The following is a 72089-nucleotide window of genomic DNA, read 5'->3' on the forward strand; positions in this document are numbered from 1 at the left end:
TTTATGAAAGCAATGATTCGTGATGTTTTTAAAATCTAAAAATCAGATGTAGGCCTAGCCTATTAATTCGCGTAAAATGTATTTGATTTTCGGATTATTTTTTTCTGCGGTCAATTCACGATGAAGCATCTTTGAGGGGAAAGACGAGTTGCTTGTTTTGAGTCGACGAGTCTGTGCTATCCAGTCTGAAGTCAAATGGCGAGTGATTGGCGATACTCTATCGAATTAAATAAAGAGCAATTAAATGTTCAAAACAACAACGCCTTCTGAGGGAGAGGGAGTTAGCTCAAGGAGGGAAACTTCTGCAGGGGCATGTCTGTACCGCTACTTCTGCACAACTGTGTCTCAATCCGCTCTCTCAACTTCTAGACTTTCACTGTTTCTCTCTTTTTTGATTCACGTCTATTTTCTTTGCATGTTATTATGCCTTTGCACTTTAGATTTCGTCCAATCCATTAGCATGACTTCATTTCTCTCAGCGCATGCCTTATTAGGTTTTTGCAGAATAATTTTAGGTTATGTTCAATGTTTCTCAGCAATTACGTGTCATCTGTCACTCAAAATGCATATGCAAAAAATGTATATGAAAGCAGTTACCGATCAAAGACCAGCAAACCTGAGAGCTTAGAATCCTTGGTAGTCTACTTTTTATTTATTTTAGGGGACTTCAGAAGACTTCATGAGGATGGTCTGTTTATGTCCAAACGGTTGTAGGCCTGTATTCACATTTCAAAATAAGGTGATTGGTTGCATAATATTCACACTCATCTGGTAAATAGAAGATCCAGACCAATCTACCAACAGCTTTCTATTGTGGTGTGCTTTCCAAGGTGCTGATACACATACTGTCTTTAAGAGCAACATACTGTCGTTCTCAGAGTCTGTATCTCTAGGCTGCGTTTAGACAGGCAGCCCAATTCTGATCTGTTTTTCACGTATTAGTCTTTTGACCAATCAGATCATCTCTGAAAAACATCTGATGTGAAAAGATCGGATGTGATTGGTTTAAAAAAAAATCAGAATTGGGCTTTCTGTCTAAATGCAGACATATACACTTCAATATCAATAATTTCTGTATTTCCAATAAAAAAACACTAGAATCTTTTAGACATCTGTTGAATTATTTATTCTGTATACACATTCAATTCAAACAACACAGAAGTCATGACAAGTCAGAACTCAATTACAACAACATGTTTTGTATGACGTTAGTGTACAAGTATGTGTCCCTTTCTTTATAGCAGGTACGTTCAAAACTGTCTATCTCTCTGAATAAGGATAATAATAATAATCAGGCAATGAGACAGCTATTAATCTGACTGCTTCAATACTGTATCCAACACATTTCATGTAGAACATTCCCTGATCACTATGAACACATGCAGATAATATTTGTAATAGGAAAAATGCAGCATTTGATGGATATACAGTAAATGGAAGGAATCTTCACCAAACAATGTCTTTCTTTTCACTGTGACAGTCAAACATTAAACAACATTTGCAATACAGCCAGAGGGTGAGTCATTCACATTTATTTGCATAGAGTAGTCAGTTCTATTCATAAAGTAACTAATTGCATATGACAGAGGATAGACATCCAGAGAGCTTCTCTTGTAAGCAGCCCACACATTAGGGCACTGTAGTGCTTCTCTGAAGCCCAGTACACTCCAGAGTACTCTAAAGAGTACAATAGGGAACAAACCACACACGCGCACACGCACGCGCACACACATCATCATATTTACATTAAGGTATGAACACATGTTGATCACATCCCTTTTATTTAGCATCATACACACATTGTTTTACATTTGTCTGTAATGTTAAAAGTTATGTTGAAACTATACACTCTCAGCCGGGGAACATTGATTACCCAAGTGAAATATATCTGCAGATAATCCATGTGCAACTTCTGCAAACAATGTCTTCAAATAACTCCAAACATTGTCCTTACAGTACATCTCTCCAAGCATTAACTTTAGGGGGGATTCTTCAGTGCCCTCATTTCTCAGTGTTTGACTGGAGAGGATGCCAATGAGGAAGGCCTTGCGTGACATCCTGGGATCTGACATGCTATTCCCACTGGTGCTTCTAGGGCTGAGGGCTCAGGGCTCAGGACCCAGGGCTCAGGGCTCAGGGCCCAGGGCCCAGGGCTGATGGAAGAGGCTTCCTCTGGAGGTTGTTAACACCAGCAGGACCTGGAGGCACAGAGATTAAAAATAACATGTAAGTCACCCATGTCACATTGCTTAACACAGGAACCCAGAACACAGCTTATTGGCTAACTGTAAACAGTGACCAGTATTGTTTTAGGTCACAGTAAGATGGAGGGATGACAATGATCTTGGCCTTGATGCTTGATGGAATCTAGTTTGGGAGCAGGGAATGTGTCAGTCAGTGAATGATTGGTTAAAAAATAAATGTGGATGTACAGTCTTCCATCTATTTCTACATTGGGTTATTCAAAACACATTAACACCAGTTTCGGTACTTGGAGTACGCCAATAGAAATGTTATGAATAATAAGGACAATTGTATTACAGTATGTGCAAAGCAATTCCAGAGTGGACAGAAACAGAAAAGGACAGATTTTACCAATACAAAGAATCATTGTAAATTCATGTGAGATATTGAAGTTTTCTGATAACTGTGTTTATTGCATCATCCTTAACTGTCATCAACTTAACAACTAAGACAAATCTAGCTGCCTCTCATCAAGTTTTGAATATACACGGGGCAGTCTACCTGCACCATTACCAATTTCACCAAATTATATATAGAGAGGTTTCTGGACAATTTAATCCCACCGGGGGACTTGGCCAGACCCTTTCTCTGTCAATTTTCCACCCTCTCCCTTATTCAAGCCCCCTCTTTTTTCTCTTCCTCCACAATGCGGGATCTCTCCCTCTTTCTTTTTTATGTTTTCTCATATATTTTTTTCTCTGCGGCCCCCCCCCGCCAAACCCTCAGACAGCATGCAGCTTATGCAAATCATCAGCCTTTTATGCTCAATACTCGTCCTCAGTCCTGAATGAGACCTCAACAAAACACACACACACACACTCAGGTTCATTTAAAATGTCCAAATACACATAGCCCCCAGTGTTCTCACTCAAAGTCTTTAGCGCCATTCCAGTCCATTTGTATTTGAAAGCCCCAACCTGACTGGATGAGCTCCAAGTTAGTAGGGTAGGCAGAGGCAGACAGATGAGAGGGTCCTGCTTCTACTGTCCCAGAGAGGGAGGGATGCATAGGAGAGAAAGATGGGATGGGAGAAAGATGGAGAGAGAGTGAAGGAGACAGGGAGGTAAGGAGTGAGTGATGGAGGGAGGGAGAGAGGGGAGTCTGATGAATATAAAATGTTCTCTGTGTTGCTGTGTTCCCAGGCTCTGGCCTGTGTGCTAGGGGACAGGAGGGGGACGGGAGGGGGACAAGAGGGTACCAGAGTGGGGGGACAGGGTGCCTTTGCCCAGCTGTAAGGGGGACCTAAGGGACTTCTCACACACTTTCTGACAGGCTGTCCCTTTCACCAGCACATAGCTGGGCCTGCCAGGCCTGCTACCATAACAACGCTGCAGCCCCTCTGTCATAGCAACGCCACGGAAACGCCACAGAACACTGGGCTCCTCCAGCCTGCCTTGGACACGACCATCAGGGGGGAGGATGGGAGGGGGGTTGACAAAAGTAGATGAAGAAGTACTGAATGTGAATCAGAGTCTAGACATTCCCACCGCTGTGAACTTGAACTTGACAGACAGCCTGAAATGTTCACAGGCCGTGTGAGTGATGGGCAGATAGAGAGATACAAGCAGCACAATGGAGGTGACGACTATCTAGTGATACATTTCCTTAACCTTTTTCTAAATGATCCCACAATAAATGGATACAAAATGCCTTTATTTATGATGAAGTGGTCATTAAAACTTGTTTGGTTGACCAATTGGTTGCCCACATTTGGTGAAAACACCATAGCCTTTAGCTAGGGCTGTTATGGCCGCTGTCTCCATACTAATGCCTGTAAGCTGAGGCAGGCCCATGTCTGGGGGTCCAGGCTGTTTATGGCCACTGGGCCATGGGAAGAAAAGAGATGTGAAAGGTCCCCTGTTGCCGTTACAAAGCTGAGAACAACCCTTGGCGGGATAATCGCGTTTATCCGCAGATTAAGACGAGATCGCAGCTGAGGTATCCTCACAGGAGGACAGGGAGTGTAAAACATACAATCTTTAGACAAAGCTCAGAGCAGGGTGTGTGATTTAGTCCCTTTTATGGACAGGTTATAACATTGAATGTGATGGAAGATTACTTAAATGTGTTTGTCTACATGGGTCTGAACCCACCAGTCAGTTGTTAATTCTGCCTGGATCATGGTGAAAACACGGTATTGATTCATTGGTTGTGTTTAGCAGGCAGGTCTTGATAAAATCCACAAGGCTTCAGCTACAGTCAGTCACAGTACAATGTGGGATTTGGGAACCACAGCTTTAGGTGTTCAGTGGAGGTGTTACAGAAGCGTTCACAGTCATCATTCTATTCTTATTGTTAGCTCATTCTCTAACAGCCCACTTGACCTCATGAGAAATGGCAGAATAGAGCTACGGTAACACTCTGAAAAGAAAGAACTCATTTTATAGTCATAACCCAAGTATGATTGGTATCTTGCATTTGATTCAGATTGAGCTCCTTAGTGGGATAATACAAGGTGGTTCCAGACAGCTCCCAGACCCTGTTCACCCAGTCTATTAATATGCCAGCTGCAGCCTCTGCCACATGGAAACACAGACAGACACACAGAGGCAGACAGTACAGCCCCTCCCCCAACACACACACTGACTGTCCACACACACATATAAACACACAGAAGTGTTAATAAGTGCATAAAAACACACTATGATACTATGCATAAATACACACATACACACACACACACAAGCACACACACGTACACTTTCCCAGCACGCACATACTCCCCACCACGTTACATTCTGAATGGATAAACCTGTTAACGCTCAAAACATATTTTCTCTCTCATTACAACTGTTTCAAACATGATATTTAAGTGAGGTCTTCTGTGCTATCCCTCTCACATTCTCTGTCATTACTTTTGTTTACCTCTCATTCCTTTGTTCCTGCATACATTATTACCTATTATCATTGTCTGAATGCCTTGCTGTGAAATATTGTTGTCTGCCCCTTGGTAAAAAAAAACAACTTCTCTCCCTCCTTTCTCTCTCATTTTCCCTCTGGCTGCCTCCTTTTACAGGGTAATATATTGTGATTCATTTAATTAATAGCCTGTCTGTGGCAGAAGGGGAATCAGGAATACAGTCTGACACCCAGCTCAAATGTAACACGACATTCTCAATGCCAAATTGTTAATCCATACTAACAAATTATGCTTTTTTAAATCCTAAGATTCTGTAAAGATTTTACATCTGTGAATTATTGAAAATTGTTCTCCCATAAACAACCATTAATATGCTGGCTGTTATAGACACAAGGTAGTTGAAGCTTTTATGAGGGGCAGTAACCCCCCAGCGTACTCAGTGAATTTTAAACACATGCCTCTGATTATCCTTTAAGTTATTATTTTAACAGTGCAACATCATTTAAAAAATAGCTAATTTAGGGCTTTAAACTAATTTGATAATTTGTGCAAACAAACACACACACACACACACACACACACACACACACACACACACACACACACACACACACACACACACACACACACACACACACACACACACACACACACACACACACACACACACACACACACTGAGACACATTTACTAACATACATAGAAAAACGGGGGGAGGGGGGCTGCTTTTCCAGGGGGCACTCTCATGGTTTTGGCGCTAATGCAGGCATCTGGCAGTGTCTGGTCTGGAGCGTCTTTCCCACCCCATTACCCCCTGTGTCTCCTGCAGCACCCACACACACAATGGTGGGAAAGAGGGGTGGTGGACCTCCGTCAAGAGCTCTCCTCACAAAGCAGTCATTGTGGAGGGGAGCCAGGAGCAGAATGATAATGTGGACTCCATCTACTGTTTACCAACAGGCAGACTAGCTACAGACAGACAGCTGCAGTACACAGTGCACTACACCGACCTGCAGCCCTGCAGCTCAGGCTCAAAGATCACAGCTCACTGTTGCTCTCTGCTCTGTTCCCCAGTGCCAGGGGCTAAAAGAAACATTTAACAGGAATCTGTATGGTTGTTTTTTGTACGTGGGTGAGTGTGTGTGTGTGTGTGTGTGTGTGTGTGTGTGTGTGTGTGTGTGTGTGTGTGTGTGTGTGTGTGTGTGTGTGTGTGTGTGTGTGTGTGTGTGTGTGTGTGTGTGTGTGTGTGTGTGTGTGTGTGTGGATGTGTGTGCATGCATGTGTGTCTTTCTGTTCACGTGTGCATTTCAGACTTCCGTGTCTATGGGCACCCTACAATGTGGTATTAGTCACATTGCGGAAAGATAGCATTGTCCCATGCTCTTATAGAACACATTTAAATCCAGCCAGGTCACTCGTGATACAAGTCAATATTAGACGTCCATCAATGTCTGAGGACATCGGGAGATGATGTGGAAACCGGCCACCTGAGGCAACAGTGAGTGCTTTTACAGTCAAATAGGTTTGGGGTTTGCTAGGGTGTTGTGGACAAGATGGAGGATGGGCTTAACGTTGCATGTTCTAATTCAGCAATAGAAAGTTGTTTTTGAGATTTTTGTTTTAAACCTATCCCAAACCTTAACCCTTACCTTAACCATTCAGAGTTAACGCCTAACCTTAAGACTTTGGAGTTACAGTAGTGCCTAAACTTAACCCTAACCTTAAAAATGTGGAGCTAACGCCTAACCTTAACCTTAAACACTTTGAAATTTGACATTTGGAATAACTTTGAAATGTGACATTTGAGAAACATGGATGAACGTTTAATTCTGACGTGAGACTGTGAGAGCTTGTTGTTCAAATCAACGTGTTTTGGTTCGTACAGCCAATGTCTAATTAAAACGTACATCTACTCGGCACATGTGCATGCAGAACGCAACATCACCAGTCATTACATTAAAAACATCTGCCTTAACCTGGTGCTGTCCTAGGTGCTGAATTAGATTCCAATGCTGCTGCATTCACTGACAAACCACTGATTACATACTGTACCACTGGCTCCCACCACATCACCACCAAATAATTCACTGTGTCCAGCGTTAACAATCAGGGTTGAAGACAATGGGGAGATATGCATGTAGACTACTGTAACAGCAATAGTCTTCTTCATTAACTGGGAACTAGGCCATATGAAATCAATCCTCCCAATGAAAACAAAGAGATCAGTCATGTTTACAGATTTCATAACCTTTAAACCTGTCAACCAGGAGGATTATAGACAGAGCATTCTCTATATCACCCCCCAATTAGTAGTAAGAATCATCCAAATACAAGCCCACTGTTTCTGAGTAAATGGGACATGAAGCATCAGGATCAAAATACGTCTATTTTAGTCCCACAGTCAGTCTGAAACAGAACAGTCTTTTTTATCTGCGTTCATGTGTTGAAGGTAGAATATACAGGATATGAGAAGTTTATGACAGATATATGGTGGAAAATGATCACTGTAAGAACTTTCTCTCACATGAATGCAAAATGACTCACATCCGTGCTCTGTGAGAATAGTTGCTATGGCACCTAATCCACATAGTGGAAATTATTAATTAATTGATACAAGCCAGATGTGATAGTATTCGAACACAGGAATAGACTTAACAAAGCATATTCAATGTCATAGGCTTTACCTTGGGCGCGTGCACACACACACACACACACACACACACACACACACACACACACACACACACACACACACACACACACACACACACACACACACACACACACACACACACACACACACACACACACACACGCACACACACACGCACACATCATCATCATCATATTTACATCAAATGCTATTAATTATGAGATTCCCTACAACTGATTGTAGGTTTAATTTACACATTGTGTGTAGAGCTAGTCCTTTGCTTCTTCCAGTAAGCTTCTTTATATCTGCTGCCCATCCCTGTATTCTACGCAGTGACACATCTGCGATGGAGGCCTTGAGAATATGTAAATCAGGTATGAGGAGGCCCCTCCCCCCCATAGAGAGACTGCTAGTCTAATTAAAGCTCGCTTGGGCATTAAAGGCACAGTTGTCCTTTGTTGTATTAAAGGCATAGTGGATTTCCTTCATCATAATAAAGGCACATTTTTTCTTTGTTATGTTAAAGCTACAGTAATCTTTGATTGTACTAAAATACATAGTGGTTAATCATTTATCATCCCATGTACTGTACATAATGATGAATACATGCACGTATGGGTAGGCTAGGCTACTGTAGATCTTTCATCCAATGCATGTAAGATGTATAATCACTCAACAAGCATTGTGATCTTATTCTTGTGTGTACAAACAATTAAGCATACATTTTTTGGGATACAAATTAATTTTGCTCCAAATGAATGCTATTTCCCTACATGATTTAGTGGGCTATTATCCCTAAATCAAAATATCATAGAAACAATATACCATATGATGTCAAGTGGAACGTGTCTATAAGCCTATTTTTTTTGTAATTAAATGAAATCATAATTTAACAATTGACATTATATTTAACATATAGGAGGCATTAGGTTATATGTATTATAAGTCACTCTCTCTTTGTATCTGGTGTGGTTTTGTTTGGCTGCCATAAAGGCTTCATAGAAAGATACACTACTGTAAGGGATGATCTACACTGGCTTTTACATTTCATTAGTTACAGTAAAGGGACTTCAGGATTTAGGGGATATTCGGTTAAACTGGATCTTTTTACATTTGGCAAAAATTAATCACACATTTTCCACTTTGCTGTCGCGTGTCTCGTGCAGCTAAACCTCACGCGCATACAAGGCTGTAGCCCGCGCCTCTAATGTGCTGCTGTGCCTTTAAAGAGGGCTCTGCATTCTCTCCTCGTTTCTATGCAATTATGTTAATATACAGAGCTTGTCTGGTGCTCTTCATTAACGGCTGCAGTTGCATCATTGTTTCCTTTATTTGTTATCTCTGTAAAGCCAATGATTCAGTAACAGGCTATATTTTGGTGTTTTTTTCCTTACAAATATGTGGTCTTTAATAGTGATGGATTAAGTAGGCCATATGTAAAGTATTTTTATAAATATTAGCGTTTATTTGTGGTTTTCTATTGCAAATTATCCTATCTCAAGGTCGTGCTTTGCATCGGGTTTGTGTTGGACATCGGTTTCTAAATAGGCAGACAAGGTCCTACCTTCAGTGAGTATGCGAATAATTTCTTGTTCAGAAGAATATGATTATTTATTTTCGATATCAAATATTTTCATTACATTGTCAGATTACATACATGTAATATTGCCTTGCAGTCTCTGTAATATTAGACTTTGTGAAATTCAGTTTAACGTTATATCAACCACATAACCTACATTAGGTAGCATACCTTTTTTTCATTTATCATGCCATATTCATATGCCTAGCTTGTTAATATAATTGTCCAGCTAATTGTCTCAACGTGTCATTTCTAAGTTGCATAGCAACAGCAGTCTGTGCAATGAAAGCAATGACCTGCTCGGATCATTATAATAAGTTCATCCTGTACTGTGACCAAGAGACATATTTTCAGTTCAAGTTGAGGTGCCTATAAGGTAAACTTCAATACCTATGTCCTCTCAAACTATTATAGAAACATCTATAGTGTATAGAAATATATTCTATAGAAATACATTTGCCATGTTATATTGACTGATAATTTAAAGCTATGAAAAATCATACTCCAATTATACTCTTCACCATAACCCAGATGATAATATCAACAGAACATGTTGTACAGTACACCATCCAACATGACTGGTAGGCCTAGCCTACAGTACTGTACATCCTGTTTCCCTCTCTATGATAAACACACAGATACAACCATAGTTGCTGTTGTGTTATTTTGTGAATATGCACATTTTTCATGACAGATGTAAATAGATAAAAAAGTGATGATAATAAGGATATATAAACTGTAGTTCATCTCTGTTATACATAAAGACAACATCTGAAATGACTGAAACTACTTTGGGCGAAATGAGTCACCCCCGGTGCACATTTGTCCTTTTTTTAATAGTTTTATAGCTTAATATCAAGTAGCCGAAGTGACCAAGAGTGGAAGTAAACAATGAGGTGCAATGATGGAAAATTAAAATGTCTATCACTTTGTATTTTGTAATTCCATGTGCAACGTAAGCAATATCCAGATCTTTGAAATTACAGAATATACAGCAACAATTGTAGCTCGAAGACATCTGGTAAGGTGCATATGAATGTTGAAATTATGTACAATAGTCGTGAAACATAGAAGATGTACGTAGGTATTAGACACATTATAGTATGAGGTATGAATGCATACACAATAGACGTATCGCGAGTGAGACAGAAGTTGTAAGCTAAGTATGAGAAAACAGTGGGTTTAGATGTGAGACACATATGTAAGATGTATGTATGAGACAAACAGCGGTTTGAGATGCGAGGGTTGATTGTAGGTTTGAGACAGATTGAAGGTGTAATGACTAAAGAGTGAGCTAGCACTGCTCTGTGGCTGAAGGCCACAAGGACATCATCATCATCTCACATGACCAGATTTATGTAACCTGTGTGTGTGTGTGTGTGTGTGTGTGTGTGTGTGTGTGTGTGTGTGTGTGTGTGTGTGTGTGTGTGTGTGTGTGTGTGTGTGTGTGTGTGTGTGTGTGTGTGTGTGTGTGTGTGTGTGTGTGTGTGTGTGTGTGTGTGTGTGTGTGTGTGTGTGTGTGTGTGTGTGTGCGTGCGTGTGTGAGAGAAAGATATATGTTCAAAATTAGGATTATTTAAGAGATCAATATTTATTCATATGGAAATACGTGTATTTAATGTGGTGTATTGTAAAAAAATTATAACTGCTTGTCTGTTGCAATGTGTGCTGAGCGCACATTACAATCAAAAAATCAAACAAGGCTATTGTCAGTTCGTTAATGCAATGCCTCGTTAACATTAAAACAGTAATGGATGGGGCTGCTTTTTCTCTAGCCTACACGCGTTAATTTATCTAATATCTCCTAAGCCCTGCCACACTCGTTAGCCAGTTCAGACTGGAGGGGAAGATGAGAGGGCTGATAGAGACTAGCCTACTGATGAGGGGAGTGATGGATAAAAGCCTGATAGAACCAATGGTGCAGCCAGCCCTACCTCATGCCAACACAGCCATTTTAGGAGCAGCAGCAAGACTCTCCATCAAGATGGCTTCCGTAGCTCAGCCCCAGTCAGTCACACAGAGTCCTCTGGCTGCCTGCGAGGGGGGCCGCTCTAACTGGCAGCTCCTTTGTCCCCGTTGGCACAGGGTGGAGGCATCTCGCCCGTCCTTTTCTCCGGGGGCACAGATGGCACCAAAGGCTTCCGGTGATGGAGATTTAAGGGAAGAGGGACAAGGGGGTTGGCCTTTTTCTTCCCCTCCTGCTTTCTGTTTTTTTGTGACGACTGTGCCACTTTTCCCTCGCTCAATCCAGACCTGGTGTGAATGGCTGGCAGTCACTGTGGAGGAAATAAAGCACAAAACAGACCCTCTTTTATCACTGCCATGGCAACTACCACATAATCTGTCTTTAGGAAAATAAAAGGACAGAATAACTGTAATTCCTTTGTATCCGACACAGTCACACCACTACAAGGTACTAGACTCTGGGTGAAGCTTTTGATAGTAATCTTAATAGAGTGCAGTCTGGTTATTTGACTCAAGCAATGGTGTACAGTAAGTAGGCTGTATGGCATATATTGTACTGGCTTTGTGCTACCCATAGTGGCTGCAATGTTGCTTTAGTGTGTATGTGAGCCTGCTGTCGTTTCAGACCGTGGGAGGGGGTCAGTGTATTAGAGACAATAGAGAACGAGCCACTCTCAACATCGTTAATTAATTAAAGGGGTTGCCAGCTCGTCAGAGTGGTTAGATGCCGGGGAGAAAAAACATTACCTGCCAGCCACCCTACATCTTGCCAGCAAAAAATGCTTTGTTGTGGTGCGTTGTCCCGTTTAGCAGATGGTCTAATGCAAACTTGTTCATCAGTAGTTATTTATTTACAAAAAAGATGAATGATTAAATTGATGTAAAAGATACTCGTAATACTAATTTCTATTTTAGCGTTCTAATATATGCCTTCATGAATAAAAGTAGGAAATATAGTTTCAGGCTGTAAAATGTATGTACTCAGAATAGCAATCTGCTTTGTACTGTGTCAAGTCAAATGAATTTAGCGTCCGTAAAGGAGGTTATTCTATTATTAGCCTATAAAAGCAGAGAATGAGAGAGGGAGTGGGAGATGGAGACTATAGTTCCTCCATCTTCAGGGAGAATGCATTTTTGAAGATCAGTGAGGAACGTGGGTGGTGGGTGGGTGGCGGGTCGGAAAACAAAACCCAGATGAGATGAAACAGGCAGACAGCCTCTTTGTAAACAGAATGGATTCAGAGGAAAGAAGTGGATGAAGCAGATGCTGAAGTTTCAGCGTTTTCCTCCTTTACTCCTCTGCTCTTTCTTCCTTTCTGTAGTACAAAGCTGAAGGCAGCAGTGTCAGAACCTGACGACTACAGGGAGCCAGCTCAGATCTGGGTCACACTGCCACCAGCACAAACCAGGAACATACTGGAGCTTTTACACATCTCCATCTCCACCAAGGCTCCCATGGAGGCATAGAGAAACCTGAAGCCAAGAGGCACGGAGCTGCATCCTAGCACCTGTCATTCACACCCACATTGGTTCATGTTCATGTTCTGTTTTCAACCTCTCTCTCATATTCTCTCATCTCTCATCATGCCTCTCTATATCTGCCATTAGCTGTTACTCTACCATATAATATGCACATGTACTGTATACCTTACTTACCATATAGTAGACAGCGTGTGCTGTTCACACTGCAGAGTTTCAGTGTGTATCTCAGGCAGCCACTGCAGTGACAAGGGCACTGGATCAACCTTTAACAATAACAAAGACATTTCCAAATACAATACAATGCAATAGTGAAAAAAAAGCTAATCACATCCATTAAAACAATACGCTTGAATTCTCATCACTAACATTCAGCCTCAATTAATTTGATAATTGTCGGGTTATAGAATAGTCATGCCAAGGGTTCTTCTACAACATTCAAAGGACACGTTTATATGGCTTAGGCCTAGAGAAGAATAGAGTGGTGAGATAGGTGTGGTTGATTTAGATAAGGTCTCCATTCTTCTTTGTTGGGACTTGTATGGACCAGAGCCTGCATTACAGATATTGATGAGGAGATTCAGATAGGCAGGCTGGAGGTGGTGGACACAAGGCTTTTGTTTTGAGTATAGTAGAGGTGCAATCAGAATGCAGTTAATGAATAAAGGTGAAGGTACAATAAATAATAATAGATGGATATTTTAAACATAAATTGAGATTGATCAGAATACGACGTGTTCAAATCAATTGAGTTAATAGTAGTTGTTCATTTCCATCATCAACAACTAGCCTACTCTCAGTATTAAAAGACATGAGGAGGAATTTAGATATCGGCCAACACTTGGGTAATGTAAAGCTCACAATAAACATCAAGAGGATGCGGTTTTGGTTAAGGACGAGATATTCAGAATAGCGACTGGTGGATCCTACGTCACTGGGTTGACCAGTGGATATTCTAAATTGTCTGGTGACACACTTGAATGGAGAGATCCGTCCGGTCGTGGGAAAAGCTCGCTTGAACGTTTCACAAATCCAGCGTATAGCCTCCTTTACTGAATCAAACCAATTAGCCAGGAGCGCGCTCCAGCCATTGAGCGCCACTGTAGGCTCTGAGAGGAGTTGTTGGTTGAATGAAAATGCATCCCCGGATTTGGTTCTCCAAGAGAAGCTATAGAAGTTGCCTTTTGAGGAACAGCTATAGCACCGTGAAGGGCCAGGCAGAAAGTCCAAATTGAGACACTTGAATCATTTGGGCGATTAGGTGTGCACACAATGCGTAAAGGTATTGTGTGACTCACATGGGAGGTATAATGCATTTCAAATCTACAAAAACCATGAATATCTTAAGTGTTATTCCTTTCTAGGTAACACAACTCAATGTGAGAACACAACTACATGTTTTTATTTCTGAAATTATGCGTTTATGTAATGACATGGATCTCTTGACTTGATATCGACTGAAAGATATCCTTAGCCTACGTCTATTCAGAATATCAGTGCAAGGGGTGGGCAAAGCCTACATAGCTCATCTTAATCAGGACAGCTTTTTTCATAGGCATTGGACTACAGTAGGCCCAAATACGTCATAAGGGCTAATATCGGCCATTTTCTGTAAAATCACAACGTTTCCACCTTTTTAAGAATGATATCAATATGAGCTACAAATCTTAATCCATTTCATTAAACCTTAATTCATTATGTGTTTGCGTGTACGTAAACCTGATTTATGCAGTGAGAACTATAAGGAATACAGCCTCAACTGTGGATACTTTGATGCGACAAAGCTTTATTCATATTCAGGCCTGAATACCAATTGTTACAGTTCACTCATATGACTGGATAAAGTTATGTATTCCTCTGAACGGAATAAAGACTTTTTCTGAAGTATTTTTCGTTTTAGAAGATGTTTTAGGCAAAAACACTCCAGATGCTTTGCGTGATGGAATAAATAAATATATAAAGAGTATTCTTGCTCCAAGCATACTAAACAAAAGTGGGACAAATATACACTTCAATTCACAGCATGATTGTAGAAAATGTTGACTTTTCATTTAAAGGCATGCTATAAAGATTATCCTACTTATATTTTGAGAATATCTTCTCTAAATTAAATAAGAAAACGTATTAAAAATAATTTCGGATTGTAGCAGGTTTTGAGGAATTCAGAAGTGTTTCAACATATGTTTATAATAAGTGACTAGGGAAATTGTTATAACTTACCGGAAAGGCACTGAGGTATTGGCCTGTAATTGCATAACAATTATGTTATTTTGTGTCTTTACTCCCAGACACCATTTATTCCTGTCCGAGTCGCAGGTTTGGAGGACATTCCTACTTTCGGTTAGCTAGCTTTATGACGGCCGAGTAACACTCATACAGCTAGATAACCAAAGATAGCAACCGACTCCTTCTCGTACATACTGCCAGAGTATCGTATGGGTTCCACCTAACATGAAAAATAAACATTTTGTTAATGCAATAATTAGCATAAAAATTATATTGCTACCACCAATTGGTATCCATAAATGTGCCCCCTTCCCCCCCAAAAGATAATAATAATAAATAGGCCTACATCAATAGACATCAATAGAAATATCTCCGATTATTAGTTGATGTGCAGGCCATGGGGTCGATGAATAAGACCCTGGGAAAGGTTTTAATCTGTCTCCATCTCTAACTACTCTCACTGATATAGACCCATGCATGGTGACATCACTAGCATGTAGGCCTATAGGCCTACAAGCCTGGCCTGGACGTGCAACCAGCTTCCCGCATTTTGTGAAAGATCCATAAATTCTGCATAACTTAAATCATCGCCATATTAAATCCCGAGTCACTTTAGAGTAAATCGATCAATAGACTCTCAACCAGTGGAGGACTTAGCTAACATTGAAATGTTCTATTTATAGGCCTATAGTTCTGCTCCCATACACCATCACCATCTTCACCACTTAGCATTCCACTCCCACTACATATATTATGACAATAATGAGGATCAATTCATGTAAAAACATATCACAGGCGATTTAATTGCATCAATTGGCATCGTATTTGCACGCAGTAGGTACGTTATTATAGGCCTAGTGACTTTTTCAGAAAAATAGCCTGTGTCTATTATGGCACTATACGCATGGCACTATACGTCACCTATGATCATTACAATGAAATTATATGATGATTATTATTATTATTATTACTGTCATATTATTATTGGAATCCTTAGTCTATAGGCTATGTATATATCTCGATATCATTTAGTTTCTTACCCCTCCTGGAAAAATTGATCTATTTCAAAAGATCATAGAGGACACCCACACTAACACACAATTGGGCTATTCATTCACTAATTCATTCATTTCTCACAAGAGAGTGTAAAAAACACAAGCTAAATCATGTCATCATGTAGAACGCGTGTAGGCCTTTAGACCATCATTATTTTACCGGGTTTAGTATTGTAGCTAGTCTATCTATAATGAGCCTTCTGCACATGTTTTAATAAAGACTAACCTTGTGATGAACCCACGTTTCCCTTTATCAGTGCGTCTTACGTCATAGCTTTTAATTGAAAAAGTCACGAATAATAGTGATCTTGTAAGCAATTTCCAAATAATTTCGATTTAACACATCAATAATTTAACACAACGCAATGTTGTTTGTTATTAATATAATGCAACAATTAAAAGATTTACAGAAATTGACACAACTTTATTGCTATGTTACAGAATAGCCTAAATAATTGCATATTTGATGTACATGTCTTTGTATGTGGGTGACATTAGACATCCTAATCTATGGATGAGGATATTCCTACAAAGCAGTTAGGTTACCAGGCTATAGGCTACATTTGAATCTGCCCAATTTCATCACACCGACTATCTTACTAAATGAATGTAAAAAAGAATATAACCAATATACCATAGAGATAAAACCCTTAGCAGTATCTACATGACCAAAAGGACTGCGTTTATTTCACAAATAGGCCTATACATGTCATAGAGGCTATACAGGGCGATGTAGATCTATCCGCGCTTTCGACTATATAGGCCTAGGCTACAGTTGATCAGATCCGACACAGGTTAATTTGTCCCATAATTAGCCAACTTTATGTAGACTAGATCAATTCAGACTCTTTAACACTGTATATAAATATATAATTGATGGTCAGAATTGATGGCTGCGATATGGTAAACAAAGATGAGTGTCTGCAGCTAGCGGTAGGCTATATAGCCTAAAATAAACTCATATCGACGTCTATTGAATAAGGAATGCTTACTTTTCAATGCGAGGAAATTTGTCCTGGTTCTTTTGCCATCCAATGGAGGGCTGCGCACCCGCGTGGAAGACAGCAGTAAGGGTTCCGGTATAGGATGAGAAGCATATGGCTAGCCTATAGAATAGGTTTTTACCGAGGAAATGAAATCAGATTATTTACCTATTATTTACCTGACAGTACAGAAAACGATAAACGCTTCTCATCCCAAATCCGCCTTCGAAGCAGGCGGAGGCAGCCGGTTTCTAAAAGGCGCTGTCGATGCTCAAACCGATCCATGTCGAATTGGTGGTTTATTTCCGAGGTTGTGAGATCCCTTAACCGTTATTTCACTTGTCTCTCGTGGATGGCATACGAGATGGTATCTCTCTACGGATTATAAATCAACGCGGTCCTCCCGTGGCCCGTTAGTTTATCCATTGTGGCTCTCCTCGGTGCCTCCGTTGCTCTCACTACCCTGAGAGCATAGAGTTTTTTCTCTAAATGCTTCTTCCTCTGACAGTTCTCTCCTGCAGTGACGTCACTCCAGCAGCAAACGGCCGAGTGACCAATCACAGACAGGCTCCATAGAGGGAAAGTGTGTGTGTGTGTGTGTGTGTGTGTGCGTGTGCGTGCGTGTGCGTGTGTGTCAGGTACAAGAGTGAGCATACACGTGTGAGTTAATCATGCTTTGCGCGTATGCCATTTTATGAGAGAGCGCTTTTTCTATTCATTTTTAGGCTATAGGCTACTTGAGATAATATTACCGCCTGTTTATTACACTATATAAGAAAAATATCGAAAGATTACCCCAAACTTGGTTTCTTAGTGCAAGGGGTAGGCTACAATTTGATTGCACGGGTTTTACGCACGTTTGGTGACTTTTACGCAGGTTTATACCTGTGTGTGTGTGTGTGTGTGTGTGTGTGTGTGTGTGTGTGTGTGTGTGTGTGTGTGTGTGTGTGTGTGTGTGTGTGTGTGTGTGTGTGAAATAGAAATAGCTAAACACCTCTTTAATACCCAATGTAGCCCTTAAAAGCACCTTATAGAGGCAAGCATTATGACAATGGTATTACTACAGTAGTATTTGTGTTTATTAGATGTACCCCCCCATTAACTCTGTATGAATGTTATTGGATGACGACGTACTGAGCTAGGCCTAGTATTGCACAATCCACCTTTGGGTTTTGGTGTGGCAGATTTAAATTAAGCTAATTCGGATGAAATAGGGTGCTAGAATAGGCCTATCATCGAAGGAGAGAGAGGGAATCTATTGAACTGGATTTTGCCTTGTAGTTCTGTGCTTTGATACTATACGTGCTCAGTCTAAGCTCTGCTCTGTGGTATATGTGCTCAGTAAAGATGCTGTGTAGCTATTCATAATACATTAACTATACATCTGTTAATGTAATTTCTATGTCTTTATCATATTTATTAGGCTATATTATCCTAGTTTTTAGTATTACATTTTTTTTCTCCAACCGTTTTGGCAAACTGTCCAGATGGGCTGTGGGTTAGTGCGTGCTATGTGATGAGACGTAATCAATGCAGCTTGCTATATCTTCATTTATCAGCTGAGCTATTTAGACCTGCAGTCTACACTTTTAGCATGAGCATTTTCTTCTCGCTAATCCCCCTTTAACCTTCAATGCTTGGCACTCTCCATGTTTCATGATTGAAAGCAGATATTCTACACCATAACGTTCCGGTCCAGCAGTGTATGTAGCCAATAGGCAATGAGAATAGAGAAAATGCAAATACTTTATGGAGGGTAAACGATTTTTATGGTTCATGAAATGTCGTGATCTAATTTCTGTAAACTATCAAACCGACTGAAGTTTCAATTAAGTTTGAAATATCACAGCCAACAAATCAATCTTAAAGTAACTCAAAAAGCTATTTGGACTATGTTTTGTGGATATACAATTTTCCCCAGGCTTGGAAGACGAAGTTCTTGAACTTATCTCTGATCTCCTTTCTCCGTTTGGCCCCAGTCGGACAGGGAAGTAGAGAAAATAATATGCAGAGATACTTTTTTTATACCATTTGTACCATTTGTGTACCATTTAGGTACCATTTTGGATGGTGGACCAAACAAATGTAATTGATGATTATACGAGCTCTCAGTGATGGAGCACCTTGTAATAAAACTGAGCTTAATATGTTTTGAATAGAAATACATTTATTTGCGAGACAACGGCAAAAAGGCATAAACAGACAATGAATGGTACGTTATTTTTTAAAGGCTTTTTGGAGTAGGTATACTAACTGGACAGGCTTGACTGTGCATTTTGTCTAATGCAACAACAACAAAAAAATTGGTACTGAAGGCATTCTAATTTTTATTTTTGGTTAAATCATATGGTTATACCTGTGTGAAGCAGATTGTCTTTACTTGGCTATTTACTCAGTTAAATCACACACACACGAACGCACGCACGCACGCACAGACGCACGCACACACACTATATATCTTCCTCTATTATTTCTTATTTCTCGTGTTTTTCTTATTTTAAATTTTTCTTATTAGTTATACTTTTTTATATTGAATACTGAACTGTTGGGTAGGGCTTTCAAGTGAAGTATTTCACTGTACTTGTACATGTGAAAAATAAACTTTAAATACACACACACACAATCTTTATCTCACACACATATGGAATTTCGAATGGATAAAAATGCATGGATATTAGGCCATGTGTGTATCATATTAATGAATCGATCATAGACTCATGTCATGGACTAATGTCACGAGGGACTTTGTGGGGTTGATGGCTCAGGCAGTGACAGAACACGTCGCGGAGAGAGCGGATCAGTTCTTGACCTCTAAACCCTGGGTTTTGTTATAACAAAGTGGTGCTTTCACTGAGTCCGGTCTCTCCATGTAGAGAGGGTCATTTAAGGTTAGATTAAGTGCTTGTGTCTCTATAGACGGACGGATTACTAGCTTGTTAACCAATTGTGCGAGCCATTGTCAGATAATGTATTGTAAAATCGTTTATCAAAATAAAATGCATGCAGTGATGTTACATAGGTCAGCCTAAAAATGATCTCTTTCCATAGCCTTTATTCACACATATTAACCTGCTGAATCTCCAGATCAAATTGTTGAAATATAGCCCAAAAATTAGGTTTTTCAATCTGTAAATCGATTACATCGAATAATGCTGAAGTGCGTATAGACTTTTTAATCTTAATTTTATGTCACTGACCCGTGGATTGACCGTCATCTGAAAAGAGAGGGTAGGGCCTATAAGAAATCGATGAATAGACTTGAATAATGGTCCAACTGACTTGGGTTATACCGACATCTAGTGCTCGATTAATGTTTTTTCATTCCTCGTGTTATCATACTGTAAAGTCAATGGAATGTTCTCTAGTCATAACCTCTATAACGTTTGTAATCGAAAATGCAATATATCATCTTAATTGGGCAATTAAGAGAATTTCGTAAACATTTGGTCTATTTCAATTTGTTTCAACATTGTAATATAGGATTGCTAATTGTTTGTGTCAGATGTTTTGTAATATATCAGAAATGATGGTAGTAAATCCCCAAAGTTTATAGTCGAGACACAAACATCCTACTCTACAATAGATAGTTAATATTTTATATTTCTCCCCCAATACATACTCCCATCTGCTACAAAAGTTTACAAACTAAAATCAATATTCTATAAGATATTTTTTCTAATATGCGAATATAATACACACTAAACCTAGGAATTAGATTCACTGCACAAAGAGTCCTTGTTTTGTTTGAAGAAGTCAAATGCAATCTTTACCATGTTTGGTGCAGACAAGACTGTAAAATGATTTGTATAGTCCTAAATTAGCTTTGTTATTGCAGTTGGTTAACAAATGAATGAAAGTGTTCAATATGTATCTTTAGAACTAAAGTTGTGTTCTAACAAATGGCAGTGCACAGTTTCAGAGATCTAGAATTATAGAGATTTTTAACATGATTATTAAATGATAATAGTATGTTTCATATGTTTACATTTGTTTGCATTATTACATGCCTCCTTATAATAAACAATAACATGTTGACATATCATTGAGACACGCCATTTCGATGCATGTGTGTGAGTCAGTTGTTCTACGTTGGTAAGTTAGGTCAACAACAACAAGGTAACCTGGCAACATGTGCGTGCGTGCGTGTGTGTGCGTGCGTGTCTGTGTGTAAGAGAGATTTCTGTAGAAAAAAATGGCTCATCAGTTTAAAGCAAAAATAAAATATTATCTTACAATTGATTTCGTTGCAATTTTCAGTAAGTTGATGCGCGCCCCAAATGTCCGAAATAAGGTGTCTTGGACGGGTGTCAAACACATAGCCTAAGCAAGGGATGAGCAACTGGCCGCCTGCGGGAAGATCCCCATTTGAAGTGTATAGAGCAAAGTTGTTCTTTAAAATTAGTATTGATTAGGCCTATATGACACAGTATATGACCGATCAAGCTTAATTTCCATAAGTAGAGTACAAAATGCATAACACCATTATTATGTGTCAAAAAAGAACACATATTTTATTAGTTGAGCCTCCGTATGGAATACTGTTGGGAGGAGGCTATGGGCCATTCATTGCACATCTGAAATGACTGCAGTGGGTGGGTTTATGATGGAAATACGACGGAAATCCTATTAGAAAGTTAAACGAAACGATCACCATTTACTTACCCCCCTCGAGTCCTTTAGTTCCGCTAGGACTCGTCATCAAGGGCAGGGAAAGAAAGGCTACAAACTTCTCCGTTTGGAATTTAGGTGAAGTCGCTCCTTCCTCCTGGAAGGATATGAGTAAAAATGTTCCAGTCATTTGCCGCCATCTAGTGTATGAATCCATAAAGTCAAACAATTAAAATGGTAGGCTACTTGACAATAACAGTCAACAATGAATAACAAACACACTTCGATTAAACAAATGGGGGGGGGGAACAATTTATCAACAAATGGTTTCTACAAACGTATGTTCCATAATATGCATACAACATTTGATGACCATCATCAAATTAGGAAAAGGACGGATGTAGCCTAGCCAGCACAGGCTGGATTGCAAATGTTCGTAAATGCTTGCAAAACATATCTGCTTTCCAGACCTGAACCTTTTAGTTGGGTCTTTTGTCCATTTATTAGCAGCAAATATTAAAATAACAATAATTGGATACTGGCAGATGTAATTACCATCTGCCATATCATAGTTCCAAAGGGTTAACATTGAGCAAGAATAGCATGCGCTCCTTACCTATGCATCCCTAATTACGGTCACCTGTGTGTCTATATAGGCCTACATGTGACCATGACCTGTGACCCAACTGTAGGCCTAGCCTAGAAATTAATTGGAATATACAAAGACAGACAAACTATAGACAGCATAACACAACAACTATATAAGTAGGTCAACATGGCTCCTATAGCAGACATGGTTAACAAATCCATGTCCTTTTGTCGCTTCGTCTGAATTACAACACTTTCCACACTGCGACTCTCAGAGAACTGCTCGGCTACATGCAACAATGTGGGGCGAGCACCATTGTCTTACATCAGATTGCACGATGGCTGTCTGCACTGATCAGTTTTTATATCAAATTATTTTCTTACAGATATTTCAAAGTAGTGTGATGGATATTATTAAAACTCAGATCTACTGAAAAGCTTAGAATCTACCTATTCACTCCTGTCTCAGAACCTAGCAGAGGGCCATGGAGATGACACGTCTGTCAACCTGTAATTCCAGCTCAGCTAACAGGAAGAGGTGCTCATTAGGCTTGTCTGGAGAATGCTAAAAGACAGCATATCAGTCGGTAAGCCTACAAGACAACAATATGAATTTTGCAGGTGCACAAATGTGTAAAAACCTAGTTTATGAAGCTTAGTTTAGTCTACACCGAGTGTACAAAACATTAGGAGACATTGCTCTTTCCTTGAAATAGACTGACCAGGTGAATCCATTTTACATTTACATTTTAGTAATTTATCAGACACTCTTATCCAGAGTGACTTACAATTAGTCCATTCATCTTAAGATAGCTACTGTAGGTGAGACAACAACACATCACAATTGTATCAAGTACATTTTCCCTCAACAAAGTATTTATCAGCAAAGTCAGTGCTAGTGGGAAAAACTATGATCCCTTATTGATGTCACTTGTAAAGTCCACTTCAATCAGTGTAGATGAAGGGGAAGAGACAGGTTAAAGAATGATTTTTAAGGCTTGATACAATTGAGACGGATTGTGTATGTGTGCCATTCAGAGGGTGAAGTGTCTTTGAACCAGGTATGGTACAGTAGTAGGTGCCAGGCACACCGGTTTGTGTGTCAAGAACTGCAACACTGCTTGGTTTTTCACGCTCAACAGTTTCCCATGTGTATCAAGAATGGTCCACCACCCAAAGGACATCCAGCCAACTTGACATAATTGTGGGAAGCATTGGAGTCAACATGGGCCAGCATCACTATGGAACCCTTCAATGCCCTGACAAAGTGAGGCTGTTCTGATGGCAAAAGGGGGTGCAACTCAATATTAGGAATGTGTTCCTAAAGTTTTGTACATTCTGTGTACAACCAGGCATAAAGTCCTGAGAGACAGAAAACACATTTTTTAATGAAGACTTCAATAACCCCTTGCTCTGGGTATTTTTCTCTATTGGTGGTTCTGGGTTCAGACTGCAGGCTCTGGGGTGTGAGCTGATGTTGATGAAGAGACAGCAGGACCTCAAGGGGTAGACACAGAGCATCATGTTCTTCTCCTGCAGAACCAAAGGCTTGTCCAAGCCCTGCACTGTGTACGGGAGACTGGAGCAGCAGGAAGACTGGTGAGCCTATTAATTGCAGCCATTCAAAGACGACTACACCAGTAAAAGCCTACTTGTTTACCCAATATTATACAAAAGTATAAACCCTGGGTCACTGACAAGGCCACTTGTGGAAAACCACCTGTGGCTCCCCTAAAACGTAGAAGTTTCTGCAGCCCAGTCTGACATAGAAGAGGCTTAAAGGACACTCTTGACCTGTAATACGACTAATCAAAATATAGAACCGACCCTTACCTTAACCAAAGGTGAGTTCACCCATCTTATTAACACTGTACACAAGTGAAAGGACTATCAGTAATCCTTATAATTGTTGTCAAGTTTTCTAATGATACCGCTATTCTTGGTCTGATGTATAAAGATGCAGGTCAGAGATTCAAAGGTTTGTCAAGTAGTGTGATGAGCACCATCTCATCTCATCCTTAATTTAAAGAAAACGGAGGAGACGGTGTTTGACCCCAAATCTGTCGACGATCACGTGCCTGTGGTTGTCCACAATGTCAACATAGCACAGGTTAGTTCGTATAAGTACCTGGGTGTATAAATGGGCAATGTGCTGAGCTGGGAGGTCCAAGTAGAGAGTGTCTGCTGCAGAGTCCAACAACTCCTCTATGTCCCACAGAGACTCAGGGTTTTTGGAGTTGACCAGAAAATAATGCTCATGTTCTACAATGTGGTCATTGAGAGTATCCTGACATATGGCATCACAGTCTGGTTTGGCAATTTATCAGTCCAACTGAAATCCCAAATTGCCTGCCTGATACAAATTGCCATGGTCATGGCAATTTGAACAGACCTTTATCAGACAAGCACAGAAAGGTGTTTCAGATCCCTCCCATGTACTTTACTCTGAGTATCAGTAGTTCCCCTCAGGCAGACACTAGTGCATCCATATGTAACAGTGTTGCTTCCATCCCTCTCCTCGCCTCGAACCAGGGACCCTCTGCACACTTCGACAACAGTCACCCTCAAAGTATCGTTACCTATCGCTCCACAAAACTCACGGCACTTGCAGAGCAAGGGAAACAACTACTTCAAGGTCTCAGAGTGAGTGACATCACAGATTGAAATGCGATTAGGGTTCACCCCGCTAACTAGCTAGCTATTTTACACCAGTTACACATACTCAACTGGCGGACCGCGGACCGGATCCGGACCCAAGAATGGGGTCAATACAAACCAGGCTTCCTTGATCGGTCTTCGACCCCTGGTATCATAAAAACACACATAAGACATTGAATAGCGCATAGAATTGCAGAAAATTATCTGTCACATGCAAAATGTGTAGAATTACGGGAAATTAGCTTTAAAACTGCAACATTTTCTCTCCGACATCAAGAAGGGTGTGAACAGTTTGGGGTCGCATGGGTTGCGAGGTAGGGGTTTGTTACTACGCCGATAAATTACATTATCCATCCGGACATTTGCCACCTAGGACATTTTTGTGACCGGAGCTTCTCAAATAGTACTTCAGTACCTCTGCTGTAGGGTACCCACATGTAAGCTGAACAGGTATAAGCACTGCTTCATTCCCATATCCATCTAATACCTAAACAGCAATAAGTATGGCTGAACTGTGTTAATACGCTGCTGACAGAAAAAAATGAATATTCAAAGTATTATGTATGTGGCTATTTGAGAAGTGTATGATGATAAGGTTAATGTGCAATGTATGTATTATGTTGAGTGTGTAATGTAGTGTCTAAGACAATTTTCCCCTTGAGACATTAAAGTTCACCCTATCCTCCTATCCTAGACCCTTAACCCCAACCATAACCTAATGTGAACCTAATTTGCAGGTCAGCGGTGTCCGTATAGCCTTTTGGTTAGTGCTATATGGGATCCGTGTGACGTCCATAGCCTAAACCCTTTCCCCTCTGACACTGCTCATTATTATGATGCCAGATGTGTCTGGCTGTTGAACTCTCTCACCTCCCTGACCTTGGCCACCTGACCTCTGATTGGTTGCCATGTAGCACGGCAACTGTAATTCTGAGTGCCAGACTTATCTAGCCAATCAGCTGCAGGCACTTACCTGGTTTTGACCAGTTTAGGCTGATTCTAATGTCAGTCTCCAACTGCACTGAGAGAGTGGATGCTCCTGTATCTCTGGGCTGTTCATTTCACCTCTAGACTTCTACATTAAATTATTACCACCTCCTGACACCTTTCATCTGGACTCCTTTAGGGTGTGTGTTTCATTTCACTGCCCAAAGTAAGTAGACTTAGTGGAGCCAGAGTGTTTTTGTGTATTAGTTTATGCACCTGTTGTATTCTATGTAACAAACACTTATTACCTGCTTACTAACTATTCAACTGTTATCCAACTGGTATTTGGGGTAATTTAGTTAGATAATCTGTTGTAGAAATATACTTTATCAAGTTGCATAGCATGGTCGAGTTATGAGTAGTTTTACTGTTTGGATCCAATAGTCATAGCCTACTTTTATGCCATTGAAACGTAGGCCTAAAATGGCTGGCGGCCACAGTTGCAACAACCACTGTTTTGGTAAAAAAGCTGAGGGATGGGGCCGGAGAAATGTAACCACTCTTAAATTCATACAGAGGACTGACCATCCATGATATCAACATTATAGTTTTAATCTTGTTTTGAAGCTACATAGTGTGTACATGTACTTACATTTACAGTGGTGACCAACATTGGAGTATCGACAGTTAAGCTCGAGGCATTTAGTTATATTTCTATTATATTTACGGGTAAAAAATACATGCAAATCAAATCCATTTGTCACATTCGACGAATACAACTGGTTTAGACTTTACCGTGATATGTTTGCTTACGAGCCCTCAACAATGCAGAGTTTGAAAATAAAATAGTAACACAAGAGTAATAAAATACAATACACAATAATATAACTATATGTATGTTATAATGAATACATACAGTGTCAACAATAGGTCTACTGGACAAAATGCTCGACGTGTAGTTAAATCAGAAAAACCACAAAAAAAATGCATCGAGGAAAATCTTTGACGTCCCCGAAAATTAACAGCAGGGTGAGACCCAATCATATAGTTGTCCGTCTCCGAATAAATTACGCACAAGCCAATCACAGACGATTTCATTGCACGACGTTACCAGGAATTAACCAATGATAAAGAAGCAATGGCGGGCATATAATTGAGAAGCGGGCTTGTGGCGCAATGGATAACGCGTCTGACTACGGATCAGAAGATTCTAGGTTCGACTCCTGGCAAGCTCGTTCATTTCCTTTTTGCACCATGCATCCAAATCACAAAACGAGATTCTCACATGATGTTATGTCTATTCAGTACATTCAAATAAAAAGTATCTGCAGAAAATAACCATTGTTATCGCCAGAGAGGCACATGTTAGGCTAAGTAACGTTAGCTAAGTTAGCTCTTTGTTATCATTACGCAGGATATTCACAACATTTAACTACACAACACAGATGCCGACCCCAAATGGAGGGCTCCATATTGCTCTGTATTTACATGATTGGTTGACAGTAGGTGGGGACGGGAGGTCCTGTTGGAATACAAACTCACTTTGACAAATTCTTCGTAACAGGTCTGCTCCATGAAGCACAAGAAGTAGGAATGCCCTGACTTCTTTTTATTTTATTTAACCTTTATTTAATTAACTAGGCAAGTCAGTTGAGAACAAATTATTATTTACAATGACGGCCTACCAAAAGGAAAAAGGCCTCCTGCGGGGATGGGGGCTGGAATTAAAAATAAAATATAAATTATAGGACAAAACACACATCACAACAAGAGAGACAACACAACACTACATAAAGTGAGACCCAAGACAACAACATAGCAAGCCAGCAACACATGACAACACAGCATGGTAGCAACACAACATGGTAGGTAGCAGCACAAAACATGGTACACACATTATTGGGCACAGACAAAAGCGCAAGAAGGTAGAGACAACAATACATCACACAAAGCAGCCACAACTGTCAGTAAGAGTGTCAATGATTGAGTCTTTGAATGAAGAGATTGAGATAAAACTGTCCAGTTTGAGTGTTTGTTGCAGCTCGTTCCAGTTGCTAGCTGCAGCGAACAAAAAAGACGAGCGACCCAGGGATGTGTGTGCTTTGGGGACCTTTAACAGAATGTGACAGGCATTGGTGTGGAGGATGAGGACTGCAGTAGGTATCTCAGATAGGGGGGAGTGAGGCCTAAGAGGGTTTTATAAATAAGCATCAACCAGTGGGTCTTGTGACGGGTATACAGAGATGACCAGTTTACAGAGGAGTATAGAGTGCAGTGATGTGTCCTATAAGGAGCATTGGTGGCAAATCTGATGGTAGAATGTTAAAGAACATCTAGCAACTTCTGCAGAGGCCCAGGCAAAAACGAAACGAGGATGTTTGGTCACATAATGCAAATGTCGAAGTTCAAATCTCATAATGGAAACTTTTCAACTAATTACAATTTTTTTTAGCTATTTTGTAACTACTTAGCATGTTAGCTAATCCTCCCCCTAGCCCTAAATTTAACCCGTTTAGCTAACCCTAACGCTTAACCCTTTAACCTAACTCCTTAACTCAACTCTAACATTAACCCTAACCCCTAGCCATGATATAGCTCCGCAATGAGATGATTGGTTGACGGTAGGTGGGGGCGGTACGTCCTGTATATATGTTCTTTACCATTCTACCATCAGATTTGCCACCAAACTTGATATACAAACTCCCTTCCTTCACAACAGCTCTGCTCCACGAAGTATGAAATCCCTGATTTCTGCAGAGGCTGCATCTCAGTAAACACTGTATGGCTATTGTAGACGCTGGATTGACCATGCTGCTAGCTTTATGCTAACCAATCACATACAATTTCACTACAAATATTTTACCTGGAATTGACCACTAAAAGAATTGTTGTTATGCCCGCTTTTATCATAAGCGGGCTTGTGGCGCAATGGATAACGCGTCTGACTACGGATCAGAAGATTCTAGGTTCGACTCCTGGCAAGCTCGTATATTTTATTTTTGCTCCATCCAACCAAATCACAAAACGAGATTCTCACGTGATGTCTATTCAGTTCATCCAAATAAAAAGGCTCTGCGGAAACTATGCATTATCACCAAGAGAGGCATATGTAATGCTAAGTAGCGTTCGCTTGCTACAGTAGCTAACGTTAGCATTATTCGACAGTTTTTGTTATCATCACGCGGGCTATTCATAACACAGTTGCCAACCCAGCTGTTTTACTGAGTGAGATTTAACGTTCAGAACATTGTCCATATTTCAGTAGGAGGGGGTGAATTGTTATGGGGGTGCCCGGTTATCAGCACAGACTCTAATTTAACCTTAACCCTTTAACCTAACTCCTGAACTTAACGCTATAACCTTAACCCTAACCCCTAACCTAGCTAACGTTAGCCAGCTAGCTAGAATTTGTAACATATACGTTTTGCATATTCAAAATATATTGTACAGTATCACTACCAATAATGTACCAGGAATTGAAGAATTAAAAAATAGCTATTTTGGCAAAATATGACAGCTGTGGGCTTGTGGCGCAATGGATAACGCGTCTGACTACGGATCAGAAGATTCTAGGTTCGACTCCTGGCATGCTCGTACATTTTTTGCCACTTAAATTGTTCCATGTCTTATCCAGGATCGTTAGATCAGTATTATAAATCATTGTGTGCTATATTTGCCCTCTGTAGCAGCAGAACCAACTTATAGACTATGTGCGGGGGCATAGGGTCAGTCTGTACTATTTGTGAACTGTGATGTCAAATTATCCTGTCCTATCTGGTGTACTGTGTGATCATATGCATGTTCCCTCAAATTCTCCTCTTATCTCTCTATGTCTCCCCTTCAGGAGGACATGCACCCTAAGACCATACCACAGTCCACCCGGTCGTGCTGGCATCTAGTTCTGCTGTTCTGCCTGTGACTATGGAACCCTGACCATTTTCACCAGACGTGCTACCCTCTCCTGGACCTGCTGATTCAACCCTCTCTCTCTCTACCTTTGAATCCTCTACTATGAAAAGCTGACTAACATTTATTTCTAAGGTGCACCCTCTATAACCACTGTTGTTATTATTTGACCCTGCTGGTCATCTATGAACATTTGAACGTCTTGGAAGAATTTTATTTAACCTTTATTTAACTAGGTAAGTGAGTTAAGAACAAATTCTTATTTTACAATGACAGCCTACCCCGGCCAAACCCTCCCCTAACCCGGACGACGCTGGGCCAATTGTGCACCGCCCTATGGGAATGAGCTGGCCTTGATGGCCATGTATTCTTCTTATAATCTACACCCGTCACAGCCATGAGAGAACTGACCACATAGAGAGATTATTTAATTACTAGTTCCAGAATGAGTCTAATTGGAATGAGTAGCAGTAGAGGCATAATCCTGATTTGACTTATGCAGGAAAATAAAAGGCATGTGATACATCAGAAATAATATAATTATTGTCAACCTAAGATAGTCATAATTATAAATGCAGTTTATATACCAATTTTCTGTATAAATAGTCTCTAAAATACACTATATATACAAAAGTATGTGGACACTCCTTCAAATTTGTGGATTCGGCTATTTCAGCCTCACCTGTTGCTGACAGGTGTATAAAATCAAGCACACAGCCATGCAATCTCCATAGACACACATTGGCAGTAGAATGGCCTTACTGAAGAGCTCAGTGACTTTCAACGTGGCACCGTCATAGGATGCCACCTTTCCAACAAGTCAGTTCGTCAAATTTCTGCGCTGCTCGAGCTGCCTTGGTCAACTGTAAGTGCTGTTATTGTGAAGTGGAAACGTCTAAGAGCAACAACAGCTCAGCCGCGAAGTGGTAGGCCATACAAGCTCACAGAACGGGACTGCCGAGTGCTGAAGCACATTGTGTATAAAACTCTCACTGCCGAGTTCCAAACTGCCTCTGGAAGCAACGCCAGCACAATAACTTTGTCGGGAGTTTCATGACATGGGTTTCCATGGCCGAGCAGACGCACACAAGCCTAAGATCACTGTGCGCAATGCCAAGCATCGGCTGGAGTGGTGTAAAGCTCGTCGCCATTGGACTCGTTCTCTGGAGTGATGAATCATGCTTCACCATCTGGCAGTCCGACAGATGAATCTGGATTTGGCGGATGCCAGGAGAACTCTACCTGCCCCAATGCATAGTGCCAGCTGAGAAGTTTGGTGGAGGAGAAATAATGGTCTGGGGCTGTTTTTCTTTTTTCCGGCTAGGCCCCTTAGTTCCAGTGAAAGGAAATCTTAACGCTACAGCATATAATTACATTCTAGACGATTCTGTGCATCCAACTTTGTGGCAACAGTTTGGGGAAGGTCCTTTCCTGTTTCAGCATGACAATGTCCCCGTGTACAAAGCAAGGTCCATACACAAAGGCTTTGTCGAGATTGGTATAGAAGAACTTGACTGGCCTGCACAGAACCCTGACCTCAACCCCATCGAACACCTTTGGGATGAATTGTAGCGCTGACTGAAAGCCAGGCCTAATCGTAAAAAAGTATTTAGTCAGCCACCAATTGTGCAAGTTCTCCCACTTAAAAAGATGAGAGAGGCCTGTAATTTTCATCATAGGTACACTTCAACTATGACAGACAAAATGAAAATCACATTGTAGGATTTTTTATGAATTTATTTGCAAATTATGGTGGAAAATAAGTATTTGGTCACCTACAAACAAGCAAGATTTCTGGCTCTCACAGACCTGTAACTTCTTCTTTAAGAGGCTCCTCTGTCCTCCACTCGTTACCTGTATTAATGGCACCTGTTTGAACTTGTTATCAGTATAAAAGACACCTGTCCACAACCTCAAACAGTCACACTCCAAACTCCACTATGGCCAAGATCAAAGAGCTGTCAAAGGTCACCAGAAACAAAATTGTAGACCTGCACCAGGCTGGGAAGACTGAATCTGCAATAGGTAAGCAGCTTGGTTTGAAGAAATCAACTGTGGGAGCAATTATTAGGAAATGGAAGACATACAAGACCACTGATCATCTCCCTCGATCTGGGGCTCCACGCAAGATCTCACCCGTGGGGTCAAAATGATCACAAGAACGGTGAGCAAAAATCCCAGAACCACATGGGGGGACCTAGTGAATGACCTGCAGAGAGTTGGGACCAAAGTAACAAAGCCTACCATCAGTAACACACTACGGCGCCAGGGACTCAAATCCTGCAGTGCCAGACGTGTCCCCCTGCTTAAGCCAGTACATGTCCAGGCCCGTCTGAAGTTTGCTAGAGAGCATTTGGATTATCCAGAAGAAGATTGGGAGAATGTCATATGGTCAGATGAAACCAAAATAGAACTTTTTGGTAAAAACAACTCGTCGTGTTTGGAGGACAAAGAATGCTGAGTTGCATCCAAAGAACACCATACCTACTGTGAAGCATGGGGGTGGAAACATCATGCTTTGGGGCTGTTTTTCTGCAAAGGGACCAGGACGACTGATCTGTGTAAAGGAAAGAATGAATGGGGCCATGTATTGTGAGATTTTGAGTGAAAACCTCCTTCCATCAGCAAGGGCATTGAAGATGAAACATGGCTGGGTCTTTCAGCATGACAATGATCCCAAACACACCGCCCAGGCAACGAAGGAGTGGCTTCGTAAGAAGCATTTCAAGGTCCTGGAGTGGCCTAGCCAGTCTCCAGATCTCAACCCCATAGAAAATCTTTGGAGGGAGTTGAAAGTCCGTGTTGCCCAGCAACAGCCCCAAAACATCACTGCTCTAGAGGAGATCTGCATGGAGGAATGGGCCAAAATACCAGCAACAGTGTGTGAAAACCTTGTGAAGACTTACAGAAAACGTTTGACCTCTGTCATTGCCAACAAAGGGTATATAACAAAGTATTGAGATAAACTTTTGTTATTGACCAAATACTTATTTTCCACCATAATTTGCAAATAAATTCATAACAAATCCTACAATGTGATTTTCTGGATTTTTTTTTCTCATTTTGTCTGTCATAGTTGAAGTGTACCTATGATGAAAATTACAGACCTCTCTCATCTTTTTAAGTGGGAGAACTTGCACAATTGGTGGCTGACTAAATACTTTTTTGCCCCACTGTACATATGCATTGCTTGCTGTTTGGGGTTTAGGCTGGGTTTCTGTACAGCACTTTGTGACATCGACTGATGTAAAAAGGGCATTATAAATATATTTGATTGATAATGTATATGTAAACAGACCATAAATGTCTACATTTTCATTTTATTTTATAGCTGTGAGTGATATATGATACAATATCAGTACTTGTTGCATTTACAACTTGCAACAACTGATTTCAGCCAGTGTATGGCTGTGGAGTGACTGCATTGTTTGAATGTAATGTCATATTGGCAGTTAATGGAAACATTTATGGAATCATTCCTCTAAAACTGTCTGGCTAGCTCACTAACAATCATACAGTGCAGTTACATTCTTCAAATTCATTATTTTACACAGTATTTTATCACAGCACTGTCGTACCATGGTTGACCAACTCCCTAACCAAAATGGTTGCTCTTTATCCCATAATTACGTTTCATGCCCGTTCTAGTATTCTAATTCTGACTGGCCACCCCTCTGAGCCTGGTTCCGCCCTTCTAGGGAGTTTTTTCCTAGCCACCGTGCTTCTACATCTGCATTGCTTGCTCTTTGGGGTTTTAGGCTGGGAATCTATATAGCACTTTGACTACTGCTGATTTAAAAGGGCTTAATAAAATTCATTTGATTGATTGATGTCCAAATGTATGGCTTTATGCATTTAAGATAGCAATTTTTATAATTATTTAGTCACCAAACCACGACTTTGAATATTCTTTATATTACGCCTTTACAATATATTAGTCAGTCAGAGATTACAGAAGCAAGAATCATATTTTATTTCACATACAGAAATGGGTAGTGACGACAAAATAGCAACAGTGAACAGTATAACCTGTTTATGATGACGTCTATTATTGTACAAGCGGATGAATTACATGGAGGAAAAGAAAAGTGCTTGATATAGAAAACAAAGAGCATTCTCCAACATTTATTTATAAAACCACAAATATAGAAAAATGAGAACGGATGAATACAAAAGATACATACAGGTTATAAAACAAATACATAATTTTAACAGTACAAAAACAAGTTTTTTGACACATGTTGAATTGAACTTGATTCTGTTTCATTTTAAACAGGATCCTGCCATTAAGTCCTTTGGCATTTAAACTAAATTCTGCCGTAAGGTCCTTTTGCATTTCAACTTGATTCTACCATGAGGTCCTTGTGCTTTTAAACAGGATTTTTCCTCACATCAATTATGGAATTGTTTGAGATCAGTGGTCCGGTGTTGAGGCTGGATCGGCGGGACTCTCTGCGTGATTTGGCAAATGGCAGAGATGTCGTCCCACTCCAAGGCCCCGTGCCTGTCTGAACCACCCGGTTTACAGGCGTCTCCACGGCCACCCGCTGCTGTAGCTCCTCCATGCCGCAGGGGTCCTCGGTGGGGAGGGAGGAGCGCCTCCATGTGGCAGGGAGAGGGGTGTTGACCAGCTCCCTTATTTCCTCCCGGGACCTGGTTGGTCTCTCTGGATCCCCTGGCCCTCCCCTACGGCTGTCGTCTGGGCCTTGGCTCAGCCTCTCCACACTGCCACTGCCTGCTGTTCTGCCCTCAAAGACCGGAACTGCAAACCAACATATAAAAAAATGAATATTCACATGCCTCACAGCCCAGCACTGAACAGGACAGACTAGGACAGAATACTCACAAACACTGAATGTTGAATACTTATTATTGCTTGACAGATGTGCATTTTACATATGTACTTTTTTTTTTATCTGAGAGAGCAGATGTCTGAGTATTTGAGCAGATGAGGATTATTTCAACAGAAATCAGAGATTGGATTATGTTTTTTATACTGATGCCTTCTGTTATCTTATCTTACCTACATTATGTATTTTAAAAAACTATTTTTTTAAAGGGATGGATCAGCTTAATATTGCAAAAGAATGTTGCTTCTAATGTAATTGTCTGCATCATTTCCAATCCCCCATATTTTTTGGTAAATATATATATCCATACACGTATGCATACATATACACATATATACATACACATACCTATGTATATAGACATACATACTTTTTTAAAGAATATACATTTATTATTATTCCCCGCAAACCCTACCACCGATCCCCCAATTGGAGTAAACTAATAAACACTTCTGCTTTTACCTTCAATTTATACATCTTATACACATTTTACAGACACAGTCTACTTTACAATAGTTCTCTCTTGTTGGTTCTTAGTCCTTCCTCTATTTCTGATGTCCATCCAGTTCTATTTGTAACAGTGCTATTTCACAAAAGTTCCGAACCTATATACATTTTACAGATCCCGTATGCTTTACATTGTTTATCTTGTTATTAGTCCCACCCTTCAGCTCCATTCAACCCCTCTCATCTATCTCTCAACATCATCCATTTCGGATTTCTATTTGCCATATATTTTTCAACTGTGCTGTGATGCTTCACAAAATAATTGAACCTTCCTATTCTCATAGCTTCTACAGATTGTAAATTAAAAATATATTTTTTTGCTAAAATAATTATTATATTATTGATTGATTGACTATGGCTTTTCAAATCCCCCAGTATTGCTATCTGTAGCGTTAGTTCTAGGCAAATGTTGTAATTCTTCAGCCATTCCTGGACCTGTGACCAAAAACGAGCTACATATGGACAATACCAAAATAAATGATCTAATGACTCTGCCTCCTCACAGCAGAATCTGCAGAGCTGGGAAGATTGTATCCCCCATATATATATAACATTCTATTAGTTGCAAGAATTTTGTATAGTAATTTAAATTGAAAAATTCGAAGTTTTGAATCCGGCGTTGTTTTGCGTATCAATTCATAAACCATGTGCCATGGAATGGGTACATCGAAAATCTCTTCCCAACTATTTTGCAATTTATATGGCACAGCTGTCAGTTTTTTGGTCCTTAAATGAAATTGGTATATGTTTTTATTTACCACACTTTCTTTAACCATTTATGTTCTTTAATATAGGGCCGACATACAAGTTCCTTACTTTTTCCCCCTTCTACTTGCCTCTACCATTTTTGTGGTAATGCTGCAATTAATTGGTTGTAATTTTGGGTAGAGCAGACATTTCCACATTAATGTACTTTACCTACTGGCAAGGGCGCTTTGTAAAAGAAATGACAATAGTATGTCCCTATCCAAAATGAGCCATACAGTACCCTTTCCCTGCTCCGTGGGTTGGCTGGCGTTGCCACACAGCTCCCTGAACCTGTTGCTCAGTTCCAGGTTGGCAGCCTTGTAGTGGTTGAGCTCTTTACTAAGGTTATGGATCCAGCCCTCGTACTGCCTCTGCCTCCCCGCCAGGCCCTCGTCCATTTGCTCTGTAGGGAAGTAAACATCAGGGGGACCACAACAATACCCGAGGAACACTGCGCTGCAGATAATGAGCCTGGTGGCTGTTATCACACTGGGTGTGGGAGGTTTGAATGGGAGGTATAGACATGGCAAACTGAATGGAGATAAAATATCAACAATATATATCTTTAAAAAAGAAAGGGGTAGTTGTGCCCGTGTCTCATTTTGTTGTCTTGAGGTGGAGCAACAAAGTGTGCCTAGATCTTTGTTGAAAACCAAAAAATGTGGTTATATTCTGACATGTTCTGCCTAAATCCTACTGGTGTGTGTATTTATTTGTGAGGCCCACCTCGGCACTGCTGCAGCAGTAGTTGTACACTCCTCTCGTGCTCCTTCTGCTGCTGTGTGAGCCTGCGGTCCGTGTCGAGCTGCGTGCGGTCCAGAGCGTTCTCCAGCCACTGCACCAGCTGCAGCTGCTCCTCACCACGCATCTCCAGATCTGCCAGGGCCAGCTGCAGCTTACGCTCCTCCTCCCGCAGCGACACCACCTACACACACAAACAACTTACATCCCCTATCTTTCTCTCTCACTCCATTTCCATGCTGCTTTGAATCAGAATGGAGACTTGCCGTGTACACATTGGCTAGGCGGCCATGTATTTGAGCCGACACAGTGAAAACCACAACAGCAGGGAAGAGGGCCACACAGACAGACCTTGTCAAAGTACTTGCAGAGCAGTGCACGGGTCTCTGAGGCAGACAGGTAGCTGAGTTTGGCCATGAGGTTCATCTCCCACTGGGAGAGCATGCTGGCAGAGGCCCTCAGCTGCCTCTGTCTCTGGGTGATGGCCTCGTTCTTATACTCTATAGCCGCGTCCAGAGCCTCGATGGCCTCGTCCAGCTGGAACACAGACCGCTCCTCCTGGGGACAGAACAAAGAGAGCCACAGGGGTTGAAATATGGGGGGAAATACAGGCACACACACAATATACCAAACTACAGGGGCACCGCCAGCATTGACACTCAGAGCCTAACATGCCAAACTACAGAAACTATACAAATACTACGTATGGAAATAATCCACAGAGAAGTGTTGGGGCGGTGTTAGAAGCTTCTGTAAGCCTGTAGGGTCTCTGACCTCTGGTGAGAGCAGACTACCCTGCCGTAGTTTGTCGTCCAGCTCCACTCTCTGTTTGAGCAGTGTGTCCTTCTCCTGGCGCAGGTTGTTGATCTCCTGGCGGATCTGCTGAGAGTCCTGGGCACTGCTGCTGCGGAGCAGGCCGTTCCTCTCACTCAGCTCCCGCTCCAGAGACTCGATACGGCCAGACAGCGTCACCAGGTCCTCACTGAGGGCCTACGGGGAGAGAAGAGATATACTACAGTTGAAGGAAAGACGCTACTCGGCCGTACTAGATTTATGAATGATTTATCAATGAGTACAGTAAATCATTAAATTGACAGTAAAATTAGCTTGGCAAACCACTATACCTGAAGGGCCACTGAATGTGTGGGGCCTGTTTAATGTGTGTGTACCTGACTGGAGCGGAGTCTCTTGGTCTCCAGGCCACTGCGCTCCTGCAGCAGGGCCTCCTTCTTGGCTAGGATCTGTTCCCTCTTGGTCAGCTCTCCCTCCAGGTCCTCCAGGCCTTTCCTCTGCTCCAGAACACTTTCCATCTCCTCATCCAGCCAGCGCTTCTGCTCCTCAATCTTCTGCTCGCACGGGAACACATGCAGACACACTTCATTTGGATCCACAATGAAACACGGTAGTACCGTACAAAGGAGCTCAATATTTCAGACGTAACTCACATTGCACACAAAGGGGCACACACAGCAAATGCAGACACATCCCACATCTGAAGAACGTTCAATAACAAGACGAGCCATTTAGCTCATTGGAAGCCCGGACAAGAAATAATTAAACACTTGTGCCTCACAACATTGTAAATCTATAACTTACAGGCAGCTGAGTTTTTGTTGTTGATTGCCCATCATTCAGTGTATTGATCTATATCGCACCTATCTCCATCACACAGACTGCCAGGTCTCTTACTCTCTTCATTAAAAAGACCATGCTAAGAGACCCACTAAAACAGGCTTTCTCATAGAGTTCAGTATGGTGGCTGTGTATCACGCTGGTCCAGTGTGAGTGTCAGTGTGAGCTCTGGGCCTGTCCAGGCACATAAGTTAATGACTTGAGACTCTCTCCACTCAATGTGTACTATGAGTGTGAGATATAAGGAAACACACAGGGGAAACTCAGCTGCATTTAGTTGCTCAGGGATACGAGGCATTTTTCATCTTTCACTCTTAACAATGGAAATAAAGCCTTTGGATGTTGAAACATGCTTTTTGGATAAATATGTAGCCAGCTGATCTCCTGGCCAGGCTAGTTTTTAGTTGTTTTATGTCCTTGGCTCATATATAGAGGAAACTATGAGTAAAACCACATAAAATACTTTAAAAGGCCGTAGATTTACTTTATAAATGGTGTAGAACTACTGCATAGAGGTGAATGAGCATGGTTTGTATGTAACATCTGTATAAATGCTTTTGAGATTATATGCCTATTGTATAACTGGTGTATAAATACTTAATCAACTGTTTATATGTGCTATATAAATGCTTCATAAGCATTGTAGAAGCCCCATGTCCCACCAGCTGCTCCTCCAGTGATATGACAGAGCCGTTGCTGCCGCTGCGTCTCTGTCTCTGGAAGGCAGCAATCTCCTCCGTCTTTATCCTCAGGATCTTCTGCTGCTGTTCATTCTTTATCTCCAGCTCCTGGGGAGGAAGGGATGGAAAGAGGGAGGGAAAGATGGATGGAGGGAAAGAAGTAGTATTAAGTAAAAACAGAGGGATACCAAGGTAGGCAGGCATCATATTCTAATAGCAACAATATAATTGCCATCCAACTGCCTAGTCCTTCTCTCATTTGAGAAAACTGATGTGGGGAAATAGCTGCTAAGAAATAGCTGCTATGCATAATTCAGGTGTTAGTTACATGTTGGAATTCTGTCCACAGAATTTAGGCCACAGTGGAGTGTTTGTAATACGCTATGAATGCAAATTAGTCATGTGTTGATGTCATGTGATCACTGAAAACTTTTGGATGTGACAAATGCCAATCGGTAAAAACCACAGCATTGTCCTGCTCCACTCTGTTTCTTAGCAGGTATTCTACATTCTCCAGGGCTGCACCTTGACTCTGTGCGTGCGTCGCTGCATCTCTGTCTCCAGGCGTCGTTTCTGTTGGCTCTCGTGTCGCAGACGTCTCTGCAGCTGCTCCTGCTGCTGCCTCATGCCCTGCACGCTGCGCTCCAGCTCCGAAACACGCCGCTCGCTCTGTGCAGACAGTGAGGCCAGCTGCGCCGTGTCCCTCTGACGCTGGCTCAGGACCTAAAGCGCACACACACACGCCCACACACACAAAAATGAATAAACCGACACAGGCAAGTACAAACTAGAGGTCGCCGATTGCGATTTTTCAACGCCGATACCGATTATTGGAGGACCAAAAAAAGCCAATACCGATTAATCGGTCGATTTTTATATATGTATATTTCTAATAATGACAATTACAACAATACTGAATGAACAATGAACACTTTTATTTTAACTTAATATAATACATGAATAAAATCAATTTAGTCTCAAATAAATAATGAGGCATGTTCAATTTGGTTTAAATAATGCAAAAACACAGTGTTGGAGAAGAAAGTAAAAGTGCAATAAGTGCCATGTAAAAAAGCTAACGTTTAAGTTGCTTGCTCAGAACATGAGAACATATGAAAGCTGGTGGTTCCTTTTAACATGAGTCTTCAATATTCCCAGGTAAGAAGTTTTAGGTTGAAGTTATTAGAGGAATTATAGGACTATTTCTCTCTATACCATTTGTATTTCATATACCTTTGATTATTGGATGTTCTTATAGGCACTTTAGTATTGCTAGTGTAACAGTATAGCTTCCGTCCCTCTCCTCGCTCCTACCTGGGCTCGAACCAGGAACACATCGACAACAGCCGCCCTCGAATATTCCCAGTTAAGAAGTTTTAGGTTGTAGTTATTATAGGAATTATGGAGCGTTGACTATTTCTATACTGTTTGTATTTCATATACCTTTGACTATTGGATGTTCTTATCGGCACTTTAGTATTGCCAGCCTAATCTCAGGAGTTGATAGGCTTGAAGTCATAAACAAAGCTGTGCATCAAGCATTGCTAAGAGCTGCTGGCAAACGCAGTAAAGTGCTGTTTGAATGAATGCTTACGAGCCTGCTGCTGCCTACTACCGGTCAGTCAGACTGCTCTATGGAATATCAAATCATAAACTTAATTATAATAAACACACAGAAATACGAGCCTTTGGTCATTAATATGGTAAAATCCGGAAACTATCATTTTGAAAACAAAACGTTTATTCTGTCAGTGAAATACGGAACCGTTCCGTATTTTATCGAACGGGTGGCAACCCTAAGTCTAAACATTGCACAACCTTCAATGTTGTCATAATTATGTAAAATTCTGGCAAATTAATTAGGGTCTTTGTTAGGAAGAAATGGTCTTTACACAGTTCGCAACGAGCCAGGCGGCCCAAACTGCTGCATATACCCTGACTCTGCTTGCACTGAACGCAAGAGAAGTGACACTATTTCCCTAGTTAATATTGCCTGCTAACATGCATTTATTTTAACTAAATATGCAGGTTAAAAAAATATATACTTCTGTGTATTGATTTTAAGGAAGGCATTGATGTTTATGGTTAGGTACATTTGTGCAACGATTGTGCTTTTTTAGCGAATGTGCTTTTGTTAAATCATCACCCGTTTGGCGAAGTTAAAGTAGGCTGTGATTCGATGGTAAATTTAACAGGCACCGCTTTGATTATATGCAACGCAGGACAAGCTAGTTAACCTGGTAATATCATCAACCATGTGTAGTTAACTAGTGATTATGTGAAGATTGATCGTTTTTTTATAAGTTAAGTTTAATGCTAGCTAGCAACTTACCTTGGCTCCTTGCAGCCACAAGGTCCTTTTGTTGCTGCACTCGCATAACAGGTGGTCAGCCTGCCACGCAGTCTCCACGTGGATTGCAATGTAATCGGCCATAATCGGCGTCCAAAAAGGCAGATTACCGATTGCTATGAAAACTTGAAATCGGCCCTAATTAAATCGTCCATGCCGACCTCTAGTACAAACATCCACTATGAGCAGACACACTAACTGATGTTACGAGTGTACAGTATGCATTAGTGTAGGAGTCTGACTCAGACAGACAGACCTGTACTTTGCTCTGTGCTGCAGCTATCTTCCTGCGACACTCCTGGGCCCTGGTCCTGTCAGTGACACCGCTGGTCTCCTTCTCCTGTTTCTCCAGGTCCTGAAGCTGTCTCTGGGCCTCCCGGACCTCCTGCCTGGCCTGCTCAGCTTCCCCCTCCAGGGCAGAGATCTTACGGGTGTACTGCCTGTTCAGAGCCTGGGCGTCCTTACCTACAGTAATACACGATAACATCTGTCCCACCACTCCATGGTACATTACGTATTTTTTATGGGGGGAAAACAGGCATGTGATTGCCATCATATAGAAAGCCAGGAAGGAATGGTCTTAGGTATGTACCGGTCTTGACCAGTTCTCTGATGAGCTCCTCCTTCATGCGGATGGTGACAGACAGCTCTCTGATCTTCTGCTGGGCCTGTAGCAGGCCCCACTCTGACCCCAGACCCACTGAGCTCTCCCCTACACTGGAGTTGGCTGCACAGAGAGAAGGGGACGCAAACACATGTTAGTGCTTCCACAGTCAACTTAAATTTGAATTAGTTCATTTAGAATTTGATTACGCCCCGTCCTGCTGTGGGACTCACACGGTCGCCTGGTGGAGAATTGTTCAGAGGCAGGCAGCCCAGGCAGCTGAGACAGGAGACCTCTCCCTCCAGCTGCTGATCCACCCACAATATCTCTCTTAGTCCAAGTCAGATTCACGTGTCTAAGAGATACATACAGTAGCCATCAATAATCTAGACAGTCAATGATGCTTGGGCATTCTATAATCTGCCTGATCTCACTCAGTTTTAAATAAAGATGTGATATTCTCTCCATACTTCCGTCTGTCGTGGCTCATGTTGACGTAAGTGTCCTCCTCCTCAGAGTCCTTCACCTCTCCCTCTCCTAGGTCCTCGTGGTCATGAGAAGATTGACCATAACCACACTGGATCTGGTCACCAAATGAGCTGCTCTCCACACAGTCCACTGGACTAACCTACAGCCAACACAGTCACACTCATAGCACACAGCGACATACACTGTGGAACACACTACTGATTAACGTTGAGACTGTGGAACTTCATGCCAGTTTTCATTCCACTACTAAGAGGTGCTGATCAGTCAGTTACCTGTCTGTTGGTGAGTCCGTTGTGGGAGTGGCTCGTGGAGCCCTGGGGGGCGGTGTGGGGGCGTGGTGTCAGGTGTAATCCCAGCCTCGGTACACCTGGCCCCGAGAGCAGACACTGCAGCTCCACTATCACGTCCTGCTGCTCCTGCAGCTTATCACTCTAGGGGAGGGGGAGAGAATAATTGAAACATTGAAACAATGAACAATGTTGATCCTCTCTCAAGACGGAAATTATTATCTACGGAGACTAGTACTGAAATATTGGAGGCAAGTGAGGACAGACTAAGAAATGAGACAAAATGTATTTGCTTTTATTCTTTGATGATTACAGTGCTGTCATGTTGAACACCAAAATGCCAGTAAGAAGTCAAAATGCTGTGTAGTTCTGACCTGCTGTTTGTACTGCTCCATGGCATCCTCCAGAGCAGCCAGGAAGTCTGTGTTCTCTCTCTCCAGCTGCTGGACCTGGCCCTGGAGCTGAGCCACACTCTCCTCCCTCTCACGGCCCAACTCCTCCCCACCACTCTCTGCCTCCTGTGGGGTTCAATGACAGATACATTATGAGTCACAGAGCACAACAACACTTCCTGGATTGTTCGGTGAGATAATTGATGTCTTACCACCATAACTCCATCAGGTTGTTTGAATGCTTTTAGGATAGGATGAACTAGGGCTGGGCGATATGGCCAAAATATCACATATTTTTCAAATTTGACAGTATTCTATGTTTCTGAAAAATAAACATTCTAAATATGTTTTATGAGCAGTGAAACCTCTCTCTTCACCTCTTCCTCTCGGAACCTTATCTGTGTGTGCCGGGTATCATTTATCCACAAGAAAATACTTTCAACCACTAGCGTTGGGTGCGCATGCACTAGAGATCGGACAGATGAGCATGGACCAAAGTGCTTAAAAGTATGCCACCATGTGCATACATATGAAAACGTTATCCATCACTCTGGCAACAACTCTACTTTGGTGAGTTACAACAACAAATTAATTTTAAGTGGTTTTATTAGGCTTCCGCCATTCTGACTGCTTTAAACTCAAATCAAACTAGGAAAAAACTGACCGTGAAGTAGTCCACTTTTAGGAAAGGGTTAACTTACTTAGCACTGTATCAACATATCGCTATAAACAGCATTGTAAAAACCCATAGCAGTATGTGGGTCCATACCGGTATACCTTAAAATCCGATATATTACCCAGCCCTAGGATGAACCTCTTGTTCATAAGATCAAATATTTTGCTAAGCCTTTTCTTTGAATAAATAGGAGCTTTATGAATATGTAGTGAGCGATGTAGTGATTGTTAATGTGTGTATGACCTGGTTCTTGACGGCAGCCCTCCCCCTCCTCAGAGCGGCGGTGTCCTCGGTGGAGCTGCTCTCGATGCCGCTGTCAGGTCCTGAGGCAGTGGTCAGGCCGCTGCGTTCTTCCTCCACAGAACACAGCCAGTCCTTCACCCTCAGGCCTTGCTCCGCAGTCAGCGCCCCCTCACCCTGCAGCTCACACAGCAACCTGGGGATGGGTACACAGACATACATATTCAGACAACTACTCCTGAGCCCATTAGCCAAACACAACACCCACACACATCTATCCTCACAATGAAGTGCCCTTTTATGAAACTGTTTATGAAACTGATAATATTACTTCTAGTCAACTACTGAACTTAATGCCAGTGATTATTAAGAAAATTAAAGCAGTTTGTGTACATTTCATCTCACCTGTATGCAGTGTCAGTGCAGGTCCTGTAGTGGGCACTCTGGGCTTGCAGTCTGATGATCTCTCCCTCTCCGGGGCGCAACCGTCTGTCTGGGTCCGAGCGGGCGATGATACGGGTCTCTGAGCGTTGACGGTTCTCAAGGGCCCTGCGAAGCGCCCGGATCTGCTGCTCCAGCCCCTCCACACGGTCCGGCTCTCCTCGGCAGTTCACCGTGGCCCGGTTCTGGATGTTGCGGGCTCGCTTGGCGTAGTTCAGTGTGTTCAGGCTCTCGTCAAAGTCCGCAGAGGAGGGGCTGATGCATGCAATCATCAGCGTCTTGGCGTTTCCTCCGAGAGAATCTTTCAAGATCCTGAATACAGAATTTAAATGTCAGACTTAAATTATTTGCAAAAAAAAGGAGGAAAACAATATATCCTGCCCAAATGTTAGATGACTACATACCTGGTGATTTTGGAGTCCCTGTATGGTATATGGGTGCCTCTCCTCTTGGGGTCTCCCAGGGCTCCTATGACATTCCCCAGGGCTAGCAGGCCACTGTTGATCTGGATGCTCTCCTTCAGCCTCTCTCCTGTGTTCCCTGTGCGGAGGATCCTCTCCGACCCCGCTAGGTCCACAAAGTGAAACTTAGAGGAGAGGACGTGAGGCCCGGTGCCCGTGGTGGGGTTACCATGGGCCCGGGAGCTGCCGCTGCGCTGGTCCATGTGCACGCTGAAGATGGTGTGTGAGCGGCTAGAGTGGGGGTTCATCTGGGTGGCGCCGGTGTGTCTGGCCGTGTTGCCAGACTCCAGCAGGCTCAGCACCTCGTCCAGCCCCTCCACCTCACACTCCTTCACCCCGCACAGCACTGCAGGGAAGCGCACACACGAGCACAGACAAGACATGAATAACTAACACACATGACTTTGACTACTCCCTACCCTCATGTTGAACTTTAAGATCCCTGACAACACAAAGATATGCTTGTTTGCGATAAATATTTGTTGGGGGAAAAAATTATATATATCCATACCAATGTTGCCCTTGTCATCCTCTCTGATGTGGATGTCCTTGCTGGCTGTCTCCACCTCCAGCAGGTCCCTGAAGTCCTCCTTGTACACCTCCAAGTAAGACACTCGGACAGAGAAGTCACTGAGGTCATTCTCATCCAGCAGCTTGAAGACCTCAGCCACAGCCCTGGGGATGATGCCCTGCTCCTCATCCCTAAAGGAAGCTACACACAGACACTGGGTTCCTATACCCTGTATGGTATAGCCTAGTAACCGCTCTGAGGATAATTAAGTATGTACGTATATAAAACCATTGCCTGCAGCTTTGCACTGTTTTCATTGAAGGAACACGTACCTCTGACACACACATGCACCACAGAACTGATCTAATATAACACATACTTCATCACACACAAACACACACGCTCTGTGTTGTAACCATAACCCACCCACACAGATTTGCCATCTCACACACCAGTAGCTCAGATGGCAAGCCTGTCTGGTATGGACTGTTCCCGCAGGCTGTGGCAGCTGAATTGTAGGAAGTGCAGTTGGCTTCCAGGATGGGTGTGAACTCTCTGCATATCAGCATTTCTATATCACACACCAGAAGATGTGCATCTATTCTCCGCTCCTCTACACTACTAGTACATCTTCTCTGATGGAACTCAAAAGGCATAGAACAAAAATTATTAAATGACCAAACATTGCAGGTAGCGGGGAAGAAACCAGAAACTCACAAAGGTTGGCTTCTCCGATAGTGTATGTCTTCCCAGAGCCTGTCTGCCCATAGGCGAAGACAGTGGCGTTGAAGCCCTGAAAGAAGGCCTCTATGAGGGGCTGGACACACACAGCGTACACCTCTTCCTGGCAGCTGCTCTCCTCAAACAGGAAGTCACAGTGGAAGTGTCGGTCGTGACCCAGAGTGACCCTGCGCTGCTCAGGGTCAGCCGTCATGCAGCTCTCGTGGCTGTGCAGCAGCTCCTTGGGCAGCAGGGGGCGCACTCGAACAGCGACCTGTACCGCCGTGTCCTCCGCCCTGCCATGGCCAGGCACTTTGGGAGACATCGCTGGCAGGCTGGGATAGTAGTCAGGGGTCCAGGACTCCCTTCAGGGTCTCTGGTTTGTGAGTTCAATCATCTTAGACAGGACATCCTACACAGGACAAAATAACCACAATCAACTCATACACTCATAGAGAAAAACCCCATCAATAATCCTCATACAGAAAATATGTTTACATTCAATAGAAATAAAATGTGTCAAAGAAAGAAAATGACAGTAGAAAGAGACTAAACAAATATATTGTGTAAATAATATATTATAAACTGGGTGGTTCGAGCACTGAAGGCTGATTGATATACCACAGCTTTCAGCCAGACCATATACCACAGGTATGACAAAACGTTTATTTTTACTGCTCTAATTACATTGGTAACCAGTTTATAATAGCACTATTATCACCTCTGGGGATTGTGGTATATGGCCAATACACCACGGCTAAGGGCTGTATCCAGGCACTCTGCGCTGCATCGTGCATAAGAACAGCCCTTTGCCATGGTATATTGGCCATATACCACACCCCCTCGGGCCTTATTGCTTAAATATAGGCCTAGCTCTATCTAGTTATATAGAAAAATGCCAATGAGTCCATGCTATGATGGGAACTTAATAGATAGCATTGTTATCTGGTCATAATAAAATAAGCATCTAGCAAAGCAATATGTGGATTTCTGTAACTGGCTAGTCATCTGCTAAACAGCACGTCCAGTCTGAATTTATTTTGAAGATTTTTATACATTAATTACTTTAATTAGCATGGAAAAGATGTCTGACGTCTAGACCGCCAAGTAGACAAAAACTTTGATTTGGAACTCGCACAGCCTGCAGGCTAGCTTTAGCTTAGCTACACACAGGATAGCATAGCTCTGGTCCATTGCGTGTCCATTGCATAGACGAACCCAATCAATGATTTGTAGAGTAGACCCAAAAGTATAAATGTTGCCAGAGAGTGCTGTCTGTAGAAGTTTTCCAGAGATCTGTATACAATGACGAGATGTTAATGTCTCCGCCCTAATAACGGGAGTCATTGTTCCAAAGGTGGGAAGGTGTTTATGTAAAATATTATCCCATACATACTAACGCTTCGCATCTTCCTCTCTGACCCTTCTCTGCGTGTGCAGGGTACCATTTATCCTAAATAAAATACTTTCGACCACTGGCGTCGGGTGCGCCTGCACTAGTGGCGATCCGTCGTATGAGCGTGGACCAAAGTGCTTAAAGGTATGCCACCCTGTGCGCGCATAAGGAAACGTTATCCATCACCCTGGCAACATCTTTACTTTGGTGAGTTACAGCAGTGGTATATTGATGCCAGTCACTAAACAAAAGTAATTTACAGCCAAAAATAACACTCAGACTGAAGATGTTGTTAGCAGATGACAGTTGTGGATGCTTTGTATTGTTGTCTCTACCTTCTTGCCCTTTGTGCTGTTGTCTGTGCCCAGTAATGTTTGTACCATGTTTTGTGTTGCTACCTTGCTATGTTGTTGTCTCATTTCTCTATGTAGTGTTGTCTCTCTTGTGATGTGTTTTGTCCTATATTTATATTGTTTTTATTTTTAATCCCAGGCCCCCGTCCCCGCAGGAGGCATTTTGCCTTTTGGTAAGAATTTGTTCTTAGCTGACTTGCCTAGTTAAATAAATGACCAGCCAATTCGTTGTCATCGCGCGATGGACCAGATCTAACGATAGCCTAGGTAGCTAGCTTGCTAACTAGCGAGGAAAGTAACTTTTTTTTTGTTGCTAACTAACGTTAGCTGGCTAACATTGTTTTACGAGAACAACAAAATACATACACGTATACCGTAACGTTAGTTGCCAAAATAACTAGTTTGGTTGAGCATCTTCACAAAACGCCATCGTTAGTTAGCAGAATTTGGCAAAAAAAGTTTTATCTAGCTAACGTTAGTTAGCTAACGTTAGCTACGTTTTTTGTTGTTGTTACACACAAATTAGTTATTCCGTACCTCTTATGCATTCATAAAGCATCCACAAACAAATGTGTAAAATGAATACGTAAATAACATATTGCAATGTATTCACTTACAGAAAACTTTAACTTTTCAGCTTCCAATCCATTAAACCTCCAGCAGAGAGACTTGAGAGTTGCAGGAAAGGTGTGGGAATGTTTGGATGAAGTGATGTCATTCAGTAGACACTAGCAGATGCTCGTCCAAGGGGTTTTGACTATGTGGTAGCACAGATAGAACACATCTTTGGGTATACATCCATGACCGTAAGTTACTTTTTCGTAGCAGGTTGGGAGAATTAGGTTAAGGTTAGGAAAAGGGTTAACTAAAATCCTTTACTAGCGTACAATGAAAAGTCACTTCCGGTCGTAGCTGTACTGTATCTATTCACAACCAGTCCAAAGTAATGTGCTGAGCGTGTTCAATTGAAACCGCTCTGGTCCAATGACTGTAATCAAATAAACTATGATTCTGAATCTTCTCCGGTTGTTTTACATTTGAATAAGACAGGAGAAATAAGAGTACTCTAGCAAATATGCAGTAGGTTATTTGGCAGTTTATCCTTCAATATTAAAACATGGTTAATCATAGTCTCATTATTATTATTGCAATATCCACATATGGTTATATTATGTTATCTATGTGATTTAATATACAGTGCATTCGTAAAGTATTCAAACCCCTTCCCTTTTTCCACATTTTGTTACGTTACAGCCTTATTCTAAAATCGATTAAATAAAACATTTATCAATCTACACACAATACCCCATAATGATAAAGCAAAAACAGCTTATTAGAAATGTTTGCAAATTCATTAAAAAAATATAAGTATTCAGACCCTTTGCTATGAGACTCGACATTTTTGCTCAAGTGCATCCTGTTTTCGTTGATCATCCTTGAGATGTTTCTACAACTTAATTGGAGTCAACCTGTGGTAAATTCAATTGATTGGACATGATTTGGAAAGGCACTATAGTGCACTATAGTTTTTCTGTTGAGTTTCATAAATGATTGCTACTACACAGCAAACGCCACAGTCTTTGACTTCATTCATACTTTGTTTTGAAGATTCTATGAGACAAATTATAACTTGTTCTGGCTTTGTTGGTGATGTCATGCTGTTTTCTGCAGCATTGAAGGTCCCCAAGAACACAGTTCCTCCATCATTCTTAAATGAAAGAAGTTTGGAACCACCAAGACTCTTCCTTGAGCTTGCGGCCCGGCCAAACTGAGCAATCGAGGAAGAAGGGCCTTGGTCAGGGAGGTGACCAAGAACCCAATGGTCACTCTGACAGAGATGGTCACTCTGACAGAGCTCCAGAGTTCCTCTGTGGAGATGGGAGAACCTTCCAGAAGGACAACCATCTCTGCAGCAATCCACCAATTAGGCCTTTATGGTAGAGTGGCTAGATGGAAGCCATTCCTCAGTAAAAGGCACATGAAAGCCCGCTTGGAGTTTGCCAAATTGCACCTAAAGGACTCTCATGCCATGAGAAACAAGATTGTCTGGTCTGATGAAACCAAGATTGAACTCTTTGGCCTGAACTCCAAGCGTCACGTCTGGAGGAAACCTGGCACCATCCCTACTGTGAAGCATGGTGGTGGCAGCATCATGCTGTGGGGATGTTTTTCAGCGGCAGGGACTGGGAGACTAGTCAGGATCGAGGGAAAGCTGAACGGAGCAAAGTACCGAGAGATCCTTGATGAAAACCTACTCCGGAGCGCTCAGGGCCTCAGACTAGGGCGAAGGTTCACCTTCCAACAGGACAATGACTCTGAATGTCCTTGATGGCCCAGCCAGAACCCTGACTTGAACCCGATCGAACATCTCTGGAGAGACCTGAAAAACGCTGTGCAGCGACGCTCCCAATCCAACCTGGCAGAGCTTGAGAGGATCTGCAGAGAAGAAGGGGAGAAACTCCCCAAATATAGGTGTGCCAAGATTGTAGCGTCATACCCAAGACGACTCGAGGCTGTAATCGCTGCCAGTGGTGCTTCAACAAAGTACTGAGTAAAGTGTCTGAATATTTATGTAAATGTATATATATATATTTTTTAATGTATTTCTAAAAACCTGTTTTAGCCTTGTCATTATGGGGTATTGTGCGCAGATAGTTTTTTTCCTCGTCAATCAATTTTAGAATAAGGCTGTAACATAACAAAATGTGGAAAAAGTCAAGGGGTCTGAATACTTTCCAAATGCACTGTATGTATGGATCATGTTTTGTCATGTTTCTGCAGAAAGCCAGCTGGAGTCACGTTAAAAATGACCTTTCCCAAATAAAAGAAAGCAAATAATTACAAATAAACCAATAATAACACTATCAATTTATGTAAATGTGATGTTTTGGGTGTAGTATCATATCCGTGCTCATTAAAGGCCTCGTGAACAGCTAGTTTTCTGTCTGTAAAATTATTGCTTGAGAAATGTCTTTTTGTTATTAGAAGTATTTATTTTTTATTTAGGACCATTTTAATTGAAAACAATCACAGTAAGGTACTTAATTGTTACCCATAAATTATTTGATATTGAGATAAAAGCGGCTGCAATGGATCTTTAAGAAATTGATTTTGAGACTATTGGATCTATGCTTGAAAAGCCATTTCTATAGGCTATTGCTGCTGAGCCCCTGTCTCAAACCCACTCATCCTAACCCTATGGCACAATTAATGACCTAATAAAAATGTAGACAGAGGAGGTCTACTGCTAAAATTATCCCAAAGGTGTTTCTCCAACATTGAGTTCAGCTTGGTATCATCTATTATGGATTAATTTCAAAATGCACTGTATAAAACAATCTTTTCACTGTACTTCAGGCCATTTTAATATTCAATTTTGCAAAAAGACCTTGGAGATTATTCTTCCTGCAGTATAGCCTGATATTATTGTAGCATTTATATCTTTATATTTTGGTTGTCTGTCCATTTCAGTTGAGGCACCATTCAATTATCCAGCTATCTACAGCATGCCCCTTTTCCATAGAGATGTATTTCTACAGCACAGTGAAAGGGTTGTTGAGTTTCACCAACAATGACCCTCAAGGCCATGGAAATCAGACTATTCCATACTGATTTGTTCTAGGCCGATGTCTGTTTTTTAGTAAAGGTTGCCATGGTAGTAACCATGGAAACATCCTACACTGATCTCAGAGTTGAAGGTAACGCCCACTCTCATTGTTACTCTCTGTGATGCATATTCATATTCAAAAAAAGCTATTACAAATGGCTGTCATTAGGCTTCCATTTCATCTGTCCATCTCTCTTTCCAGTAACTACTGTAAATGCGATAAATACAACTAATTTCCTCCAATACATTCTTCTTTCCTTGCGGCGAATGAATTTAAAATTCTATAGAGGTCTAGAATTTCACAAAATTGTAAAGGCTATACTGCTGGGAAATTATACATCATAGTCATTTGGCACTATGGGCCGTCTGGCGTGGACAAGGCTTACCTGTTCAAGGGTTACTACTTACTATTTGCCACTCAAGGTCTATGGAATGATATCTGTAAACAGAGTGTGTGCATTGTGTTATTACAGTGTTAATAACCTTCTGATTGGTAACACTAAAGAAAAAGTTAAAGTACCTACGCTAAGATTTCATAAGACTTGATCGAATAAGAAATCACAACGCATAATCCATTGTTTTATAACATATTTCAACACATTTTCATTTTCTGTTCATAATATATCAATCCCATTACTGATCATGGATGGTAGTTCATAGCTCAGACTGGTAATATCAGATATATAAAGTTCAATAAGATGTGCTCAACTCTAACCAAGTTCACTAGTATTAAGCTTTGAGTATGTATTCATACTGACTATTAATTTAGACAAGAAACCTGGAGAAGAACCGTGGCGAAGGAAATTAATGACTGTGGCCTGTCATGGAATAACATTCCCAAAAAGACTGGAGATTAGCAGCAGTGGTGCTCTCTTATAGAAAACTTGTGTTCCACATAGGAATGAAGAGGATTAAGTATGAGTATTTATTCCATATCAACACTCACAATGGACCCAGCATCTGATGATTGAAGCCTCTTTGGCCGAAACGTGTCCATTTTAACATCAGATGTAGCCTAAACACAGAACTGACAAAAGCCATTATATTTTAAAAGAAGAATAAAAGACACCTCTCAATCAAGATGAGTTTTTTTTAATGGTAATATACATACATTATGTGAATTTATGATGAAATGTCAAAGCACACATAAGCCATCGAAAATGACAATAGGATAAGAGTCCACTCTTCCTAAGCGTTCTACTAAAAGCTTGACGTGTCATTGATGCATGAGTCCTGGACACTGAGGTAGACTATGACTTGTTGTCTGGGTGCTGAATTTACAACAACAAAATCACTAGTCTTCCATAGCGTCCAGGACCACAATAGTCAGAACTCTTCACCTTGAGCTGTGGCTCCGTTTCTGTTGTAGCGTTCTGTAAGGTCAGCTTGGATGGTAGCCCCCTGAGTCACGATGCAGTGTCATCTCCCTAGGGAAAATAAAAAGACATGGCAAGCTCGATCAGGGCCAGCCAGATACATTGTAAGATTTAATTTACCACCTGTATTAATTACTAGGAAATTAAGACAAATTAAAGACTGCAGTTATAGCTACTAAACTGTTGGAATTGTATATTATGGCTCCATGTGCCCTTACAAATCCTGTTTTGGAGAAATTAATAATGTCATGGTGTAAAATCTCAATGCCCTTTCCAGTGAGTGGGCAGAGAGTCTCCCAAATCCATAATATTCTCCTTCAGTTCCGGAGACTGTCACCTGTGTCCCCCTCCTCTCTCAGTGCTCAGGAAGGACATAGTCAATACAGCCACAGCACTCTGAGTCTAATAAAACCCATCAATGGAGAGGGGTTGTCCTTGTAAATGCTCAAACTGCATCTAATGCATAGTGCAACCAATGGTCCAAGTGACACGGTGGGACACAGAGAAACTAATGTGCAATAGACCGTGTTAATGCACATCATTTTCCTAAGACACTTTCAATCACGATCAGATCTCTTGATTGGATGCATTGAAGTAGAAATAAAGAGTTCAAATAGGACATGATACTTCACCCGCTATCCTCTCTGATGAATATTTAGCCATTCTGTTTAACAGTCGGAACAAACTGAGTAGCAGAAGTATAACAGTCTTTCAGTGTCAAGTTATCAACTTGCTCATCAAAGGCAGTTCAACCTGTCTGGATGCTGAAAAGGTGCTGAAAGGGAGTTGGGTCCTTGAATTTTAAACAAGTCAATGTGAAATAAGGCACTTGGGTAAATGAATGATTCCCCATTGATCTCAGCAGGTAGTGTAGAGCTGTGTTGGCCGCCTCTGGCTGGGACTGTGGCTAATCTGCTTAATTTGAAATGGTATTGTGACTGCTTAGCCTTAGACTGTCTCTCCACTCTTCTCCATCCCTCTTGCTTTCTCTTTGTCTACACGACATACACCTACAGTACAAACACATAATTCTATATCAATGAATATATAATTATTAGCCTCTAAATAGCTTTTTGTCATTACCCCCACTGACGGGTTTGGCTGTGTGCTAACTGGCCTGATTAGCCTATATTCAAGTCCCATTTATTTTGCATAAGGAACTGCTTGGGTTATCACAAACAAAAGCGGAGGTCATAATTGGATAGCATTGTATGGGAGTCAGCTCCACTCAATGGGAGCAGACTTGGCTGGGAAGGAAAGGGTAACTTGCCACCGACATGGGTAATGTATTACATTAGGAGTCCCACTGTGAGAGGGAAATTGACTTGGATCAAATACGTTTTCCCAATTAAATATATATTAACCATAATAGGGCCATCCGCTAGTGTGAATATGAGAGACTTGTTCAAAATAGCAGAGCCTGCCTCTGCATCCATTTATATATTTACTTGGGGTCTTCATGAGGAAAAAGGGCTGGAATATGTTCCTCTTATTTCTGCTGGAGTCCTGGCAGAACTAATAGGTGCAGCATAGAATGGTAATGCATTATTAAAGCCGGCTGAATTATGCTCTCCAGCTCAAATGAAGGCCTGTCCTCTATACAATTACCCACACATCGGGCAGAGAGGGGCCAGGGCCAATTCTGTCCTTGTGCGCTTTGAATGGAAACTAATGTTCAACTAGAGCGCCTATGATTATGGCAGACTATGATTCATAAAATGCTGGCAATTTGCCTTTTTTTTTCATCAACACAGAAAGGAGAAAATAACAAACACCAAAGCATGTTTCTTCCTGACCCCATGACTAAAACACACCACCTCTGAACATTTCACATTCTCCTTTCGACATAAGATGTAGAATGGTGAACAACAGAGGAAGAACACCTAGAAACAGTATATATGTCGTTACATTTAAAATCACAATGTCTAGACAGTGCAGTTGGAAACATTCTGATTCTAAATAACACTGACAAATTAGACCAGCATGCACCTGGCATGGGGGAGAAAGATAAAACAGACTCCCTGAGGCCAAACAATCAGGTGTAAAAAGAAAAATACATTCCAGTTTTCCAGAACCAGACTGAAATGAGGATGAGGGGGACTTTAATTCAATAACTCTGAGTGAGAATAATCATGCCCTTAGGGCAGCTCTCTGGCCTCACCTTAACTCCATTATAACATCTCATCACCCAGCCCTGTCAGCAGGGAACATGGCAGGAATTTCTTAAATGGCTTTTTATTCACCCCTCGTTTCATTAGTTCTGTCTCTCCACAGGCGTGGAGCGGCTCTGATTAGTGGAGAGACTTATGGAGACAGACAGACCCTCCCCTATCTCCGATAACAACACACACACACATATACATACATACTGTATGATGTGCATGCACAAACGCACAAACAGATGAACAAACAGACAGGCACTCGCATGCATGCAGGTACACACACAAACACTGGTGGGGGTTTCCCTTTTGATCTCACATTAAGAAGCTGATGAGGGAATACCTGTCTCACTCTGATCCCAGCGGCCTCATCTTTACGCGAGTGACAGCAAACGGCTCAGAATAACAGCTCAATTCGATCTGAAATGAAGTTTGTTTCCATCTGACAGACTAACATTACAGTGGCAGGGGAACATGAAATACAGCAGGCGTTGTTGTTGCTTATTGTATGTAATAATAGAATACCTGCCTGTGGCCTGTCGGCAGATCTGAGGAGGTATCAGAGCTCTAGAGACGGCACACAATCCAGTGTCTGCTATGACTGGAGCACAGCTCAGCTTCTCTTTACTACTCAAGCATGATGTCTCCCCTGAGGTCTCTGTCAAGCTACATGAACAATTTGTTTTATTACAGTAACGAGAGGGCTGCGCTTTAGAAATCAGTCCAGAGTCCCTGTGCTCATCTTCTTCACGCCCGTCAAAGTGTAAAAAATCCACTCTGAAATACATCTGGCACAGAAAGAATCTTACACTAGACGGAGAATCGTACTCTATAACGAGGAACACCGCTTGTGAGAGTGTGCAGTGCACACTAACTGTTGCTGTAATGGCAATTGAATGATTTCCTACTGTAGCTCATCTACATGGAGTGATTCCCAACAAAACTGTACATGTCCTGCCTAGAAAGCCTCCCTAGTATTGAATTAAGAATGATCATTATCTAAATGTATTTTTTATCATTGTGTATATTTATTTTGTTTCGTCTTAAACGGTAGTCTTATGGGCCAATGGGGTGCCTTTGGAAACAAGCTCTAAATATGTGGCTTCTTTCTTGTAAAAAGCTGTGGCTAGAAACTGAATTTTGCACAATGGAAGAAATCCTGTAAGTCCTAATATTACATCTTATCTTACAGCTGCTGACATGCGGTGCAGGAAAATCAAATCCACTACATCCCCAGGCTACCCAGACTGTATTTTCCCTTATCAATTACCCAGCAAATCAAATAAAAACACCTTTGGGTCAATACACATTCGATTACAATTCTCCGTCACCTCAAAGGATCGGCAGTTTGATCCTATTTTCAGGAGACACTAACCGAAATAACATTTTGCTGGTGTATGATCAAATGACAGTAAAAGATCACATTAGGTGTAGCCTGACTGCGACTGTCCGCTGTATTTATTTTGTATTCTCCATGTTTCATTGCATTTAGTGTGTAATTTCATGTCAGGTGCTGTGCTATCAGTGACCCTGTTCATGTGTAGGGCAGTGATCTATCTCCACTCCTGCACCAGAGCTGCTGCCACAGACAGTAGGCCAGCTGGAGCCTGACGACTCACCACCCACAGCCATGCCTCAGCAGGAGAGAAGACTGGGGGCAGTGGCCCCCTCCCCTCCACCCTGGCCCCCTCCCCAATGGATGTGCTCTATGGTGACTCAGTTAGTGTGCACTGCACGCTCTCCCAATCGTTTTACCTCATTATAGTGTACGATACCCCGTCTAGTGTAAGATTCTTTCTGTGCCAGATGTATTTCAGAGTGGATTTTTTACACTTTGACGGGCGTGAAGAATACGAGCTCAGGGACTCTACTGACTTCTAAAGCGCAGCCCTCTTGTTATTGTAATAAAACAAATTGCAGGGAAAGTAAGGTGCTGGGGGATGGAGGGAGGGGAGTCAGGGATGGAGGTATACAGGGGTGTAGTGGAGGGTAAACGCACGTTATGGCCGTTAACCCACCTTTTGCGTAAAAATGAGTTGAAAGTATAGGGAACATTAATTTACTCACCGAGAACTGCGATCAGAATAGTTATTTTTATACCACAACATCACTGGAGGTATATCAAAGTAGCGGTGGGGTGGGATTCTGGGGTTGAAATGGAGGCTGCTGTTGAAGAGGGGGTATGGATGGGATGGGGGGATGGGTTATGAAGGTTATAGGTAGATGCAGGGTGATAGATTGGGGTATTGGGGATATTCAAAGTGTAGGGGGAGAGTGGTTGGAGGTGATGGTAAGTGTGTAGAAAGGGTTGGGGTAGTCATAAGAGGCAATGTAGTCAGTCATAAGAGGGATATGAGAGATATGTGAGTAGTAATATTATGATGTGTGGATGCAGGGAATGAGTGTGTTGGTTAGAGACAGCGGCTGGGGGGTTAGGGCCATGGTGTCCGTGTCAGTAAGTGAATATATGGTCCTCTGAGAGGCTTGGTGACTCTCTCTGGGCACACAGCCACACTGACTGTCTCTCAACTCATCCATCTGGCGTCAGATCTGCCACGTTCCTTCCCCACTCCTCTGCATGACATTAGGACTGAGCTTCAACTCTGACTACATGTTAACCACCAAACTGACTGTATAACAGACTTCTACCATGCATCCACACCGCCACCTCACCTCCTTCTCCATAGATACCGTTCACACTTTTCCCCTTCAGCGAAACCATGGAAATGTATTCTAAGACACCAAAAGCTGTGTGAACAATCTATCGTCACAAACCAACAGGGATGGATATGCTTAGACACATGATTCACTTTCTATTCTATTATTCATATTGTATTATCCTTTGAAAGCTGACATTAAACAGGTTTGATTTTAGTGGAGCATAGAAAGATTAGTGCATTTGGAGGGAATGTTTGCTCTCCCTTCCTCTGATCAGCTGTGTTCTTTCCTGTCTCATTTCATCTCGGCTGTTGTGGATTTCTTCTTTCTCTATATATATCTGAGTCGTGTGGTGATGAGGAGTCTGGGTGCTCTTTCTCAGTGTGGGTGACCAGCTCCCTGCCCTGACAGGCTGATGAAAGGACAGTTCAGATGCTGGGGCTCCTCCCCTGTGCTCCATGGGGACACACATACAAACCGGCCACTCGGGCATTAACTACTGGGACTGCACTTCATATGTCTCTCTTTAAATGGCATACATTCTCTCTCACACACATGCGCACACATGCACACACATGCACACTCTCTCAGACATACACACGTGCACACATGCACACACATGCACACTCTCTCAGACATACACACGCGCACACATGCACATACATGCACACCATCTCTGACACACACCCACACAACACATAAAAATACATTTAGACCTGTTTTTGTGTATGTGTGGGTTTTCTGTACCCTGTGGCGCTTCAAAAGAGCTGCTCTTTCAGAAGCAGATTGCCCTCTTCAAGGTTAGAGCTGAGACAGAATTTTGCGCGATGTGCTCCTGGCAGATGCATCCCTGCTTGCACATATCTGTTTAGCCTTGAGGGAGCCAGAGGCATCAATATGATAAATCATTTCTCCACAAACAATCAGACATCAAAGATTGACTCCTAGCATGAATTGGTTTGGTTCATTTCTACATTTATGTATACTGCTTTGTTCCAAATAACTACACCAAACCCACTGAATTCATTTAACCAACCTGTTTGTTAAACATGTTTGCTCATATTATATGCTACTCCTTTTCTCCACCAGTTTAACATAATGCATCAATAAGTACAGGTGCCCTATTCTGCCACTTCAATTGGTTAAACAGGAACAACGAACAGGTATACTCGTTAACCTGCAATTGTTATGAAAATATGATTTCTAGAAAATATATCTACTAGTTTTGTTGTGCTTACCGTGGATCATATACAGTGGGCAACTAACAGGCCAATTACAACCAACACATAGCGAAATGAGCTGTCCACGTCGGTGGTGCTGAACCGCAGATGATAGTGCTGTGTGTTATGGATGGCTTATCTATCGGAAGTAGCATAAAGCATTAATAAATTATGTGTCAGAAATGGCAATGGTTACATATAGTCTACTTATCGGAAAGCAAAGTAGCAGACGTCTTTACAAATAATTAACTGCAAATCCGTTTGATAGCGACGCACTACAGCTGCTCAATCCTAATTCTAGGAATCGTGAATAAATATATAATGTAGTCTACGGTTCGAAAGGTCATGGTTTATGGGAATATATAAACGGTACCTAGGCTACAAGAAATCTATGTCAATCGGGGGTTCTTTACCAATGCTTTTGACCGACGAATGTAGCCCAAGTAGCTTACTGTGTAGGTGGAGGAAAAAGCCGTGTGAGTGCTTGGTTTTTGCTTGCTACAGCCGACCTGTTGCACAGTCCGGCATCCTCTCTCCTTTCACCCCGACTCCAACATAAACTCTCTCTCTCTCTCTCTCTCTCTCTCTCACACACACACACACACACACACACACACACACACACACACACACACACACACACACACACACTAAATACAAGTATCTTACCTTCAGAGTACTTAGACACAGCGTGTTTTTCTTTCTTCAATCCTCCCTGGTTGCTGATGCCTCACGCGTCACTGGTTTGCTGAGAAGGACTATCATGCTCAGATGGTATAAACTGCACATCATGAATTAGCGCCAATCTATAGCACTTCCTTCTCTCCCTCTGTCAACCTGCTCTATCTCTGTTCCTCCGTTTATTTGTCGCTTACTCTCTTGCTATCTGTTGAGGAAGAAAGATGACGGCCCGTCTCGTTGCCATGTGTAGAGAGAGAAGTCTAGCGTTGTTACAGCCCTGCCGCTTTAAAGAGCAGCTCGCCCGACAGGTGGCCTGTCAATATTCTGAACACCGGTGACGTCACCATCGAGGAGACTGAATTTGAAAGTCCCTGAAGATTTTTTTTTTAAAGGGCACACCACAACTCCAGCCAATCTTCCACCGAGCCATTCAACATATACATTTGAATATGCAAGATACTATATACCTGTTCATATTAGAGAGATAGATATCACAGCTGTTGCCTGTTGGGACTAGATCTGGTTAAACCCCTTCCACATTTTTTGCATGCATTGTGATTAACCCCTTAATGCATTAAGACTGCATCTATAATCTTAATGCCTTGATAATCATAGGGAAATTAGCAACTGTATCAATAATTGTGACAAATCATATTGTTCCTTTTTAATGTGATAAAAGTCACTATATGTATTATTCACAAGGCATTTTATTATTCTAATAAGACACATACTATTCTGTTCATGTTGACCACTGTTTCACTGTATTCCTGTCCTGTTAAACAAGTAGCTGTATAGTAGCGTACCAGCATGCTTGCCTGACTACATCTGGCTGATCTGCTCCTGCTTTGTCTCACTGTGTGTGGACTACAGTATACAGAACATCGCCTCCATTCTCCGCTGGAGATCAGCACCTCAGCCTTTCAAAGAAACAGCTTGTATTTAAACACAGTGTTTCCACCCTCAGGAAGAACGCATGGAGGCAAATTGTTCTCTGTATTCATCTCAAATTGGGCTTTTTACATGCATATTTCCTCTCTTTTATCCAAGACAGCAGCAAAGAGCCTGTAACTGGCATTTAGCAGTTTCATAATGTTTCACAAAGCAAGAGACCATGTAATCTTTTCAGATGTCAATGTGCTGCTTTAAACAGTATTATCTACTCAAAATATGTAGAGTTATAGTTTTTTTCTGATTGAATGAACACCTGAATTTTGCATTTTGTCCAAAGAAATGTGCTTTGATTTGTATGCAAGTGTCTTGGTGGGTATAAATGAGACATATGGAAATATATCTTATGAAGAGCGCGCAAAAATATAGTTTGTCGAGCGTTATACTAATGACTTCAATATAATATACTAGCTTTTTTATTGTGTGGTGCTAAATTTGACATACTGTAGTCGATGAAAACACATTTGAATATCACAGATCTAGATATTCTTTCATGTATGAAACATTATTACTGAAACATTCTGGTTATTATGATATTGGTGTAGTATTTCTACAATACCAGTCGATACCATCATTTTCTCTGTAAGCGTGTGATTCTTGAACTGCATTGTTGGTTAAGGGCTTGTAAGTAAGCGTTTCATGATAAAGTCTACATCTGTTGTATTCGTCGCATGTGACAAATACAATTGGATTTGATTCTATTCTAATCCCTGTGTATAAAGAGTGCTTAATGAGACAATTAATAAAAAACCTGGATCAGAGGGAATGGCTCACATTGTATTTATACACCATGGTTCATCATGCTCCCCGATGTTTCCAATCAGCCACTCAGAGTTCTCAGGAGATGATAAGGGCTTTGCTACCTGCCATGAAAACAGAGCTGGGGTTCAAAGGTCACTAGAACAGATGTCTGTACTCGGTATCAGTGCTACAACACACACACCTGTCTGCGATGGGCTGGGTTTGTTTAGGCAGGGTATGGGTAATTCACTGTGCTGCGTGAGAGCGAGCATCTGCTCATGTATTCTCTCTCTCTCTCGATTTCAATCTCTCCAGCCAACAGGAAAGCAGGATCACCCACCAGGTGCCTCTCTTCCAGGTAACTGCCCTCATCAGCTAATGACCTTTTCTTTGGTAGGGTGTAAAACCTCAAACAAGGCTAATGCTCTCCAGCCTGGCAATGCATGCTGCAGAACCATGACATTCATTTAGGTCCTAACTAATCTCTTGTGGACAGATGAGACGTATCTGACCAAATTAAGCAAGATTTTTGTTCTGGGTTAACTGAGATTAAGACCTAACTGAGATTCAGATTGATTTGATCTCCTTGGGTATAACGGCAGCATGATGTCATGTGGCAAATGAAAGGAAAACCACTGGTAGTCCAATTTTGGTATTTTTTTGTTGTTGAGTAGACTACTCCCTCCAAATGGCTCCATTGTGAATATGAGCCCCCGACTCCCCACTGTTTCTCCTGTTGAGTTCAGGTGTCAGTCTGTTCTCACTTCAGCCCACCCACAGTGCTGCTTGACCTCTTAGTGCTCTGCTCTTCATTTAGAAAATGGAGGGAATAATTGATTGGCCAATCTCTATTCCATTTCTCCTCCTTCACGTAGTACCTTGCTCTCCCTGAAACTCTCATTAGTGTTCTCCTACTGTTCACCCCACACTCCAACAGCACCATCTCTCGAAAAGAAAGTGTGGAAAAATAAAAAGATGTAACGTAATTCCATTTATGTAGTAGTGCAGTGCAAAAAAATATCAGTATCAGACTTCACTATAGTGGGTGATATGACTGTAGGCGATACGAACATTCATTTAGCCTTCAGCGTGACTGGAGTAGGCGATATACACCTTCAATGTTTCAGAGTAAAACCCTTTTCAATACTATGCCTATTCATAGTTCATAGTAATATCAAAGAATACTGACAGAGTACATAGCTCACCACATGAGAGAAGACTAGTTTAATAGCAAACAACCGTGCACCACCAAGAGCGTAGTCATCCAATCTGTTAGGACGCCCACGTAACACCCACACAAACACATGGTCGGTCTCTCTCTCTCTCGTTCTCTCGCTCAATCTCTCCCTCTTTCTCTCCCCTCCTCTCTTCCTCTTGAACATACACATAAAAGTAGCCAATTAAACACCAATCAATCAAACCAATCAAAAGTCCAAGACGTTTCACAAATATTTATAGGTGTCTTGATGGCTTTTGAACTTCCTTTCAGCAAATATACACAATTACTCCATCACACCTGAATAAATCTTTTACTGGATGCAAAACAAACCATACACACACGCACACACGTCACGTGAGTTGTTAAGCTATCTCCTTTCCTTCCTGTTTCTCTCTCCCTTTCCCTCTGTCCTTTGTTAGGCACATATCTATTTCCATGGCAACCAGCATTAGAGTAAAAAGCAACCAATATTTTCCTGAGCTGTTTTTCAGTGAGTGAACAGGATGAAGCAACACAGGCAGGGCGTGAGGAGTAGGACTAGTCCCTCCGACTGGGTGGGGAAACAGACAGAGACGGCTACTTTTACACATCACACGTTACTCATGTGTTGTACACACTTTAAAATATTTTTTTACATAGAGCCAAATAAGGGTTATTTGGCTCTTAAAAATACCGGAACCCTTTTAGGTGCTATATAGATCTCGTTTTTAAAGGTTCTATAAAGAACCATGCTCATACATTTCTAAATGGAACCTTCATTTATTTTTAATTTAACTAGGCAAGTAAGTTAACAACAAATTCTTATTTACAATGACGGCCTACCAGGGAACAGTGTGTTGACTGTCTTGTTCAAAATGACAGATTTTTACCTTGTCAGCTCGGGGACTCAATCCAACAACCTTTCAGGTACTGGTCCAACGCTCTAACCACTAGGTTACCTGTCGCCCCAACTACCCAGTGTTATTGTGCTATCAAGAATTCTTTCCTAAGCTTCCACAAAGAACCATACCATATCGTTTTTATATATACAGTGGGGAGAACAAGTATTTGATACACTGCCGATTTTGCAGGTTTTCCTACTTACAAAGCATGTAGAGGTCTGTCATTTTTATCATAGGTACACTTCAACTGTGAGAGACGGAATCTAAAACAAAAATCCAGAAAATCACATTGTATGATTTTTAAATAATTAATTTGCATTTTATTGCATGACATAAGTATTTGATCACCTACCAACCAGTAAGAATTCCGGCTCTCACAGACCTGTTAGTTTTTCTTTAAGAAGCCCTCCTGTTCTCCACTCATTACCTGTATTAACTGCACCTGTTTGAACTCGTTACCTGTATAAAAGACACCTGTCCACACACTCAATCAAACAGATTCCAACCTCTCCACAATGGCCAAGACCAGAGAGCTGTGTAAGGACATCAGGGATAAAATTGTAGACCTGCACAAGGCTGGGATGGGCTACAGGACAATAGGCAAGCAGCTTGGTGAGAAGGAAACAACTGTTGGCGCAATTATTAGAAAATGGAAGAAGTTCAAGATGACGGTCAATCACCCTCGGTCTGGGGCTCCATGCAAGATTTCACCTCGTGGGGCATCAATGATCATGAGGAAGGTGAGGGATCAGCCCAGAACTACACGGCAGGACCTGGTCAATGACCTGAAGAGAGCTGGGACCACAGTCTCAAAGAAAACCATTAGTAACAAGTCCGTATTGCCCAGCGACAGCCCCGAAACCTGAAGGATCTGGAGAAGATCTGTAGGGAGGAGTGGGCCAAAATCCCTGCTGCAGTGTGTGCAAACCTAGTCAAGAACTACAGGAAACGTATGATCTCTGTAATTGCAAACAAAGGTTTCTGTACCAAATATTAAGTTCTGCTTTTCTGATGTATCAAATACTTATGTCATGCAATAAAATGCAAATTAATTACTTAAAAATCATACAATGTGATTTTCTGGATTTTTGTTTTAGATTCCGTCTCTCATAGTTGAAGTGTACCTATGATAAAAATTACAGACCTCTACATGCTTTGTAAGTAGGAAAACCTGCAAAATCGGCAGTGTATCAAATACTTGTTCTCCCCACTGTATATATATATATATATATATATTCTTTTTTTTTGTATCTTTATTTTGTGTGATTTTCACAGCCGAACAACTACAGTATCTTCTCTCTGAGCTTTAGAGTAATATGACGTGGCGTTACCAAGGGGAGATAATTGTTCAATAAATCTGAATAAACCAGTACCATTTACTCAGACACGTTTTGTCTAGAACATTCTAAAAATGTAATTCTATGCAAGCTAAAACTATTTTTATTCACTCATGTACTACACAATTTGATGAGGATGTAGTGAGTCATTCAGTTAACTTCTGAATGAGGCTTTCTTCAAAATGTCAGGCATTGCTTTTTAGATAACAAAGCATGTTTTTTATTTTTATTATCCGGTCCCCACAAAAAAAGTATATATATATACGTGTGTGTATATATATATATATATATATATATATATATATATATATATATATACAGTGGGGAGAACAAGTATTTGATACACTGCCGATTTGGCAGGTTTTCCTACTTACAAAGCATTTAGAGGTCTGTAATTTTTATCATAGGTACACTTCAACTGTGAGAGACGGAATATAAAACAAAAATCCAGAAAATCACATTGTATGATTTTTAAGTAATTAATTTGCATTTTATTGCATGACATAAGTATTTGATACATCAGAAAAGCAGAACTTAATATTTGGTACAGAAACCTTTGTTTGCAATTACAGAGATCATATGTTTCCTGTAGTTCTTGACCAGGTTTGCACACACTGCAGCAGGGATTTTGGCCCACTCCTCCATACAGACCTTCTCCAGATCCTTCAGGTTTCGGGGCTGTCGCTGGGCAATACGGACTTTCAGCTCCCTTCAAATATTTTCTATTGGGTTCAGGTCTGGAGACTGGCTAGGCCACTCCAGGACCTTGAGATGCTTCTTACGGAGCCACTCCTTAGTTGCCCTGGCTGTGTGTTTCGGGTCGTTGTCATGCTGGAAGACCCAGCCACGACCCATCTTCAATGCTCTTACTGAGGGAAGGAGGTTGTTGGTCAAGATCTCGCGATACATGGCCCCATCCATCCTCCCCTCAATACGGTGCAGTCGTCCTGTCCCCTTTGCAGAAAAGCATCCCCAAAGAATGATGTTTCCACCTCCATGCTTCACGGTTGGGATGGTGTTCATGGGGTTGTACTCATCCTTCTTCTTCCTCCAAACACGGCGAGTGGAGTTTAGACCAAAAAGCTCTATTTTTGTCTCATCAGACCACATGACCTTCTCCCATTCCTCCTCTGGATCATCCAGATGGTCATTGGCAAACTTCAGACGGGCCTGGACATGCGCTGGCTTGAGCAGGGGGACCTTGCGTGCGCTGCAGGATTTTAATCCATGACGGCGTAGTGTGTTACTAATGGTTTTCTTTGAGACTGTGGTCCCAGCTCTCTTCAGGTCATTGACCAGGTCCTGCCGTGTAGTTCTGGGCTGATCCCTCACATTCCTCATGATCATTGATGCCCCACGAGGTGAGATCTTGCATGGAGCCCCAGACCGAGGGTGATTGACCGTCATCTTGAACTTCTTCCATTTTCTAATAATTGTGCCAACAGTTGTTGCCTTCTCACCAAGCTGCTTGCCTATTGTCCTGTAGCCCATCCCAGCCTTGTACAGGTCTACAATTTATCCCTGATGTCCTTACACAGCTCTCTGGTCTTGGCCATTGTGGAGAGGTTGGAGTCTGTTTGATTGAGTGTGTGGACAGGTGTCTTTTATACAGGTAACGAGTTCAAACAGGTGCAGTTAATACAGGTAATGAGTGGAGAACAGGAGGGCTTCTTAAAGAAAAACTAACAGGTCTGTGAGAGCCGGAATTCTTACTGGTTGGTAGGTGATCAAATACTTATGTCATGCAATAAAATGCAAATTAATTACTTAAAAATCATACAATGTGATTTTCTGGATTTTTGTTTTAGATTCCGTCTCTCACAGTTGAAGTGTACCTATGATAAAAATGACAGACCTCTACATGCTTTGTAAGTAGGAAAACCTGCAAAATCGGCAGTGTATCAAATACTTGTTCTCCCCACTGTATATATAGTACCAGTCAAAAGTTAGGCTACACCTACTCATTCAAGGGTTTTTCTTTATCTTTACTATGTTCTACATTGTAGAATAATAGTGAAGACATCAAAACTATGAAATAACACACATGGAATCACGTAGTAACCAAAAAAGTGTTAAACAATAAAAAAATATTTTATATTCTTCAAAGTAGCCACCCTTTGCCTTGATGACAGCTTTGCACACTCTTGGCAAAAGTTAATGTTAAAAGTTAATTTGTGGAATTTCTTTCCTTATTAATGCATTTGAGCCAAACAGTTGTGTTGTGACAAGGTTGGGGTGGTATACAGATAGCCCTATTTGGTAAAAGACCAAGTCCATATTATGGCAAGAACAGCTCAAATAAGCAAAGAGAAATGACAGTCCCTCATTACTTTAAGACATGAAGGTCAGTCGATCCAGAACATTTAAAGAACTTTGAAAGTTTCTTCAAGTGCGGTCACAAAAACCCTCAAGCGCAATGATGAAACTGGCTCTCATGAGGACCGCCACAGGAAAGGATGACCCAGAGTTACCTCTGCTGCAGAGTATAAGTTCATTACAGTTACCAGCCTAAGAAATTGCAGCCCAAATAACTGCTTCACAGAGTTCAAGTAACAGACATCTCAACATCAACTGTTCAGAGGAGACTGCGTTAATCAGGCCTTCATGATTGAATTGCTGCAAGGAAACCACTACTAAAGGACACCAATAAGATGAAGAGACTTGGGCCAAGAAAAACAAGCAATGGATATTATTTGAGATTTTTGGTTCCAACCGCTGAGTCTTTGTGAGAACGGATGATATCTGCATGTGTGGTTCCCACCGTTAAGCATGGAGGAGGAGGTGTAATGGTGTGGGGGTGCTTTGCTGGTGACACTGTTGGGGATTTATTTTGAATTCAAGGCATACTTAACTAACATGGCTACCACAGCATTCTGCAGTGATACGCCATCCCATCTGTTTTGCGCTTAGTGGAACTATCTTTTTTTTTAACAGGACAATGACCCAACACACCTCCAGGCTGTGTAAGGGCTATTTGACCCCAAGAAGGAGAGTGATGGAGTGCTGCATCAGATGACCTGGCCTCCACAATCACCCGACCTCAACCCAATTGAGATGGTTTGGGATGAGTTGGACCGCAGAGTGAAGCAGCCAACAAGTGCTCAGAATATGTGGGAACTCCTTCAAGACTGTTGGAAAACATTCCAGGTGAAGCAGGTTGAGAGAATGTCAAGAGTGTGCAAAGCTGTCATCAAGGCAAAGGGTGGCTACTTTGAAGAATTTCAAATATATAAAAAAAAATTATTACACTTTTTTTATTACTACATGATTCCATATGTGTTATTTCATGGTTTTCATGTCTTCACTTTTATTCTACAATGTAGAAAATAGTAAAAATAAAGAAAAACCCTTGAGTAGGTGTGTCCAATGAGTAGGTGTGTCCAATGAGTAGGTGTGTCCAATGAGTAGGTATGTCCAAACTTTTGACTGGTACTGTATATATTAATATAATATAATATAAAGCTTTTTAGCATCAATGGTAAACTTTTCAGTCACGTCCATCACAGATCCCCGACCGTACCTGAATTTAATTTCCTTTCATAATTTGCCTTTTCTAAAATGGCTTGGCCCACCACCACCATGTCTAGACAACGCTAGAGGAACAAATGCAGTCCCCCTCCTGAGCATCTGCATCCTCCATCCTCCCTCCAACCTCCCGCATGGTCCCCTGCAGAACAAAGGAGCTTTTCACAGAAGAGAGGCAGGTGAGAGTCACCAAATGGAGCTCAAGTAGGCCCCCTTGCCTTCCTCCGTTGATGGCACAAGTACTGCTCTCTCTCTCCTTCTCACTGTGTCACTCACAGGTCTAGTCAATCTTCATAATACATCTCAGGCTTCTGCTAAAAGCCTGAGCGAGCAAGACTAGTATAATTGCATTTCTAGAAATACACTAATAATGTCATGTACTCAGGAAAACGCTGGGCCAAATGTGTGTGTCCTCAGAACAACCCTGGACAGGCACAGATATAGCCATACCACGTACAGGATGTGAGTTTTACCCTGATGAAAAGATGAAGACCTTTTGTCCCCATAGTCCCTATTAGAGAGAATCCACGGTACATACTGCAATGTTCACTAAGAAACTCTAATGTTCTTTCCCTCATTTTTAAAGTCTGTTTTTAATGTTAGCCTGTACTATAACATGCTGCTAGCAAAGAAAATTATAAGTTGTAGAGTGGCCATGCGTGGAACAGGGATAATTGGTGTTAGACCCATTATGCTGCACTCAAGGCCATGCGTGCAGTCCTTCCCACTGCTTTAAGCCTTTTTCGCTCTTTTCTGTGTTTTTTTTTATACACACATCCATCGATGCTAGAGCGCACAGAATCACAGAGCAAGATCAAACAGGGGGCTGAGAAGACCGTTTCTTTTGTTTGTGTTTTCTTTTTCTTATAAAGAAAATCTAAAATCAATATGTTATTCCTTAAAAAATGGAATATTAAATATAATAGAATACAATAGAATACAATAACAGAATGCAATAATGGATACCAAAATAGTTTAAAATGCCATTCTTGTTCATATTTGACGAACAGACACATGTAAGGGTTGAAAGAACATGGGCTTATAATAGTTGGGTAAATCCAATGTAAAAAAGGAATGAATGAAAATTGTAGGACAAATCAATTGTATGAGAAAGCGGTAAAACTGCGTACTGTATAAAGGAGACTTTTCATTGTGGACTTTGTATTAAGGCCTTTCACAAGACGTCTTACCTTTCCATTGAAACCTATCCTGAAACAAATACCCAATGCTGTGACGTACTGTATGTCCTTAGAACATTGCAAGGTTATTAAATGGAATGGAAAAGGCGTGGGCAGTATACCGTATATACCGAATACCGGGGTATTTTGAAATACCCATGGTATTCGGGGGTTGGACACATTCATAGTTTTCAAAACCTATCAGAAATAAACAGCACAACGCAGAAGTGTCAATTAACATATCACTTAGCAACGACTATGGAGGACAAAGTGGCACCATCGGAACGTTCAGACAGAAACTGCATTGGCCCAACTCTCTATACACACTCAGTTTACAAAACATTAGAAACGCCTTCCTAATATTTTGTTGCACCCCTTTTGCCTTCAGAACAGCCTCAATTTGTCAGGGCATGGACTCTACAAGGTGTTGAAAGCGTTCCACAGGGATGCTGGCCCATGTTGACTCCAATGCTTCCCACAGTTGTGTCAAGTTGGCTGGATGTCTTTTGGGTGGTGGACCATTCTTGATACACACAGGAAAATGTTGAACGTGAAAAACCCAGCAGTGTTGCAGTTCTTGACACACTCAAACCAGTGGGCCTGGCACCTACTACCATACCCTGTTCAAAGGTACTTAAATATTTTGTCTTGCCCATTCACCCTCTGAATGACACATACACAATCCATGTCTCAAGGTTTAAAAATCCTTCTTTAACCTGTCTCCTCGCCTTCATCTACACTGATTTGATGTGGATTTAACAAGTGACATCAGTAAGGGATCATAGCTTTCGCCTGGATTTACCTGGTCAGTCTATGATGTCCTGCAAAGAGCAGGTGTTCCTAATGTTTTGTAAACTCAGTGTATATAACTATGTTAATTTATTTGGCAAATCTTAGATAGTTATCTCCAGCTCAGGGCTCCAGCTATGCATTTGGTTTGCTAACATGCTAACTAAGTGGCTAGCTTGCAAGATCAAGCTTCTTTGTTACAGCAGAGACAATCAATCCCCCCCACTTCTCCAAACCAACCCTGAAAAGACTGTGCCCCACGTGATGGGCATCCAGATATCATGCCATTCAATATGTGCAGTTCCGCTATGCAGACATCAAGCAGGCGCTGAGCAAAGAGGCCAACTCCACGTCCACCCCAATATGTTTTGTTCATGCACCAAACTGTGAGTAGCCTTTTAAGATACAGTAGTTGTATAATTTTATGAGCTGGGTTGTCTGCCCTTGCAATTAGTTTATGTTCGCTTGTTAGCATTGGTATTGTTTTACATTTGGAAAGAAATAGTGCCCCTTGTGTGCCCTGCCGGTGCTACGGTTTACCCCGGTATGGAACAGGAACGGTATGAAGGTATGAACATCTGTATACTGCCCAACCCTAGTATGAGATATTGTCCTGTATTGACCTGAATCCTTCTTGAAAGCCCTCCATACAGAAGCATACAGTATGTTCTACAGTGAAGGATTATTCACAGGACTGTTGCTAACAGACACGAATCCTTCGGTAGGAAGGGGGGGAGGACATTGGGGAACTAAGATACACGTTTAGGAGGAAGGACTGTTAAACTATTCTTTAGGACAGGATGGCCATCTGGAAGAAAAAAACACAATTTAGAGCGAGTGGGCTCAAGAGATGCCAAGACAGTGTGATTGGAGCTGGTGCACACTCATCTTAGGGTTGAATTTATGTTCTATGAGCTGGTCGATAATTGATTGGAATATTCTTTGTTAGTTTCTGAATTTGCCTTGATTGTGTTATGTGTGTGAGGTGAACTGATAGTGTACAATTCTCTTTCTCTTTCTCTCACTTACCCTCTCTCTCTCTGAGAGGTGTGATTCTACAGCGGCTCCTTGTGTGTGAGGGTGTCCGTCCGCATGTGGATTGCTTTCCATTTGATTTCACCTGAATGCCAGACCTGTAATATGAAACAGAAAACCCTACAGGAGTCCCTATTTCAGTCTAATCACTTCAGCCCTCTCTCTCATTTGGGAAAAGTTAGAATTGCAGGTACTTCATGCAAGAGCAAATTACATGAAAGTGGATTTTTTTATATTACGATCGCTTAGTGACCTTATAAAAGTTTCTCCTCATGGTTGGGGGTATTTCCTAAGTCCATATGTAGTTTGAAGGTTCACAGTTTTTATTAAATTGCAAAATCTGGTTCCCGATGGCTCAGGTTGTTGAGGCATGGTGCTTGCATGCATGTCTATACAGTATATGGCTTAACTGTAAGCTGCTTTAAATAACATTTGTGCAATGAAACCGTAATCTCATATATAAAAAAAATAAACTGAAACCTGTTGCCATTAATGCTCCACTACCTTTACCATATGCATTTGGCACACTGAGGCCTTTTGGATACAGGCTGTGTATTTTGGTCATGTTTGACCTTGTGATGTGAACAGGATGAACAGTAGACACTTCTTTATTATTATGGTTCTCTTGAGTAAATATAGTATAGTTGATCAACAGTTTTGACCTCCCATATTACATTACAAACACTAAGACATGTACCATCCCCATGAACGCTTCCGGTGAGCGTCCATCATATCATGCCACATAAACTAAAAGATCATGTAACATCATACCTGCCAACTCATATGCATTGGCTGTGAGACACACGTATTTTACCCAATTCTCACGCTCACACGGCAAACCTCTTATATCTCACGCATTGAAAAGTACTTCTTTTATTTTTCTAATTAGTTCATTATATAGTCAGTGCGTTGACTTTTCAACTGAT

At 41.5% G+C, this 72089-nt stretch overlaps 1 protein-coding gene, 1 long non-coding RNA gene and 3 other non-coding genes across 7 annotated transcripts; 3 read left to right on the forward strand and 2 right to left on the reverse strand.

The window, feature by feature from the left end:
* Nucleotides 1-1111: 1111 nt before the first annotated feature.
* Nucleotides 1112-17513, reverse strand: LOC139563313 (uncharacterized). 3 transcript variants are annotated; one of them, XR_011672530.1, is made up of 5 exons: nt 17225-17513; nt 15002-15227; nt 12959-13047; nt 11272-11613; nt 1112-2198 (listed from the first exon to the last, which is right to left on the reverse strand). It is a non-coding gene; the product is annotated as an uncharacterized lncRNA (long non-coding RNA). The 3 variants fall into 3 exon arrangements; XR_011672529.1 differs by having other exon boundaries at nt 17214-17513; XR_011672528.1 differs by having other exon boundaries at nt 17055-17513.
* Nucleotides 17514-26988: 9475 nt separating this feature from the next.
* Nucleotides 26989-27061, forward strand: trnar-acg (transfer RNA arginine (anticodon ACG)). Its single transcript has one exon. It is a non-coding gene; the product is annotated as a tRNA-Arg (tRNA).
* A 1679-nt stretch (nt 27062-28740) lies between these two features.
* Nucleotides 28741-28813, forward strand: trnar-acg (transfer RNA arginine (anticodon ACG)). Its single transcript has one exon. It is a non-coding gene; the product is annotated as a tRNA-Arg (tRNA).
* Nucleotides 28814-29347: 534 nt separating this feature from the next.
* trnar-acg (transfer RNA arginine (anticodon ACG)) lies at nt 29348-29420 on the forward strand. Its single transcript has one exon. It is a non-coding gene; the product is annotated as a tRNA-Arg (tRNA).
* A 4261-nt stretch (nt 29421-33681) lies between these two features.
* LOC139562914 (kinesin-like protein kif7) lies at nt 33682-48695 on the reverse strand. The gene is made up of 20 exons (XM_071381073.1): nt 48427-48695; nt 46058-46472; nt 45341-45541; nt 44773-45175; nt 44333-44680; nt 43931-44123; nt 42994-43137; nt 42605-42763; nt 42314-42471; nt 42077-42198; nt 41832-41966; nt 41496-41704; nt 39415-39612; nt 38872-38997; nt 37747-37923; nt 37352-37567; nt 36929-37135; nt 36563-36761; nt 36078-36239; nt 33682-34494 (listed from the first exon to the last, which is right to left on the reverse strand). The coding sequence occupies exons 2-20, from the start codon at nt 46383-46385 to the stop codon at nt 34103-34105; spliced, it is 4077 nt and encodes a 1358-aa protein (XP_071237174.1). The 5' UTR covers nt 46386-46472; nt 48427-48695; the 3' UTR covers nt 33682-34102.
* Nucleotides 48696-72089: the final 23394 nt, after the last annotated feature.

This window comes from Salvelinus alpinus, chromosome 33, assembly GCF_045679555.1.
Source record: "Salvelinus alpinus chromosome 33, SLU_Salpinus.1, whole genome shotgun sequence".
Taxonomy (NCBI): Eukaryota; Metazoa; Chordata; class Actinopteri; order Salmoniformes; family Salmonidae; genus Salvelinus; species Salvelinus alpinus.

Bases quoted from the DNA above. Each gene is read 5' to 3' on its own strand.
- LOC139562914 (XM_071381073.1), bottom strand. From the start codon at position 46,385: ATGTCTCCCAAAGTGCCTGGCCATGGCAGGGCGGAGGACACGGCGGTA. The intron at 45,176-45,340 runs GTATGGATATAT...GCTTCCCTGCAG, and splicing joins GGATGACAAGGGCAACATTG to TGCTGTGCGGGGTGAAGGAG. The intron at 42,472-42,604 runs GTAACTGACTGA...TGTTGGCTGTAG, and splicing joins ACGGACTCACCAACAGACAG to GTTAGTCCAGTGGACTGTGT.